Raw genomic sequence first — 72,089 nt, 5'->3', positions numbered from 1 at the left:
TATGGCATTGCTGTGAAGAACCTTTCAAAGCACCTTTATTTTTAAAACTGTAAACTCAATTCTGATGAGAAGAAATTGAAAAATATAAATCTGCAATTGTGAAAAAAGATGACAGTTGACGAGTTGTGAGATAAAAAGTCAAATCAAAATGTAAAACTGAGAATTCTGAGGAAAAAAAGTCAGAATTCTGAGTTTATGTCTCTATATTTTTTTCTTCAAAAAAGAGAAAAATTATATTTATGCTGTAGCAGAAACCTGCTTGCATTCTAAGTTGGTTTGGGGAAAAGGTAGACCTATGTGAAGTTTAAAAAGCCTTGAGGTTTCAGAACCCTGCAAAAAAATAGCGCTTGAATTTTACTTTTTGAAATTAATTTGAATTTGTTTCTTGACTTGTTTTAGCGATTTTAAAATACTTTAACTTGGAAATAAATGCTTGAATGAGAATACTTAAGAAATCAGTCATTGAGTCCTGCTACTCCTCTTGACCACCAGATGGCCACAATGTGCAGGGTGTTAAAAAGCTCCGAGTAATGAACTGTTATAATACATTTGTGTGGAAGAGATACATTTTGAGAGCTTAAAGCTTGCGTTAGTCGCCTTTTTTGGACCAGGTCAGTATTAACCAACTATTAACTATATGAATTTTGCCATACCATCAGACTTGGGATGACAAGACACATGGGACAACCAGACTTGGGACCACTGGACTCAAGACTACTGGCAGAGGTGGGACCAAGTCATTTTGCAAGTCCCAAGTCAGTTTAGCAGCTGCCTTAAGATTTTAAGTTAAATCAACATTCATTTAAATCATTTAAATTCACAAGTTACATCAACTGATTTTTATTGTAATAAGTTCAAATGACTTGTAGTTTTAAGCTGATTTAACTTAAAAACTTTTTAGCAGCTGCTGAACTTAGGTTTTTAAATTGAATCCAGTGAAAACTTTTTACAGTGCAAATCATTAGTGCTGTTTGCCCAAATTAGTGTCTCTGTATTAATTACTACAGTAAATTTAAAGTCAATAATAGTCTATTATTGTTAGCTGGTAAACAGGAAGAATAGAGTGAACTTACATGTTGGTAACATACAAGTGTTTGACGTGAAAAAAAATCTAATTATATTTAAAAGGTTTAGTCAATTATCAGGATACTGCTGTTTCAATATACATCTGCTTTTCTTCGTACTATTATTATAAGTGGTTTTTAACGATTAGGTGTAATTTAAATGTCTAAAACATTAAATATCCTAAACATTATTTGGATAAAAACAATACAAGTGCTCGCTTAGCGAGTCCCTCTCTGGCTTATAGTGCCAAAAGCTGCTAATCATACCAGTGTGATCATACGCTTCAGTAAACAGCCTATATTGATCAAAACTCTGTTTTTTTTTTTTTAGAAGGTACGCCATCAAGACTTGCCGAGTCACAGGGTTCAAGTTCAAGTCAAGTCCAGAGTCATTGCTGTCAAAGTCCAAGTCGAGTCGCAAGTCTTCTTTGATTATGTCAAGTCAAGTCACAAGTTATCAAATTTGGGACTCGAGTCCAAGTCAAGTCTCGAGTCCACAACTCTTACTACTGGTGCAGGGTCCTACAGGACCACAGGACTTGGGATCACAAGACTAGGGACCACTGGACCTGGGTCCTTTGTGAAGCAGAGGGAGGTGGTACAACTGTGTTACATCATTACATTTTTGTCACTTTTTTTTAACTGTGCAGGCTGAAGGATCTGGAGTTGAACAAAAGAAGAAGAGAGCCTAAACTTGCAGCTACTCTTTGCACAAGTGGGTTTGCTCACTTCTAACACTTGGAAATTCACATTTCTCTCTACTGTCACACATCTTTTGAATATCATGCTGTTACATTCTTTTGTCCTCTTTCTTATAAGAATTTCTCTCAACTGCTATTCTTTGGTGATATTAACATCCACAGCCATCTTCCAGGCTTCTATATTTATTGAGCAAACTTCTATAAATACTTGAATGTGGATTTTTTTTGTATATGTTTATTTCAAGATATGTTGTTTTCATATTAGCACTAAAAGCACAGGTAAAGTAAACATGCTTTAGTGTTTGCATGTCAATTAGATGTTGGCATATTTAGAAATGAAGAAAAAAGGTTCACCTGTGCAGGTGTTTTACACTCAGCCAACATTGTTTTCCTCTCTAGATAGTGTTTAACCGATTTGTCAAAAGCGAAACTCATTTAACAGACTCCATTTTGTTATTAGAGAAAAGTTGTTGCATGCAATGCATTCTCATGCATTGATATGATTGTAATAGTATTTTTAGAAAATTACATAGAAAGACTCTTTGGTTGTTAGTTTATTGAGTGAGGAAGACTCAATACATGGTTCTGTGGTTAATGATTTAGTTGTCTGGAGTCAGCATGCTTTTTTAGTAGCTACATAATTTTCTCAAAACCTAAGATGACTGATAACCTTAGCCCTTGAAAAAAAAACATAAATAGAAAGTGCATTCAGAGTGTTAAAAAAAGCCTTAAAAAGTACATTTGATTTGTAATTTTAGATGACAATTTTTCTAAACTATTATGATCTATTATATTGGCTACAGTTAAAAAATAAAATGCAAATTTGACATTCATTATAAACACACAGCATAATAATTGTCAGGCCAAAATGAATTGATGCAAACATTAAACAACTGACTGTTTAAATTGAGCAGTGTAACTTTTTAGTACTGTATATTAAACTGTTTATAAAATTAATATCACAATTTTAATTGTGCAGAAAAACATCAGCTATATATATACAAGGAATGACATGTATTTGAAATACAAAATACTATTTTGTATTTAAATACATTTAATCTTAGTATTTTTTAAAATACAAATGTTACTCTTAGAATGGCCTTGAAACACTCCTATGTATATTTTTTAGCTGAATTAGGAGCTTTCTGAGAGGATTCTTAGAAGCTTTAAGAAAATGGGCCTAGATGTTGCATTCCAACCTTAGTTTAAACTTTAGACTTTTTAGTCAGTGTAGTGACAAGAGGTGTAGTTTTAATAGTGTATTACAATGCTACAAGCTAAACTTGGCTTGTGCCATAAATATTTAAACACTTTTATCTTTTTCTCCTCATCCTTGTCCTGCTTATCGCCCGCTCACAAATTTGCTGGCTTTCAAAACACATCAGCTTATCAATAAATGTGTAAACACTTATGACCGTTTTGTTATTGTTCTTTTACGAATGCAGGTCAGTTCAGGACCATCATTCCTTCACAATGGAATCTAATAAGCCACATTTAAAAATAATAGCATGAAGAGCCAAATAATAAAAGGGGAGCTGCAATGCACTCGGCAGCCTATGGGAGTGCCGCAGTGTGCTCAGTCACCTTAGGGGAGTGCTGCAGCAAAGAATGGTGCAAGAAAACCCCCATGTACTCTTCAGCATTTAAAAAAAAAAAGTGTCAAGACTGTTACTTCTCCACCTCGTAGTCACTCAAATGCTGAGTACTTGGCTAGACATGGGAGAGTCAGTGTGCAACTGATAAGGTGCAATCTCTAGAGAAATGCATCCAATAATTATTAACCTATGTTGGAATTAAAGAAGTTCTCTTCCAGAATAAAAATTTCCTGATAATTTACTCACTTTTCCAAGATGTCTTTGTTTCTTCAGCAAAGAAATTAAGCTTTTGAGGAAAACATTTCAGGATTTTTCTCCATAGAGTGGACTTAAATGGTGGCCAACGGTTTGAAAGTCCTAATTGCAGCTTCAAAGGGCTCTAAACGATCCCAGCCGAGGAAGAAGGGTCTTATCTAGCAAATGATCAGTCATTTTCTTAAAAAAAAAAAAAAGGCAACTTCCACTGGGATTTCACCTTTTTGAACCAGAGTACACAGACAAAGAACTTTGACAGATGTGGGAGACTACTGCATTGACAAGCCTCTAAAGCCTCAGGCAGACCAAGATCAAACCAAATGCCAGCCGTTGACAACAGAGCAACAATGTCAATGCTATGAGAAAACAACCTCATATTTGAACCTTTCCAACAATGACTGTATGATTTTGAGATTCATCTTTTCACACTGAGAACAACTGAGGGATTCATATGCAACTATTACAGAAGGTTCAAACGCTCATCAATGCTCCAGAAGAAAAAAAAAAAAAAAAACATGCATTATAAGCCAGGGGGGTGAAAACTTTTGAACAGAATGAAGATGTGTGCATTTTTCTTATTTTGCTTAAATATATTTTTTCCCATTTAGTACTGCCCTTCAGCAACTACAAAAGACAGTTATATGTTTCCCAGAAGACAAAATAAGTTATATTTACCCTGATCTTCAAATTCAAATTCAGTTTTCACCCCCTGGCTCTTAATGCATTGCGTTTCCTTCTGTAATAGTTGCATATGAGTCCCTCAGTGTGAAAATATGGATCCTAAAATCATAGTTATTGTTGAAAAAGGTTCAAATACACAAAAATGATAGAAAACCAAAGAATTTCTGAAGAACAGCAGCCAGTTTAACTGTTCAGGACAAACAAGGAACTCATGAACAACTATAACTTAACAAAAACACAGCTGTGGATCATTCAGGTGACAACACAGTATTAAGATTCAAGTGTATGTAAACTTTTGAACAGGGTCATTTTTATAAATTCAACTTTTATTTTCTTTTGTGGACTATTTAAACATCTTTTATGTGAAATATTTTACTCAGGCCAGTGCTAAATAAACAATAACATACATTTTGTAAGATCCCTGTTATTTTTTTTAAATAATTAACATTTTGCAGATTCTGAAAAAGGAATGTAAACTTTTGACCTCAACTGTGTATACATTAACACTGTAGACCAGGGGTCATCAAACTTGATCCTGGAGGGCCGGTGTCCTGCAGAGTTTAGCTCCAACTTGCCTCAACACAACTGCCTAGAAGTTTCAAGTATACCTATTAAGACCTTGATAAGCTGGTTCAGGTGTGTTTAATTAGGATTGGAGCTAAACTCTGTAGGACACCGGCCCTCCAGGACTGAGTGTGGTGACCCCTGATTTAGATGGTGTATTCCATCTTTCCCTCAATAACAAAAAAAAACTGTTACAAAATGAGTAACGATAATATTACATTTTACACTGGACATTTTAAAAGAAAATTACAGTCCAAATCTTGATAAGCTTGTTATAATTCTCGCTTGTCAGCTTCTATGTTCTGTAGCAAATGAGAAGAACTGTCCTTGAAAACAATACTGTTGTTCAGGCGCCACTTTAGAAGTTTCTCAACCAGAGTCTCTCTGAATTTGTGCGTGGGTTTGAAAATCGCTTTGGCTAGCCGTTCTTTGGTGTGCTTCTGGAAAACAACCTTATACAGAGAATTTCCTATTAAAAAAAAAAAAAAAAAAAGATCAAGATCAAGATCAAAAAAGATCAAACAGAACATAAATTATCCTATTTGTATTGATTACATTACAACTACTGAACTTTGTTTTTCTTAACTTTATGAACACAAATCAATTGTCACAATCCTACATTTTAAATATTTTTTCAGTACTTATGCACAGTAAGTTAAATATAGTGCATACCATGGTTACTTGTAGCACTTCACAGTTTACTATAGCAATTTGTTGATCCATGCAAACCAAATATTGTATATAGCTACACAGGAATAAATAAGGTTTGTACTATGCAGCCTTTTGGATATATATATATATATACACATATTTGTTGTGAGACATGCATTACATGCCAGATGTCACATTTATGGCAAAGTTATGTACTTCACTTTAGAATACTCAACAGTTACTAAGGTAACTTTTAATTAATAACATATAGGATGTAAAATTATGTAAAGTACACTCAAAGTGTACAATTTTTCAGCCGAAAATCGTGAGCTGAAAGAACCACATGTACAAAACATTTTTCTGAAATTGTCCCCCCAAAAATAAAAAATAAATTGTACATTTACTTGCCTGTCTGACCTCCCATCCTGTGACGAATGAACTGGATTACAGAGTTCATTTTGATCGAGTCATTAATTGCTGCTTTCTGTTGTTCTTGAAATTACTCGGTAATGAACGGGATAAGGTAAGAAGACTGAATTAGATGGTAAGTAGTTTACTTGGGTATTTGGAGGTTGAGTATAGAGTGATCCAGAGAATAGTGCGCTTGTAGAAACAAGAAGGTTATTAGCAGGCATTCCTCTAAAATCACCGGAAGAACTCCACAGTCCCTCGTGGTTTCTTTCACACTTCCAGTCAATACGGAGAAGACTTCCCACTGTTGTTTTTCTGATATCTGTTATTAGCGAGCCACATTCTTGACACCTTTTGAAAAGCTCCATGACATTAGGCTCATTGACAACCCATTTTTTTGTATTCCAATGCTTTACACCTTCCACACCTTCTGTGCTTGAGCCTGAAGTTGACGTTAAACTCGATGGCTGAAAACTGAAATCTGTATTGGCCGATGGAGGATCTACGGACAGCATGCCTACATCAGGATTCACATTTTCTTCATATTCCTCATCTATCTGTTCTTGTTTAATATACATGGGAGGCTGTGAAATGACATGGATAAAGTCAGTTTATAAAATATCTGAACATAAATTAGTCATTTAAAATGTTCTACAGTACAGTTATAACAGTATATCTCTGCATTTTTAAAGGATTAGTTCACTTCCAGAACAAAAATGGAGAGATAATTTACTCAACCCCAAGAGGTTCAGGTCTTTCTTTCTGCAGTCGTAAAGAAATTATGTTTGAGGAAAACATTTCAGGAATTTTTCTCCATAGTGGACTTCAAAGGTGCCCACGAGTTTGAACTTCTAAAACGCAGTTTAAACACAGCTTCAAAGGGCTCTAAATGATCCCAGCCGAGGAATAAGGGTCTTATCTAGCAAAACGATCGGTCATTTTCTTAACCCTTTAACTACCACCCCCTCCTTTTTTGAACACAGACATGAAAGTGCACCATCCAAACTTAAATTACTATAATTCATGAACACTTTTGAATACAGACCTAAGGTTGGTCTCTTTTTGAAGACAAACAGCAAATTGCAGAACTGAAATCATTTTAAAAATGGAAGTATAAAAATGTTATAAAAGTTTAAATTTACTGTAAAGAAAATGTACTGTACTATTTTAGGGTATGTCGAAAAACTCCCATCTCATTTTCTCCTGCAACTTCAAAATCATCCTACATCGAGGCAGAAGTACCAACCAAGTGTTTACCAAAGTGAACATGCAAAGAAGACCAAACAGCCTTTACAAAAAAGGTAAAACAGCGACGTAGGACTATTTCGATGTTGGAGAAAACAATGAGATGGGAGTTTTTCGACAGAGTACGCATCGCAGAGCTAGACAAGACAAGCATTTGTGGTTAAAGTGTAGAAATATTCATTTATTTAAGAAAATGACAGATCGTTTTGCTAGATAAGACCCTTATTCCTCGGCTGGGTTTGTTTAGAGCCCTTTAAAGCGGAATTTTGGAAGATATATATGGAGAAAATTTCTGAAATTGTTTCCTCAAACATAAATTCTTTCATTATAACTGAAAAAAGAAAGACATCTTGGTTGACAAAGAGGTGAGTAAATGGTCTGTAAATTTTTGTTCTGGAAGTGAACAAATCCATTAAGGATACAAGGTACCAAAACAATTTACACACAATATTATTACCATTTTTATTCCATTTCTGATGGATAACAAAATAAAAGCATAACTTGCCATGGTCACAAATGTTGGTACTTACAGACTGGTTAGAGCGTATCGGAGGGAAGGCATAATACATCCCAGATGTTGATGTATTTGTCCCCTTTTGGGCAGTTTCTGGACTTCTGAGCACTAAAAGCTTAGAATGAGCGTCTGTAAATGGTCTAGTGGTGTGTGTTACTGGTGTTGATTGTGAAGCATTAGCCCAAAATGCTTCATGGTGTGTTGCTGCGAACTCTGATTCTTCATCAGACTGATATTTATGACGTAAAAAAGAAAAAAAAAACAGTTTAAATCGTTTTACTAAAGGAAATAAATTATACTCTTTCCAACAATCCTGTGTTTTTGAGGCAAATCATGATGTCTCTAGGTCTTTTTAAGACTAAAACTGCTGTTTTGTTGTCATATTCAAATATTCAATGTCATTTATTGTTGTATATACATCAACACTTGTACGACTCTTCATCAGACTGATATTTATGAGGTAAAAAAGAAAAAAAAACAAGCTTAATTTGTTTTACTATAGGAAATAAATTATACTCTTCCCATCAATCCTGTGTTTTTGAGGTAAATCATCATGTCTCTTGGTCTTTAAGACTAAAACTGCTGTTTTGTTGTCATATTCAAATATTCAATGTCATTTATTGTTGTTTATACATCAACACTTGTACAACTCTTCATCAGACTTATATTTATGAGGTAAAAAAGAAAAACAACAGTTTAATTCGTTTTACTACAGGAAATAAATTATATGTTACTATTCCCATCAATCCTGTGTTTTTGAGGTAAATCATCATGTCTCTTGGTCTTTTCGAAGACTAAAACTGCTGTTTTGTTGTCATATTCAAATATTCAATGTCATTTATTGTTGTATATAACGTTACATCAACACTTGTACGACTCTTCATCAGACTTATATTTATGAGGTAAAAAAGAAAAACAACAGTTTAATTCGTTTTACTACAGGAAATAAATTATACGTTACTATTCCCATCAATCCTGTGTTTTTGAGGTAAATCATGATGTCTCTTGGTCTTTAAGACTAAAACTGCTGTTTTGTTGTCATATTCAAATATTCAGTGTCATTTCTTGTTGTATATACATCAACACTTGTACGACTCTTCATCAGACTGATATTTATGAGGTAAAAAAAACTGTTTAATTCGTTTTAATAGTATGAAGACAACAATAAATTAAAATTCCCACATTATGAAACACATTGACAATAAAACACTATTAATGCATCGAATACATTAAACAAAAATGCATACATACCTCTGCTTGCTTAAAAAACGGTATGGGCACAGCCGACGTTTTGAGCAAACGACGTTGTCCTTTGTCGGAGTGGTGGAAATCATCATCGTAAAAATGATCCCCGCACACTCTCTTGTGTATCAGAGAATCTTCGGGTGTATTTATGTCCATGCACAGCGCGAGCAACCACATCTCCACTCGCTCAGGGTTGGATAAAGGAAATTTGTGAGAAGTCAAGTTATCTCCTTGAGGGCGTAATCTTCTTGGTTTCAAAAGTTTTCCGCATCCAGGGTACACACACGCCCGAACCATTTTGAACAACAAACTGACACGAAGTAGTGAGGGTGCGCTCGAAACACTCCTTCCTGAAGCACTGAAAGCGTTTAATCTTTGGTTTGGAATATGATTCTAAGCGTGTTTCTCCTTCTGCTTCTGGTGGTTCCTCCTCTTCTTCTTTCTATTTGGTTGGCAGTTTAATGGTGCATCACCGCCATCTACCAGACTGGAGTGTGGAGCAGTGTTGCCAAGTCCGCGTTTTTCCTGCGGAATTCGGCTAGTTCACCACTGTTGCCATGGGTTGTTTTTTCATGTCCGCGGGTTGAAACGACCCAATAAGGTAATATTTATCCCCTTTTAATGGGAACCCCACTAAAAACGTGTATTTTACCCCCTGGAACTATTTTTTATTGGGGACCGCCTTCAAAATGTGATTGGTCTACTTTTGGGCTAGTTTTGAGTAGCAATTGGGCGGGTTTGGTTGTGAAAACCTGGCAACCCTGAGTATATGACAAAACAAGGGAATTATAGGAAATAATTGAACTCTTCCCATCAATCTTGTGTTTTTAAGGTAAACCGTAAGATGTTTAATAACATTCCGAGTACTTCCTTATAAAAGATTCTGAACATTAAAATTTGCCATGTCGTTCTTTAGCTCTTGAAACATTTCCCTTCTTTCCTCCTCATATGTGACCCTAAAGTGCTGAAAGCATTTAATCTTTGGTTTGGAATATGATTCAAAGCGTGTTTCTCCTTCTGGTTCTTCCTCTTCTTCTTTTGACTTGATTGGCGGTTGACAACCAACTTTAATGGTGCATCACAGCCATCCACCAGACTGGAGTGTGGAGCAGTGTTGCCAAGTCCGCATTTTTCCTGTGGAATTCGGCTAGTTCACCACTGTTGCCATGGGTTGTTTTTCATGTCCGCGGGTTGAAACGACCCCAATAACGTAATATTTATGCCCTGAAATGCTAATTGTACCAAGGGGACCCTGTTAAAAACGTATATTTTACCCCCTGGAACGCGATTATTGGGGACCGCCCTCAAAACGTGATTGGTCTACTTTTGGGTGAAAACCTGGCAACCCTGATGTTATGACAAAACAAGGGAATTACAGAAAATAAATTATACTCTTCCCATATCACTCCTGTGTTTTTTAGGTAAATCGTTGTTTAATAACATTCCAAGTGCTTCCTTCTAAAAGATTCTGAACATTAAAATTTGCCATGTCGTTCTTTAGCTCTTGAAACATTTCCCTTCTTTCCTCCTCATATGTTACCCTGAAGCATTGAAAGCATTTCATCTTTTGGTTTGGAATATGATTCGAAGTGTATTTCTTCTTCTGCTTCTGGTTCTTCTTCTTCCTCTTTTGATTTGATTGGCAGTTGACAACCAACTTTAATGGTGCATTACCGCCATCTACCAGACTGGAGTGTGGAGCAGTGTTGCCAAGTCCGCGTTTTTCCTGCGGAATTCGGCTAGTTCACCACTGTTGCCATGGGTTGTTTTTTCATGTCCGCGGGTTGAAACGACCCAGTAAGGTAATATTTCTCCCCTTTTAATGGGAACCCCACTAAAAACGTGTATTTTACCCCCTGGAACTATTTTTTATTGGGGACCGCCTTCAAAATGTGATTGGTCTACTTTTGGGCTAGTTTTGAGTAGCAATTGGGCGGGTTTGGTTGTGAAAACCTGGCAACCCTGAGTATATGACAAAACAAGGGAATTATAGGAAATAATTGAACTCTTCCCATCAATCTTGTGTTTTTAAGGTAAACCGTAAGATGTTTAATAACATTCCGAGTACTTCCTTATAAAAGATTCTGAACATTAAAATTTGCCATGTCGTTCTTTAGCTCTTGAAACATTTCCCTTCTTTCCTCCTCATATGTGACCCTAAAGTGCTGAAAGCATTTAATCTTTGGTTTGGAATATGATTCAAAGCGTGTTTCTCCTTCTGGTTCTTCCTCTTCTTCTTTTGACTTGATTGGCGGTTGACAACCAACTTTAATGGTGCATCACAGCCATCCACCAGACTGGAGTGTGGAGCAGTGTTGCCAAGTCCGCATTTTTCCTGTGGAATTCGGCTAGTTCACCACTGTTGCCATGGGTTGTTTTTCATGTCCGCGGGTTGAAACGACCCCAATAACGTAATATTTATGCCCTGAAATGCTAATTGTACCAAGGGGACCCTGTTAAAAACGTATATTTTACCCCCTGGAACGCGATTATTGGGGACCGCCCTCAAAACGTGATTGGTCTACTTTTGGGTGAAAACCTGGCAACCCTGATGTTATGACAAAACAAGGGAATTACAGAAAATAAATTATACTCTTCCCATATCACTCCTGTGTTTTTTAGGTAAATCGTTGTTTAATAACATTCCAAGTGCTTCCTTCTAAAAGATTCTGAACATTAAAATTTGCCATGTCGTTCTTTAGCTCTTGAAACATTTCCCTTCTTTCCTCCTCATATGTTACCCTGAAGCATTGAAAGCATTTCATCTTTTGGTTTGGAATATGATTCGAAGTGTATTTCTCCTTCTGCTTCTGGTTCTTCTTCTTCCTCTTTTGATTTGATTGGCAGTTGACAACCAACTTTAATGGTGCATTACCGCCATCTACCAGACTGGAGTGTGGAGCAGTGTTGCCAAGTCCGCGTTTTTCCTGCGGAATTCGGCTAGTTCACCACTGTTGCCATGGGTTGTTTTTTCATGTCCGCGAGTTGAAACGACCCAGTAAGGTAATATTTCTCCCCTTTTAATGGGAACCCCACTAAAAACGTGTATTTTACCCCCTGGAACTATTTTTTATTGGGGACCGCCTTCAAAATGTGATTGGTCTACTTTTGGGCTAGTTTTGAGTAGCAATTGGGCGGGTTTGGTTGTGAAAACCTGGCAACCCTGAGTATATGACAAAACAAGGGAATTATAGGAAATAATTGAACTCTTCCCATCAATCTTGTGTTTTTAAGGTAAACCGTAAGATGTTTAATAACATTCCGAGTACTTCCTTATAAAAGATTCTGAACATTAAAATTTGCCATGTCGTTCTTTAGCTCTTGAAACATTTCCCTTCTTTCCTCCTCATATGTGACCCTAAAGTGCTGAAAGCATTTAATCTTTGGTTTGGAATATGATTCAAAGCGTGTTTCTCCTTCTGGTTCTTCCTCTTCTTCTTTTGACTTGATTGGCGGTTGACAACCAACTTTAATGGTGCATCACAGCCATCCACCAGACTGGAGTGTGGAGCAGTGTTGCCAAGTCCGCATTTTTCCTGTGGAATTCGGCTAGTTCACCACTGTTGCCATGGGTTGTTTTTCATGTCCGCGGGTTGAAACGACCCCAATAACGTAATATTTATGCCCTGAAATGCTAATTGTACCAAGGGGACCCTGTTAAAAACGTATATTTTACCCCCTGGAACGCGATTATTGGGGACCGCCCTCAAAACGTGATTGGTCTACTTTTGGGTGAAAACCTGGCAACCCTGATGTTATGACAAAACAAGGGAATTACAGAAAATAAATTATACTCTTCCCATATCACTCCTGTGTTTTTTAGGTAAATCGTTGTTTAATAACATTCCAAGTGCTTCCTTCTAAAAGATTCTGAACATTAAAATTTGCCATGTCGTTCTTTAGCTCTTGAAACATTTCCCTTCTTTCCTCCTCATATGTTACCCTGAAGCATTGAAAGCATTTCATCTTTTGGTTTGGAATATGATTCGAAGTGTATTTCTCCTTCTGCTTCTGGTTCTTCTTCTTCCTCTTTTGATTTGATTGGCAGTTGACAACCAACTTTAATGGTGCATTACCGCCATCTACCAGACTGGAGTGTGGAGCAGTGTTGCCAAGTCCGCGTTTTTCCTGCGGAATTCGGCTAGTTCACCACTGTTGCCATGGGTTGTTTTTTCATGTCCGCGGGTTGAAACGACCCAGTAAGGTAATATTTCTCCCCTTTTAATGGGAACCCCACTAAAAACATGTATTTTACCCCCTGGAACTATTTTTTATTGGGGACCGCCTTCAAAATGTGATTGGTCTAGTTTTGAGTAGCAATTGGGCGGGTTTGGTTGTGAAAACCTGGCAACCCTGAGTATATGACAAAACAAGGGAATTATAGGAAATAATTGAACTCTTCCCATCAATCTTGTGTTTTTAAGGTAAACCGTAAGATGTTTAATAACATTCCGAGTACTTCCTTATAAAAGATTCTGAACATTAAAATTTGCCATGTCGTTCTTTGGCTCTTGAAACATTTCCCTCCTTTCCTCCTCATATGTGACCCTAAAGCGCTGAAAGCATTTAATCTTTGGTTTGGAATATGATTCAAAGCGTGTTTCTCCTTCTGCTACTGGTTCTTCCTCTTCTTTTGACTTGATTGGCGGTTGACAACCAACTTTAATGGTGCATCACAGCCATCCACCAGACTGGAGTGTGGAGCAGTGTTGCCAAGTCCGCGTTTTTCCTGTGGAATTTGGCTAGTTCACCACTGTTGCCATGGGTTGTTTTTCATGTCCGCGGGTTGAAACGACCCCAGTAACATAATATTTATGCCCTGAAATGCTAATTGTACCAAGGGGACCCTGTTAAAAACGTATATTTTACCCCCTGGAACGCAATTATTGAGGACCGCCCTCAAAATGTGATTGGTCTACTTTTGGGCTAGTTTTGAGTAGCAATTGGGCGGGTTTGGTTGTGAAAACCTGGCAACCCTGAGTATATGACAAAACAAGGGAATTAAAGGAAATAATTAAACTCTTCCCATCAATCCTGTGTTTTTGAGGTAAACCATAAGATGTTTAATAACATTCCAAGTACTTCCTTCTAAAAGATTCTGAACATTAAAATTTGTCATGTCGTTCTTTAGCTCTTGAAACATTTCTCTTTTTTCTCCTCATATGTGACCCTGGACCACAAAACCAGTCTTAACCTGTTTAATCCCAAATTTTCTCCCAGACATGAAAATATCTAAATGATGTGTCATTAGTAAAATAATCAATAATGTACTGCATAATCACAGATTATGTGAGTTAATATCAAATACAAAGAGTTCCGTTGCAACACAGGCTGGGGGTAGATGTAGCAGTGTGAAGTAATTTGCTAAAAAATAACACCCACTTAATACCCAATTTATGCAAAAACTTGACTGAAGAACAAAAAATAATTAGTTTTTTTTTTTAATAAAGTGAACCATTTAAAGTGACAAAAACATTATACTGTATTCATTTTAGGACTTTAAATTTATCACAAAACAATTGCTGTGTGTGAGTGTGTGTGTACTGTATTCAGTCACTAGCTGTGTTGCCATCTACCTATCTTTATGAAAATTTTGGAATATCACATTAAAAAATGCTGGATGGAAATGATGGAAGATGCGCATAAATTCCAAACACTTGCACAAAAAAACGTATGTGCTCATTTGATGTGGATAGTGTTTCATCCGAGAAGATGCACATAAACTATGATGGAAACACATTTTATATAAATCCATTGATGTCGACAAAAACTTCTCATGACTTTGCCTCAATAGAAGATGTGATTGGATAATTGGACTTATTGGAATCATCATTTTAAATGAACTGTTACAACTATCCCCACTTCAAACAGCCATAACAGTTAACTGTTTTAGCATTCATACCCATCTCCGTCTGGACATTATAGGCTTCAGAAGCGCAGAAGATGCTTTTGGTCATTTTTAAGACTAAAACTGCTGTTTTTAGTCATATTCAAATATTCAAATGTCATTTATTGTTGAATACACATCAACACTTGTAGACTTTTTTTGTTGTTGTCTCGCATGTAAGTTTACTTGGAAGAATAATAAAAAAAACATTGAGGTTACTACAAATACATGTATAAATGCAAATCTATGCATTTGAGAGTACTGATGTAGGGTACCTTTCAGTAAGGACCGAATATTCACACCAACACAATTTTCCTCAATAAAAAAAAAAAAAAAAAAAAAAAAAACTGTAACAACATAAGTAATAAGTAATATTGCATTTTACATTGGACTCTTAAAGGAGTAGTTCACTTCCAGAACAAAAATGACAGATAACTTACTCACCCCCTTGTCATCCAAGATGTTCATGTCTTCCGTTCTTCAGTCGTTAAGAAATAATGTTGTTGTTTTTTTTTTTGAGGAAAACATTTTAGTCCTTCAAAATCGTCCTACATTGCTGTTTCCTTTTTTTGTTATATCTGTTTGACCTAACTTTGTAAACACTGGGTCAGTACTTCTGCAGCGATGTAGGACGATTTTGAAGTTGGATAGATAAGACACTTTTTCCTCGGCTGGAATCATTTAGAGCCCTTTAAAGCTGCATTTACACTAGATTTTGGAAGTTCAAACTCAGGGGCACCATAGAAGTCCATCATATGGAGAAAAATCCTGAAATGTTTTTCTCAAAAAACTATTTCTTTACGACTGAAAAAATCTTTGATGACAAGTGGGTGAGTACATTAAAAGAGTAGTTCACTTCCAGAACAAAAATTTGCTCCAGAACAAAAGTAAACTGCTGTCTGAATCTTGATAAGTGCTTTGTAACTACTTCTTGCTTGTCAGCCCTTGGTTTTAGGGCTATGTTCTGCAGCAATGGGAGATGAGTCAAATTAGAAAAACTGTCCTTGAAAACAATACTGGGGTCCAGGCGCCGCTGTAGAACTTTTTCCAACCAGAGACTCTCACATTTGAGTGGTGGGTTTAAAAATCACTTTGGCTATCCATTCTTTGTGTGTTTCAGGAAAACATCCTTGTACTGAGGTACTCCTATTAAAAAAAAAATAAAATAAAAAAACAGAACATAATAAATTATCCTATTCCTATTTAGCAGTTATGCACAGTATGTTGTTTCCTTCTTACCAGTAGTGGTTTGTGGCAACCTATATTTTCATTGTGGTCAAGGACAGCTAGTTGTGTTCTTGCAAACATGAAAGTTATTGAAAATGCAGGCTTTCAGGAGTACTTCAGTCGGATCGAACGGAACACCTCAAGTTCTCCTATAAATAAAAGAATAAAAAAATATTATGAGGAGCACTTAAACTAACATTATTATGTATATGGGCCATTCTACAGAACTAGTCTTACAGTCCAAACTGCTGTCCCACGACCAAAAAACACATCTGAAAAGCATTTAAGTATTCAAATCTTAGATGTTTACTGAGATTCTTCTATTATCTATTGAAATCCACAATAATATAAAAAATATTAGTAAGCTTAATAAATATAAAACCATAATTTTTCTCACTTGGGAGGGGGCTGTATCGAACCCTAAATTTCAACTGATGTTGAAATATTTTTTGTCATTTTTCCCATTGCTGTTTTTAAAAATATCTTTTTGATTCTTTTAAAAAGTGATGTTAAAAAAATGTTCATGTCACTACTCAATAAGCATGTTTTAGTCCATTGGCTGAGACTGATTTTAACTACACTCCTACATTTATGATCAGGAAATATTCATGTGTCCCTCTCTCATAGCTACATGGTGAGCAGACAAGCCCAATCATTTTGAGGTAAATTAATTTAAAGTCTGAAAAATCTGTATAATAAGGAACGTCACTAACAAAAAGCATTTTTCTGCAATTTCTTCAAATTTTTTGGGGAGTTACTCCATAAGCTGTTCAGGACTGTCAAAAATTGTCACTGACATCATTAATTTTTGAAACAGCCACAACCAAAGCATGTCATTATTGTTTTGGTAGTGAAAAAAGGGAACACATAATCCTCATATTTGGAGGAAATAAACAATTTTAGTACAGTTATGCAAATCTTTAGTATTTTAGTCACTACCAAAGCATTACTGTCGCTACCAAAAAGGTGCTGTCACGACCGAAACAATGTTTAATTGTAGGACTCACTCACAGTTTATTATGGCAATTTTTGACACACAAACCAAACATTGTATATAGCTACACACGAATAAGTAAGCCTTGTACATTGCAGCTTTTTGGACAAATAATGATTATTATCATTACATTTATATTTAGATATGACTATTAATTTGTTGTGAGACAGTTACCTTTGACTACATGCCAGATGTACTTACTTAACAGTAACTAAGGTCACTTTTAACTAATAACATACAGAATGTAAAATTAAGTCACGTAGACTGACCTCCACCATCTTTTCTTGTGTCATCGATTAAATCAAGTGTTGTATTTGGCTGAAATTCCTGAGCTGAAAGAACCACAAGTACAAAACATTTTTCTGAAATTGTCCCGCCAAAAATAAATATATATATATATATATATATATATATATATATATATATATATATATAAATTGTGCATTTACTTGCCTGTCTGACCTCCCATCCCCTGGCAAATGAACTGGATTACAAAGTTCATTTTGGCCAAGCAAGTCATTAATTGCTGCTTTCTGTTGTTCTTGATATTATTCGGTAATGAACGGGATAAGGTAAGATGACTGAATTAGATGGTAAGTAGTTTACTTGGGTATTTGGAGGTTGAGTATAGAGTAGGGGTGGAACGGTACATGTATTCGTTTCGAACCGAATCGGTACGGGGGTCACGGTTCGGTGCATGAATTTAAACGGAGAATACACGGTATGAAAATAAAAAAAAAAACTTGCCTGCAAAATAATTAATGTAATTCGGAACTACTGTTAGATACGCGGGTTCTTTAGGGACAGCTAATATTTAGCCCCGCTTTAGCTCTGAAGCTCTGATTGGCGTCGATGCAGCCGAGCTCCGCCTATGTATGCGGTCTATCAGAGCCCGTCTACATTCTCTGGCACTCTGCAATTTTTTGTCAGCTCGACGGTCCATCATTGTGGTCCAGGGATTTCCTGAACTTTATGATTTGTCAAGCCCCCATTATTTTGACGCTAATAGAAGAAACAATGCATGGAGACGCATAGGCTTGGAGCTAGAGCGCAGCGGATGGTTGCTTAGAAACGGCAGACGCTTCCGGAGCGCAAGCGCCCGAGCGCTTTGTTGATCAGGAAGAAAGAGGCGCGCCTAGCGTTTTTCACGCGTTTTTAGGCGCGACATGTGAACAGCCCCTTAGATCGCAAGTTTGGGAAAACTTCGCTTTTCCAGTCAGTTACAGTAGTACAGGCGAGAGAGTGGTGGAAAAGACGAGGACTGTGTGTTGCCGTTGTTCAGCGGTTGTTGGGTATGTGAGTGGAAATACATCTAATTGCCTTCTGCATTTTTGTTTTGCTTTTCCCTCCACTGTACCGAAATCATACCGAACCGTGACGTCTGAACCGAGGTACGAACCGAACCGTGACTTCTGTGAACCGTTCCACCCCTAGTATAGAGTGATCCAGAGAATAGTGCGCTTGTAGAAACAAGAAGGTTATTAGCAGGCATTTCTCTAACATCGCTGCAGGAACTCCACAGTCCCTCGTGGTTTCTTTCACACTTCCAGTCAATACGGAGAAGACTTCCCACTGTTGTTTTTCTGATATCTGTTATTAGCGAGCCACATTCTTGACACCTTTTGAAAAGCTCCATGACATTAGGCTCATTGACAACCCATTTTGTGGTTTTCCAATGCTTTTCACATTCCTCATCTTCTGCGCTTGAGGCTGAAGTTGATGTTGATCTTACTGGCTGAAAACAAACATCTGTTTTGTCCGATGGAGGATCTACAGACAGCATGTTAACATCAGGTTTCACATTATCTTCATATTGCTCATCTATCTGTTCTTGTTTAATATACATGGGAGGCTGTGAAATGACATGGATTAAAGTCAGTTTATAATGTAACTGAACATAAATTAGTAATATAAAATGTCTTACAGTACATTTATACATTTGCATTTTATAAAGGATTAGTTCACTTCCAGAACAAACATTTACAGATAGTTTACTCACCCCCTTGTCATCCAAGATTGTTCATGTCTTTCTTTCTTCAGTCGTAAAGAAATTGTGTTTTTTAGGGAAAACATTTCATATGGTGGACTTCAGCAGTGCCCACGAATTTTAAACTTCCAAAATGGAATTTAAACACAGCTTCAAAGAGCTCTAAACAATCCCAGAAGAGAAATAAGGGTCTTATCTAGCAAAACGATCTGTTATTTTCCTAACCCCTTAACTGCCACCCCTCCTTTTTTGAACATAGACATGAAAGTGCACCATCCAAACTTAAATTACTATAACTCATGAACGCTTTTAAATACAGACCTAAGGTTGGCCTCATTTTAAAGAAGACAAGCAGCAAATAACTGCAGAATTGAAAAAATACAACAAAAAAAACAATAAAAATAAAGAAAATGTACTCTATTTATATTTTATATAAAATAAATATTTTACAAAATAGTTTTTAATCCAAAATTGCTATAAAATTAAAGCCATGTCTAAAGTTGTGTTTTTTGTGTTTTTGTTTCATTGCATTTAAATGTCCTCTATAAATAAATGTTGTTGTTGTACCACAAACAGCCACTTGGGTGCCATTCAAACTCAACTGAATTTTTTAAGTTACAAATGCATAAATTATTATTATTATTACTTAATATTACTTTTATCACAAAATACCACCAAATATGGAATCTGGAGATTCAAACCTTTCTAACGATATGACTATAAAATGTTTTGATTCTAAAAGACTGTAAAAAACCAAGTGTTTACAAAGTGAACGTGCACATATCATCAAATGCCCTTTACAAAAAAAAAAAAAAAGTAAAACAGCAATGTAGGACTACTTTGAAGTTGGAAAAGAAAATGAGACGGGAGTTTTTCAACACACCCTAACTGTATTGAACTGGAGTGCACGGAGTACAAATGCACATTGCAGAGCTAGACAAGCATTTGTGTTTAAAAAGTGTGGAAATGTTAATTTATTTAAGAAAATCACAGATGGTTTTGCTCGATAATACCCTTATTCCTTGGCTGGAATCGTATTTGAAGCTGCATTTTGGAAGTTCGAACTCGCAGGCACCATAAAAATGCACTATATGAAGAAAATTCCTGAAATGTTTTTCTCAAAAAACTATTTTTTTTACTACTGAAGAGAGACATGAACATCCTGCATAACAAGGGGGCGAGTAAATTTTTGTTCTGGACACAAATGGTCACAAATGTTTGTACTTACAGACTTGTTAGAGCGTACTGGAGGGAAGGCATAATATGTCCCAGATGTTGATGTATTTGTCCCCTTTTGTGCAGTTTCTGGACTTCTGAGCACTAAACAAAGTTTAGAATGAGCCTCTGTAAACTGTCTAGAGGTGTGTTTTACTGGTGTTGATGGTGGAGAATTAGCCAAAAAAACTCCTGCTCCCTGGACCTCCAGCTCTGCTTCATGGTGTGCTGCTAGGGACTGAAATTTGTGAGGTAAAAAAAACAAACTAAGTTTAATACGATTTTAATAGTAGGAAGACATTAGTGGGTCATTCCTGGGATTCGTGGCTTTTTTAAATCATATCAAAAAATAAACTTTTTTTTAAGAACAATCCTTTTGTAATCATGATACGCTGTAAAATACGTGAAAAATAGTTTTGGTATATTAATATATGGTGCATACAACCTCAGGTATATAAATTCAAGCAACTATGTGATAAATTAAATGAGGAGGAAGACCAAAAATGTCCACCCTGTTAGGGACAAATGAAAATGTAAAGTTCAATATTTAAAATTAAAAATAAAAGTTTAAAACATCAATTGCTGTCACGATCACCATGTACACTAAACACTAAGATTTTGCTGTAAGACTGTTGTTTTCTGACTTAACAGGGTGGTTATTTTGACCTAAAATCAGCCATTACACTAAGTCTGAGCATAAAATACTAACACATGTAGTGAATTTTACAGGAGACTCATCTCATTTTAACTTGGCCCACCCAGGGACGCCAATTTAAAGTGAGTTCTGCTTTCGCCCACTAGAAAAGCGAAATAGTGTAGTGATGGGTACTCGCGTCACAGATGACGTAATGATTCTTGGATCACATGTCACTTAATGTGTGGTAATGAGTACATCACATAAGAAAGATTGGTGGGATATCTAGCTTGTAGAACCTCTCACTGTATTATCAACACAAGGAAGACACAAGTGTAATAAAATAAATTTATTAACAAATGATAGACAAGAGTAATCAACTATTAAATGAATACAATAAATGCAAAAGGAATAAAGTGCATAAGATGCATACAATGTGATTCAGTTGGGTGTTACTATGTCATAGCTATGTTATCTTATGGAAAGATAAACTGTTGCTACTCTGAAACAAATAAGGTGAAGAACCTTATTTTGCATCAAACAAATAAATGAGCTATTATTTGTTATCAACTGCAATCAGCTATACAATATCTAATGTAAATTAGAAAAATCATATACTGATAATACACAACAATGCCAAGGTCTCTGGAAGAGGATTGGAAGTGATATTTACGTTCTCTGTGGTTGATTGAGCAGTCCGGTAGCGGTGAATTCTTCCACTGGTTGTGCTGGGAGCAGTCAGTGGGAAAAGGAGCAGGAATCCGTTTCGACAGCCTTGAGCATGAAGCGCTGTAGGATGCTGTTCTCCTGGAGCACCAAAGGGTCCTAAGATCTGGAACACGCAGATGTGGCCCTGGTGTAGGTGCTGAAGGCCCTTAGCTTGGAACACGCAAGCAAAGGTACCTGAAGTGAAGGTTTGCTTGCTGGAGCTCAACCTTGTTGCAAATGTCTGTTGGTCTTCTGCCTCTCTGGGCTAGAGACTCAGAACTTGTTCAATCCGCTTTGTCTCTCTCGGATGGAGACTTAGGACGTGCTGCATCTGTTGTTGCCTCGCTGGACGAAGACTCTGAACGTGGAAAATATCTCTTTCTTCACAGACAGAACGTGGTCGTATCTGCTGCTGCCTCAAAGCTGGAGACTTGAAGCGTGGAGCGTCTGTTTCTGTCTCTCTGGACAGTAGGCTCAGAATGGTTGTGTCTGTTAGTGTCTCTCTCTTGTGGAGCTGGAGACTCAGAATGGAGGTATCTGTTGCTGCCTTCCCAGTAACGGGCCGCAGACTCAGAAAGAAGTTTGATCTGTTACGGTCCCCTGGACGTGCTGGAGACTCAGAACTTTGGTGCTCTGTTAGTGTCTCACCCTGCCGGGCCTCAGACTCAGAACTTTGTGTAACTGTTATGTCTTTCCCCGACGGGACTCAGACTCAGTACAAGGAGTGTCTTTTGGAGAGGTACCTATTATAACTTTCCGATGAGGAGGAGATTGCAATTTGGTGCTTCTCCATTTCCATGCTGTGATTGGCTGGTTCCATCAGAGCGGGGGACATGGGGTAGCCCACCCTTCTTTCCTCTTGTGGAAGTCATTTGCATAGTCCAAACACAAAGTTAAAAAAGGTGTCAATAATGTTTTACTGGTGCATTTCTCATTTTCCAAAACACAATCAGAAAACATTTGGTCATGTAATGAACACATTAAGTCCAAACATGATGGGAAAAGATTGAACTGTCATGCATGCATTCATTTGTCCATTAACAGCTGAGTTTGTGTAAGATGTTGCACTACACATCGCTGTCAGTGAGAATACTTATTTCTCTGAATAAGTATAAGATGTGTGTGTTATGGTTCGCATCAGTTCAAGGTTTGAAAACATAGTTATGAATGGATTTGGATGGATCTTTGTGATCTCTCTTTGTTTCCCCCACTGCGTGCTGCGTCTGGAGATCCTAAGGAATTTTTATGGCCACCACAGGCCAAACCTTAGGAAACAGTATCAAGGTGGGTGAAGGGCAGAAACTGCGTCTTGACCAATAGGAAGTTCTGTTCTTCCTGGGTTTTTGTCCCAAAGGTCTCTTCTTGCCCTCTAAGAGGTGTCTGGCAGTTGTCCTGGCATCCTTATCTGATGGCGTTGGACAGTTTGCTTATGTTAGTCCACCAAGATCCAATCAAAATGTAGCAAACCTTTGTCCACTATTGTGGCCAGGGAGGGGCCCTTGCCATAAACTGGGCCCTGGAATGCGTGGTCCACTACATCCCCCCCTGATCGGCTTGATCGAGGACCTGAAGTCGTTGATCTGGGCGATGCACTAAAAGGAACAGCAGGAACAAAACACACACACCTCACCTCCTCCATCTGACCATTGGCATTCAAGTACAATTTGGCTCAATATGTTCTATATAGAGCTAAATTAACTAAATAAGTGGGTCATGAGAATCATTTCTAAACAGGTTAGAAGTATTCTGGAGAAGGTTCTTATAGGTGTAAGGAAAAATTGTCCTAAAGATAATTAAAAGGCTATGTTTAAAATCTCTAAAGAAGTATCAAGGTAAGAGTAAACATCAAAACTGTTTGGGCAGATTTAGCAGGAAACCAATTCCTTAAATGTCTGGATTGACATAATTTGGTATGGCACTCTTGAAGCTGTAAGCTACGTGCACCTGCAATGTTTACATAGTTCCTTGCAATGCCTGAATAGAGAATCCTCAACTTGTTCGCTTGGTACCACAAATGACAAGATTGTTTATATTGTCTAATTATTGGGAGCAAAGCTCACTCAAATCATAAGTATATATTGCATTAATATACAGACCAATTAATGAGAGTGGTCATGTTGTATGACATTCATTACCCTGGCTACCCGGTGAATGGTGCGACTCAAGGGGCTGTATATTGACCAGCAGTGTAGGTTGTAAATTTGAGTGTCCTGTCTAAAATCTGCAGCTGCCTCTAGAGGGCTGCCTCACAGGTCCAATCGAACTATACCTCTCTTTGGAAGGATGCCTTATAAGGGAGATTGGTTAGAACTGACAACAACAAATTAGAACAACACTGACTGTGATCTGCAATGTTTTACTTTACATGTGGGAAGTAAACTAGTTGATCAGTAGTCTCATAGGGGCTTGACCCCCCTTTACCTGACATCCAAAGGGATTGTCATGGGCATACAAAATTATAACCTTGTAGGTTATAGACACTGACTGAAAAGTCTAAACTAGAAACAAACTGAAGTGGAAAGTAAAGAACCCTTCTTTGGTTGAAGGTGATGTCTTGTGTGATACAAGGACTGGGTGTCTGCTGACACGGATAGACCTTGTTCAACTATGGGGTACCCCCCTTTCCCCATGTCTCTTGTCCACACTCTGATGTTAGGTGGAGGGGGAGGGGCCCCAACCTGGTTATGCTGAGAAGACCAGGTGTCTGTCAGTGGAGGTATTCTCCTCTGACTTGAGGTCTTTGAGGGCTTTACGAAGTAGGTGCTGGATCTCTGCTAAGTTCTCAGCATCCTTACTATCAGTTCCTCTAGATTTCCTACTTCTGTAATTACTACAATGTTTGTGGCCATTCTCATAGCCATCTCTACCCTTCTTCTGTCTTTGCTCTCTGTCCTCCCACTGTCTGCTCTCCTTTCTGGGGGCATGTCTGTGATTGTTATGTCCCCTGTAACCTGAGAACCTAGGGCTCTGGCTGTTCTGCTGGAGATTGCTGGAATGGACAAACCTGTTCCTGGGAAGTTCTGACACTTCCATTTGCAGGGGAGCCTTACAGTCATTTCCTGGTTCGAGCACAGATGTATCTGGCTCTCTGTCTTTCCTGTTTGTGCTTACCCTCTCACTGTCCCATGCTCGCACTGCAAGCTGCCTCAGTTCTCCTGCAGACATACGGTCAACATCTACCAGGAGTATGAGTGGTTTTCTAACAGTGGGGTACAGATTACTCACAAACAAACTCTTAAACATGACATCCTCCTCTGCCCTGGGGTCATCTCTGCCAGCAAAATACATTTTCCTCAAGCGCTCATAGTACTCTCTGGGAGATTCATGACGGCCTTGCTTGATTTGGAAAGCTGAGAAACGAGAGGCAGATGGGTTCTGATACAGAGTATATTCTGACAGAAGGGCTTTACACAATTCGTCATAATTGTTAGCGATAGCTGGGCTCTGTCTATCTATGAAACCATGGACGGTTCGTGTGGTGGTCTTTCTCAGAAGAAAGACTTTGTCAGCCATACTTGCCTCAGGGAAGTAAGTCAACGCTGCATTAACATCCTTTAAATACAACTCTATGTTGTTATCAGAAGTCTCAGGGTTAAACACATCTATGTCACGTGCTAATTCTCTAAGAATATGCAGGCGGCTGTCTCTAGATGGCTGTGTGCTAGGAGACTCAGGTAAGGAATAGCTAGCTTTTCTACCTAGGGTGGAGTTAGAAGATGCATTATAGGAGTGAGTGAAATCAGCACTCATGGTGAGGCTGTTAGGGGCTGTAAAATTACCATTTTCCTGGTAAGACTGTCCCTGTGAAAGATTCACCAGGGGTTCCCTCACAGCTGAACTGGTGGAGTGGGTATGCACCTTCTGTGGTTCAAGTTGCTTGTGGGGGAGGTGCCTGCGTTTTTCTAATTCACTCATCCTTGTTCCTATTACTTCACATCTCTGTTCTGCAATGCCATCTTTATTTGCTAACACAGATGTTCTAGCTGAAGCTTCAGCTCGTACTCTACTCAACTGTTCCCTATGCTGGACTTGAGTAACGTTCGAGTTAGAAGTTTGTTGCGTGAGCAGATCACAATTCTTGCGTCTAATTTCTTGTTGCCTTTTCAGCTCAGAAATTTCAAGCAATGCTGACCTTAACTCAGCTTTGGTCTCACTCAGATTAGTACTTACTGCACTTAATGTCTCTGTCTGTACTGACATGTCTTTATGGGAATGGGTCAACTCTGTTTGCAGAGTGGCCATGTCAGTTTTCAGCTTTTTCAGCTCTACTTCCTGACTATCAGTAAAAGACTGTAAGAACTTAGTATCTGAAGACAATCTGCATACTTTAGCTCTTAACTTCAAATTGTCCTTACGCAACTCAGCCAACTCGTTTTTGAGTTCCTGAAACTTTAAATCCCTATCTTTATCCTGGTCATGGGCAAAGGTTAATTTGTCTATGGCCTGGTTTGGTTGGATAGGCCAGTTTAGTGCTAGGCTGGATAGAAGCTTTAATAGTGAAGCGCCCTTTAAGGCCTGGTTCACTGCTTCAGTGGTCAAGTCAGCCATATTTATTTAGTATATAAATACTTGTGTGTATGTATATAATAAATAAATACACCACCTGTATTAGTTAGCTCTTAAAGTTCACCACAAGTGTGAGTAGCTCTGAGCTATTAGGACAACGAATGTCACACACAGACAAGGGGTGCGAATTCTAGCATGCGTCTATAAATTGTCAGAGGGCGTTACCCTTACCTGACAGGATCACATAAAAAAAATTCTAGAAACTATAATAGACTTACAAGGTGGAAACTCTATGCTATATTTCTAGTAGCAATTAGTTATAATCAACAATTACAACTGGGCTAACAACAATTTGGGAAAAATATCTGCAAGTTCTATGCAGCAATAAAAATCACAATTCTATACACTTTGCAACCGATCCCATTCATAAATAGTACCAAAGTTGAGCAGGGAAACTATCAATCAGGCTTAGAGGAAAACACTCTTGCTATGCAATTGGTTTTTGACTCAGTGAAAGACTTAGTTGCCTGCTAAAGTTACTTCTATTGTTATCTTTAGTGTATTGACTTGAGTTGATAAAACAGGAGGCTCATTTCATTCTAAGCTAGCCCACCCAGGGACGCCAATTTATGTAGTGAATTTTACAGGAGACTCATCTCATTTTAACTTGGCCCACCCAGGGACGCCAATTTAAAGTGAGTTCTGCTTTCGCCCACTAGAAAAGCGAAATAGTGTAGTGATGGGTACTCGCGTCACAGATGACGTAATGATTCTTGGATCACATGTCACTTAATGTGTGGTAATGAGTACATCACATAAGAAAGATTGGTGGGATATCTAGCTTGTAGAACCTCTCACTGTATTATCAACACAAGGAAGACACAAGTGTAATAAAATAAATTTATTAACAAATGATAGACAAGAGTAATCAACTATTAAATGAATACAATAAATGCAAAAGGAATAAAGTGCATAAGATGCATAAAATGTGATTCAGTTGGGTGTTACTATGTCATAGCTATGTTATCTTATGGAAAGATAAACTGTTGCTACTCTGAAACAAATAAGGTGAAGAACCTTATTTTGCATCAAACAAATAAATGAGCTATTATTTGTTATCAACTGCAATCAGCTATACAATATCTAATGTAAATTAGAAAAATCATATACTGATAATACACAACAATGCCAAGGTCTCTGGAAGAGGATTGGAAGTGATATTTACGTTCTCTGTGGTTGATTGAGCAGTCCGGTAGCGGTGAATTCTTCCACTGGTTGTGCTGGGAGCAGTCAGTGGGAAAAGGAGCAGGAATCCGTTTCGACAGCCTTGAGCATGAAGCGCTGTAGGATGCTGTTCTCCTGGAGCACCAAAGGGTCCTAAGATCTGGAACACGCAGATGTGGCCCTGGTGTAGGTGCTGAAGGCCCTTAGCTTGGAACACGCAAGCAAAGGTACCTGAAGTGAAGGTTTGCTTGCTGGAGCTCAACCTTGTTGCAAATGTCTGTTGGTCTTCTGCCTCTCTGGGCTAGAGACTCAGAACTTGTTCAATCCGCTTTGTCTCTCTCGGATGGAGACTTAGGACGTGCTGCATCTGTTGTTGCCTCGCTGGACGAAGACTCTGAACGTGGAAAATATCTCTTTCTTCACAGACAGAACGTGGTCGTATCTGCTGCTGCCTCAAAGCTGGAGACTTGAAGCGTGGAGCGTCTGTTTCTGTCTCTCTGGACAGTAGGCTCAGAATGGTTGTGTCTGTTAGTGTCTCTCTCTTGTGGAGCTGGAGACTCAGAATGGAGGTATCTGTTGCTGCCTTCCCAGTAACGGGCCGCAGACTCAGAAAGAAGTTTGATCTGTTACGGTCCCCTGGACGTGCTGGAGACTCAGAACTTTGGTGCTCTGTTAGTGTCTCACCCTGCCGGGCCTCAGACTCAGAACTTTGTGTAACTGTTATGTCTTTCCCCGACGGGACTCAGACTCAGTACAAGGAGTGTCTTTTGGAGAGGTACCTATTATAACTTTCCGATGAGGAGGAGATTGCAATTTGGTGCTTCTCCATTTCCATGCTGTGATTGGCTGGTTCCATCAGAGCGGGGGACATGGGGTAGCCCACCCTTCTTTCCTCTTGTGGAAGTCATTTGCATAGTCCAAACACAAAGTTAAAAAAGGTGTCAATAATGTTTTACTGGTGCATTTCTCATTTTCCAAAACACAATCAGAAAACATTTGGTCATGTAATGAACACATTAAGTCCAAACATGATGGGAAAAGATTGAACTGTCATGCATGCATTCATTTGTCCATTAACAGCTGAGTTTGTGTAAGATGTTGCACTACACATCGCTGTCAGTGAGAATACTTATTTCTCTGAATAAGTATAAGATGTGTGTGTTATGGTTCGCATCAGTTCAAGGTTTGAAAACATAGTTATGAATGGATTTGGATGGATCTTTGTGATCTCTCTTTGTTTCCCCCACTGCGTGCTGCGTCTGGAGATCCTAAGGAATTTTTATGGCCACCACAGGCCAAACCTTAGGAAACAGTATCAAGGTGGGTGAAGGGCAGAAACTGCGTCTTGACCAATAGGAAGTTCTGTTCTTCCTGGGTTTTTGTCCCAAAGGTCTCTTCTTGCCCTCTAAGAGGTGTCTGGCAGTTGTCCTGGCATCCTTATCTGATGGCGTTGGACAGTTTGCTTATGTTAGTCCACCAAGATCCAATCAAAATGTAGCAAACCTTTGTCCACTATTGTGGCCAGGGAGGGGCCCTTGCCATAAACTGGGCCCTGGAATGCGTGGTCCACTACACACAGAATGTCTGTCAAATAAAGAATTAAATGTTTTTTTTTTTGTTTTAAATGTACTTTCACAAATAAGATTTTTTATTTAATTTTTAATTTTCCCCTTAACAGAGTGGATGTGTTGAAGATTGGAAAGATAAAATAAGCAAAAACAGACAATTAACAAAACAGTGGCTTCTCTCACTTTCCCTAGCTGTTTTCTTTCAAGGAAATTAATTGTTTGATAAGATGTAAGTTCCTTCTTTCAACTTTCATTTAAAGGGATAGTTCACCCAAAAATGAAAATTTGATGTTTATCTGCTTACCCCCAGGTCATCCAAGATGTAGGTGACTTTGTTTCCTCAGAAAAACACAAACGAAGATTTTTAACGAAAACCGGTGCAGTCTGCCAGCCTTATCACAGACGTGGATGGGCACCAAACCTTTAAAAGTAAACAAAAACATGCACAGACAAATCCAAATTACACCCTGCGTCTCGTGACGATACATTGATGTCCTCCTAAGACACGAAACGATCGGTTTTTGTGAGAAACTGAACAGTATTTATCAGGCATGTGATTGGCTAAGGACAAAAAAGCAGGAAAATATACTAAGACAGGAAACCCCCCCCCCCCACTCAAAATCGATCATCTAATCCAGGGGTCTACAACTAAAACGGCTCGAGGTCCAGTAATGAACCCTGCGCACCAGCCGAGGTCCGGACAATTATATATAAAAAATTATGGTTTTTTTTATTTATTTATTTTTTTGCGAGATCCAGGGTATCTGCAGCATATTTTATCTTAAATTCTACACATTTAAATACTTTTTTAAAGACCTGAACAAAATGTAATTAATAAATAAATAAATTATTAAAATGACTGTGAAAAGCGTGATTTACAATTGAGATGCAGATTTCACAAAACAAAAAAGATTTCTTAAATTATAAAATTCACATTTCAGCCTTCAAGAGTCCTTCAATTCTTATATTAATTTAAATAATTATTGTCAATCAAGTATTATATTAATTAACATATATTTTATTTCCTATGTATAACACATGATCTTGTCGATCCATCAGATAACATTTACAACTCTACGTGTTTGGTGCTTAAAACCATGGACTGATTTGTTTACATTGGTCTTTTTGACAGCAGTAGACGTACGAGCTGATTAAAAATGTCAGAGCATTCTCTTCCAGCAGGAGGCGCTATCAGAATGATACACAAAACAGCGCCGCAGCTGACTTTGAAACGCGCAGCGCTCATATTTATTCAATGGATAACCTTATAAAGTTCCATCGTAATTCTTGCCTTTTAGTCCCCACATTTAAGACCACCTCAAATAATTAAGTCTTTCTTAAGCCCTAATAACACTACAGTCATCAATAAAAATGAAGAGCTTTATTTCAAGAACCGACTTTCAAAAACCCTTAGCCTACACAAAATACGTTTCTTTTTATTTTGCAGAAGAGAAATATTAGGGAAGTAAATTAATATCAGCATATGAAGTATATTCGTCTATCATTGTCTCTTAGAGAATGTGCACATTAGATGCTGAAAGCGCTGTTTTTACTTTCACTTTAGGCTAATATATGCAGTTTTCACGTTGTGATATCCATTGGCTCACCGTCGTGGTTTAAAATATAAATATGTATGAAAATACAGTATAAAAATTATATTTACAATATTTTGCGACGTAACCCCAAAATAATGCATTTTCCGTCTACGTTTTTCACTCACTGAAAGCTACATCTGTCTGCCGATCTCTGCTCTCCTCACTGCAAAGATTGCACCCAAACGCTGACCCTAGTGTGCTTGATATAAATGTATTTATTAGAAATAGCGTTTGGCATTTTTTTTTATTATGCCAAAAGCTTTCACGGTCGGCATGCACGCATCTTGCGGTCCGGAATACTTCACCATCCGCCATTTGCGAACGGTCGCAAATACGTGACATAGGTCACATTTTCAGGTCGAAAATCCGGAATTCCGGATTAATCCGGAAAAATCACATCCCTGATTTATATCATTTTTTACCTTTGATACACAGCAACGTCCATCTGTCATGAGCACGAGTTTGGAATCAGGCTCGTGACATGTGAACGCGCTCTGGTGTAGAATACGCAAACGCCAGAAGCGATCTTTCGCATGTATACGACACTCATTGTTTACACAGTGCACAGAGATTGTGTGTATAGCGGCTATTCAAAATGGTAATTACTTGCGCTTATCCCGATTGTTCAAACTGATTTAAAGCTAAAAGATTACGTTTGCTTACTCAAACTCATCCGGGACTTTTCACTGATTTCCCCTTACGGCGTTTACGTATTCTACGCTAGAGCGCGTGCACATGTGACGTGACTGATACCAAACTCGTGCTCATGACAGATGGACCTGGCTGTGTATCAAAGGTAAAAAATGATATAAATACTGTTCAGTTTCTCGCAAAAAACGATCGTTTCGTGTCTTAAGACATCAATGCATCATCACGAGTCGCAGGGTGTAATTTGGATTTGTCTGTGCATGTTTTTGTTTACTTTTAAAGGTCTGGTGCCCATCCACGTCCATGATAAGGCTGGCAGACTGCACCAGTTTGTTAAAAATCTTTGTTTGTGTTTTTCTGAGGAAACAAAGTCACCTACATCTTGGATGCATTGGGGGTAAGCAGATAAACATCAAATTTTCATTTTTGGGTGAACTATCCCTTTAAAAGAGAAGTTCACTTCTAGAACAAAAATTTACAGATAATGTATTCACCTCCTTGTCATCCAAGATGCTCATGTCTGTCTTTCTTCAGCCGTAAAGAAACAGTTTTTTGAGAAAATATTTCAGGATTTTTCTCCATATAGTGGTGCCCCGAGTTTGAACTTCCAAAATGCAGTTTAAATGCAGCTTCAAACAATCCCAAATGCAGCTGTAAATGACCCAAGCTGAGGAAAAAGGTTATTTTTATTTATTTAATTAAATACGATTTATATACTTTTTAACCTCAAATGCTCGTCTTGTCTCTATCTGCAATGTGCATGAATAGTCAACTAAAACAGTTAGGGTGGGTCGAAAAACATCTTATTTTCCCCCTTAACTTAAACATTTTTTTCAAAATCACTCTACATCGCTGCAGAAGTACCGCCCCAGTGTTTGCAAAGTGAACATGCAAAGAAGATCAAACACCCTTTACAAAAAAGGTAAAACAGCAATGTAGGATGATTTTGAAGCTGAGGGAGAAAATGAGATTGGAGTTTTTCAACATACCCTAACTGTCATGAACCAGAAAAAAAAAAAAAAAACGTTCAGACAGAGCAAGACGAGACAAGCATTTGGGGTGAAAAAGTATATAAATTGTATTATTATTGGTTTTTTTAAATAACCGATCGTTTCACTAGATAAGACCCTTCTTCCTCGGCGTGAGTCGTTTAACGCTGCATTTAAACAGGGTTCCTGCAGATATGAGCAAGTGAAATTTAAGACTTTTTAAGACCTTTTTAATACCACCTTATATGAAATTTAAGACCTAAACCTGTAATAGAAATAGATATTATATTACATGCATACATGTAATATTTAACGTGTTTAATGTAAAAAGTAAACAAAATTTCATGGCTGTCATAAATTAAATTTATTACTACGATATACAGTGAACTTTTCATATCAGCAGATACTAGTCCACACAAGATATCGCCATAAAAGTACCACTAGAAATAAACTACCAGCAGGTGGCGGTAAGTCACTTCATGAGCGAGTTATTTCAACTGATTCGAGCAAAACGCTGAATCATAGCAAAACGTCAGGAGAATGCTTCTGCTGCGATCCTTGTTTGGAACTATTTTAATTGGTGAAACAGAACAAAACAGTGAAAATATTTTGTCTAATATGTAAGTAATTACTTGACTAACTACTTGTTTATTGAGCTAAAATTAATGTAACATTTGCAATTGTGAGAATTTTCAGCAAAAAGCTCACTTGGTATATTACTGAACTATATCATGTTATAAATAAACTATACATTTTACCTCAGTGTGTTTCTTTAGAGTGCTGTTACATTCATTTGTTTTAAAGTATGTCACAAATAGACGAGAAATACACTATCCATTATCAATTGCTGTTTACGTTGAATGTATTAAAATAGGAATCTTTCTTGCCTTTCGATGCTTCGCTAACGTTAGTTGTTTCTGTCACTTCAGTTTTAATCAGGCGGTTTGTTCGGTCGGGCAAGTAAAAAAAAAAAAAAAAAAAAAAACATTTTAAAAGTATCTCGAAGGCTGGCGGTCAGCTCGACCTATATTTATTATTATTATTGAGAACATTACATACAGATAAAGGTAGTTTGACCTGTATTCTGCTACTGCGACTCTGTCTGAAGACGCAGTAACTTCCACAGAGGGAGAAAAAAAAAAATCAATTAGCCAAGCCCTATATTCAGTTTTTTTCAAGCTAAGTAACTTATCACTAAACTTGCACTTCCCCATAGCTAAAAAGTTAAATCCATTTTACTTCTGCGGTACAATCCGAGAGAGACTCGCGCCAATAACAGAAAGCTGATTGGCTATTGCATGTTGGTCTCATTTGTAGTTTAAATGCAGCAAATTATATTTGGAATATTGAAATAAAGAACACCACGGAAACAAAAAGAGAATTTAAATGAGCATTAGAGGTAGCGCTACATGGACATCGGAAAAATAAGACCTGTGTCAAATTATTTAAGACCTAGAACAGCGAATTTAAGACTTTTTAAGGCCTAAAATTTAGATTTTTAAATTTTAGACTTTTTAAGACCCCGCGGGAACCCTGTTAAACTGCATTTTGGAAGTTCAAACTCAGGGCACAATAGAAGTCCACTATATGGAGAAAAATCCTGAAATGTTTTCCTCAAAAAACTATTTCTTTACGACTGAAGAAAGAAAGACATGAACATCTTGGATGACAAGGGGGTGAGTACATTATCTGTACATTTTTGTTCTGGAAGTGAACTTCTCCTTTAAAGGCCCAGTCGTCTAATATAACAATGTGGACTATATTTTGAGGGACAAGTTAAAAACGTTTATAATTCTTTTTAAATCAATTTAATTCTTGGATATACCTTGGATAAACAAACTAACTAAAAAAACACTCATATTAGGTGGTGTATTTATCATCACAATGGCAGACACAGTCCTGGGGACTTAGAAAAAGTGTGATAAAGTTAATCAAAGTTGTCCCAAGACCAGAACCGGTATTGTTTTTGGTTTGGTTGATCCTGTATTATACATAAATACTTAAATATGCCTAAAGTTTACAAGATTTTTTTTTACGTCAAAGACAGCTTCAAAATATGTTGTTAAAAATTTAAGTCAAAGTCAATAATATCATGATCAACACTGGGGACAGAGAAGGCACCGAACGCCAGGAATGACTCCAGCAATAAAATTAACATTCCCACATTATGAAACTCATTGACAATTAATAAACTATTAATGCATTAAATACATTTAAAAAAAACATGCATAAGTCAAAAGTCAAAGTCAACTTTGTCAATTCTGCCACATGTACAGGACATACAGAGAATTTAAATTGCGCTACTCTCAGACCCTTGGTGCATACAATTAACATTAAATACAAAAGCTAGAATTTTAAAAATAAAAATAAATACAATTATACCTATATATATAAAAAAAGAAAAAATACAATATACAACTAAGGGCACATGGCAGAGAGTGCAAACCAGACAGAGTAGTGCAAATGCAAACAATATAGTGCAAATAGATCTTGTAAGTGTGATAAAAGTGATTGAGAGCAGACTTGTAACAAGTTACCTCTGCTTGCTTTAAAAACGGTATGGGCACAGCCGATGCTTTGAGAAAACGACGGTGTCCTATTTCGGAGTGGTGAAAATCATCATCGTAAAAATGATCCCCGCACACTCTCTTGTACATCAGAGAATCTTCAGGTGTGTTGATGTCCATACCCAACGCGAGCAGCCACAGCTCCAATCGCTCAGGATTGGGTAAAGGAAATCTGTGAGAAGTAAGGTTATCTCCTTGCAAACGTAATCTTTTGGGTTTTAAAAGTTTTCCGCATCCAGGGTACGCACACGAACGGACCATTTTAAACAACAAACTGACACAAAGTAGGGAGAATGCGTTTGAAACACTTCTTTCTGAAGCTTTGCAACCTTTACGAATCCTTTCGAGTATTGACTCTGAGCGTGCTTCTCCTTCTTCTGTGGATTTATTGTCGGGTTGCATACCAACTTTTTAGGTGCATGCCGCCACCTCATGTGCTGGAGTGTGAAGTGATTATTAAATTAGATTAGATTCAACTTTATCATCATTGTGCATTTACCTGATTGCGCATCTGTGTTTTTTTTGTTTAGTGATAGTTGCTTATGAGCCCCTTGTTTGTCCTGAACAGCTAAACTGTCTGCTGTTCTTCAGAAAAATCCTTCAGGTTCCACAAATTCTTTGGTTTTCCAGCATTTTTGTGTATTTGAACCTTTCCAACAATGACTGTATGATTTTGAGATGCGTCTTTTCACACTGAGGACAACTGAGGGACTCATATGCAACTATTACAGAAGGTTCCAACACTCACTGATGCTCCAGAATGAAAAACGATGCATTAAGAGCCAAGGTTTTTTTTTTTTTTTTTTTTTTTTTTTTGTGGATGGAATGGAATGAGGATGATGCACACTGAAGTACAAAGAAGAACCAAACATGCATTCTATGTACGTTGTAGAGCACACAAAATATTATTTTCCTTACTGGAGAAGCTGTATATTTCCATTTCCAATGTGTTCACCACAAATGGCTAAAAGTGCACAGTAAGGTGGTTAAGGGTGCACCAAGAAAACTCCAGAGGTTGAGCCATACCAGGTGGGTGTGCAGATATAAAAGTCTAAAACCTAATGGATCAATTGTCAAGAGAGTGACATTTTAGAGCAAAAGCGTCCTAAAAGGGCTGTAAAAGTGAGGGGTTACTTGGTCAGGTTGATTTTAATTTCAATGGGCTTTTGTCCGTCTTTAAGAAAGTTCTTTGTAGCACAGTTTGTTTTTGTTTTTATCAGACATGCTTCAGTCTCTTAAGTTAGAACTATGACATTCCTTAGAAATGTATTGAAGTAAAGGGTACACATTCTTATTTCAAAAACATCAAACAGAAAGTAAAAGTTGCTAATATTTTTGATACAAAGTAGCCAAAAAGATACTTAAGTACAACAACTAATTAGATTTATTCAAATACTTTACAACAGTGGTTCCCAAAACACTGACTCACTGTGGGAACGCAAATTTGTCCTGAAACGGAGTAAACTGATTCTTAAAATAACAATTAAATATATTAATACAAAAGATCATTATATTTGACTTCCTTTCGGACCATTTAACCCTTGTGCGTCAAAAAAAAAAAAAAGAGTTGCATATTCAATTCAATTCAAGTTTATTTGTATAGCGCTATTCCTAGTTACCACGGGATGGAAATCCTGTGGCAGAAACAGGAAAACAAATAGAGAAATAATTAGCGTAGCTGCTGTTCCAACCAAGCAAAAATTATGTGTTTTACCCAAGCTGAAGAATGTTGATGCGCATTTGATCAGATGTAACTGAAGTACAACATTATGAGATACATTATGTGAATGCTTGGCTAAAGAGATGAGTCTTTAATCTAGATTTAAACATACAGAGTGTGTCTGAACCCCGAACGTTATCAGGAAGGCTATTCCAGAGTTTAGGAGCCAAATGTGAAAAGGCTCTCCCTCCTTTAGTGGACTTTGCTATCCTAGGTACTACTAAAAGTCGAGAGTTTTGCGACCTTAGGGAGCGTGAAGGATTGTAGCGTGGTAGGAGACTAGTTAGGTATGCAGGAGCTAAACCATTAAGGGCCTTATAGGTAAGAAGTAATATTTTGTAAGTGATACGGAACCAGTGTAGAGACCGTAAAATTGGGGTAATATGATCATATTTTCTTGATCTGGTAAGGACTCTAGCAGCTGCATTTTGGACTACCTGTAGCTTATTTATTGAAGAAGCAGGACAACCACCTAGTAGTGCATTACAATAGTCCAGTCTAGACCTCATGAATGCATGAACTAACTTTTCTGCATCAGAGACAGGTAACATGTTCCGTAGCTTAGCAATGTTTAGCAATTTTGCATATAAGTGCAAAATGGACAAAAATGTCCAAAAATATGACTTATTAAAAATGTTTTACACTTTCACTGATGTCGATTTTTTAACCAAACATTCATTAATTTTCAGAATTGTAACCCTTTACATGCTGGTTTGTTTGCATAATGTCACAGGTGTTTTTTTTTTATGAAAAAATGAAAAATAGTAGTATTTTCCATATACTAAATGTCTTTGCTTAGTAGATTCTTGGGTGTGTCAGTAAAGAACAACAACATTAAATTTGAGGCATTAATATTTTTATGTAGTGTTAGATTTTTAAAAAAAAATGTATATGCCAAATTTGAAAAAAAAAAATGGCACAATCTAGTAAGAAAAAAGGAAGCTTTGCCGATAGAATGAATGCCTATTAGCAAATATTGCATCATTTTATAGTCAAATGGCCCTGGGTTAAAAATTTCAGTTTTAATGGGTTTTAATGTGGACATTTTTGTCCTTAAGGTCCTGAATGTGAGTATTTTTTGTACGGAGGGTAAAACTGATTTTATGAAGGAAATGAGGGTGAAATATTAAAATTTCAATAAAAATAAACACCTGAGCCAAAATTTATGCAGGCACACTAATAACAAAAACACAATTGAAATGGAATACTGAAATACATTAAATAAAGGGACTTTTCTATCTTTGTGTAAAGAATTTATGTGTGGAATGTCAATCATCTGTGGTATCCACGCGCGTTCACGTGAGTTGTTTTTAATGGAACTCTTATGAGCTCTCCCAGTCACGTGCTCGTCACAGCTCCAGGAAGTTCCCGCAGCACAGATAGCTGGTTGCTAGCTGTCAAACACAGAGTCCTGGCGGATATCACTTCAAATGAACGGACAGTAAAACTTGAAATAATCCACAACAACGCGGAGGACAATGGGATGAAATACATTTGGATTTGACCATCGAGGATCTGTGTTTTAGTGAGATTAAAAGGCAAACTATGAAAGCTAATAGTAGCCAACTGCTCATGACATAGTAACAACACAACAAAACATACGAGTTTCAGTGTTTCTTCACTTTTATTTGGACATCGGATGGACACAGGACTTAGGAAGGATGGAGTGGGACAATTCTTGGACATTTGACAAGAGTCAAACTGGTTAACAAAGACGATAACGATCTATATAACTGTTGTGTAGTAGTGAATTTCTTGTATTCTTTTTGTTTACAATTATTCTGTCAACTGCCAGGAGATTATACAGCGGCCAGGGTGCTTTATTTTCTATTCTAGCTTTTTGGGTTATTTATCTACGTGTGTTTGGTAGTACATAAGAGCTCCAGTATGCATGACGCATACGAACCAGTTCCTATCCTGGAGAAGTTACCCCTCCAGATTGACTGTCTGGCGGCCTGGGGTAAGTTCTGCTTCCCTTTCTTTCAGTTCCCTTAGTTAATAGACTACTACTACTCATATGGAGCGGAGCCAACACCTTTTTGTTCTTTGATAATAACTGTTTCTCAAAACCATGGGAGTTGCGAACATACTGTAGCATTCCTAAAAGCTTTTCTCTATGGCTGTGTGTCAAAATCTGTTTAGCTGCTTACATTGTATGTATGGGTATCTAGTGAGTATTTCTACCAAGACAGATTGAGTAGTTGAATATCCTTTCTCTGGTTATTTCAAAACCCAATGAGCTGGTCAGTTGACTCAGAAACATGCCTATGATGACCGAATCTACTGTCTAGTTTGGCAGATCACCAGATTTTGAGTCATAGAGAATGGAAAACCTTTCCACTGTCTGAACAACAGATTCATTAGGCAAGTGTTGAAAACATAGTATATCATGTGTTTGGACTAGATTCCAACAGGCAAGTACAAGGGAACTGAAAGCTCAGGAAAGTACAAGTGTTAATTTCACATGTGTGAGGCTATGGTTGGTTTGTGCATGTATATATTGAGGATGCGTGATTTCAGAACAGGTTCTATGAACTCATTTGTAAAACGTTGCCATGTGTCATTTAATGTGTGATAATCATGTTTGCAGATGATTGGCTCCTTGTGGGGACCAAACCAGGCCATCTCCTTCTGTACAGGATCAAGAAGGATGCAGGTGTGGAGTTTTAGTTTGAACCTGTGCTTATATTTAGCATTATTTTTGGAATTTGTTTTGAAGTTTAAGTGATAATCTTTTAACAGTTATATAATCAATTAATTCAATAATTTTTTATTTATTTATAGTCAGGCTGTAAACAACATTGTTACACAAATAGGATTTTTTTTATGATTTGTTTGGCCATACAATAAATATTACTTATATACTCCTATAGTTTTTTTTTTTTTTAATTTTGAGATAGTTGATCTTTTTATTTTAGTTTTCATTTAAATTTTTGCTTAATTTAGTTAAATTTTTTATCATTTTTTTATATGCTGAAATTTTTTTTTTTTTATTTGTTTTAGTTTTGTTTCTCTTACTAATTTTATTTATTTTATGTTCATTCTTTCTGTTTTTTTAAATATAAAATAATGTAATTAATTTAAAAAAAAATTTTTTACAGGTACGAACAGGTTTGAAGTTACATTAGAGAAATCCAATAAGAACTTCTCAAAGAAGATTCAGCAGGTATGCACAGATAGAGATGTCTATATTAAAGGATTAGTTCACCCAAATTTTGTCATTATTTACACATAATTATGTCGTTCCATTATTTCATCCATGAATAATTCTGAATTTTAAGCCTGTTTCTCAAACAAAAGTATCATATGATTTCAAAAGACTGTTGACTGTTTTTATGGTGTCTTTGGTCGTTTTTGGAGATATTTGGAGGTTCTCAAAAAATAGTATTATAATTCTTACCTGGAAAAATGACAGCATACATCATTAAGGTGGGATAATAATGACAAAATGACAGTGGTGAACTATCTATATTGATTTCTGCTTCTAATATTTGTTTTTCTATTTTCTCTGTCAGCTTTTTGTGGTGTCACAGTACAAGATTTTGGTTAGTCTGTTGGGTAAGTATGTTTTCCAGATTTGTTAAGTCAATGACTATGTTTACACGTGCACCAATAATGTGATTATTTCCAATATTTCAAATCATAATAAGGAATTGAACCACAGTAAGGTATTTAAATGACACAAATAAACCTCATATTTTCATGTAAAGTTTCCACTGGTCCTTAAAATCCTTAAAATTTTGTAATTCTAAAAAAAAAAAAAAAAAATCACGGCCCTGGAAAGTTTTTGAAAATGAACATACATATGGTCCTTGAAAGTGCTTGAATTTATTTATTTATTAAGTTTTCTGAAAAAAAAAAAATCCATATTATTCCCTCCGGTCCGCTAATGTGGTATTAGTAAAGTAACGCATTATTTTTTTAATTGACAAGAAAATATTTGAGTTACTTTTTCCCCCCATTTATTGATTAAAAAGCTTTACTGTCCCCATGTTGAGAGAAATCGTGAGTAAGATGTTACTTTAGTTCTAGAATAAATGTGACCATGCATTAATTCATCTCACTCACTAAAAAAAAAAACAGATACAGTATTCCTCAAAATGAATAAAAACTGTGAAATTCAACGAAAACCTGCAATAATTAAATATGTTCAATAATACAAATATCCTTTATGTATTTAATCCCATTTTATTAACTGATGTCTTTGCTGCCAACCTTTGATGATCCAATTCATCTATATTAATAAGATAAAATTACTCAAGATAATCTAACATTTATTTTCCTTTTTTTACTGCTAAAGAGTTTTTCATTTTTTCTTCTGCGGTCTACTGTACAGACATTAATTTACTTTTCTATAAGCCTGAGGCTTTGGTGTGAAAAGGCTTTTACATTTGCAAAAAATAGAACTTTTTTTATATTAAAAACAAACAAGCAAGCCCTGCCCAGATTTAAAAAGTAATGCAAAAGTAACATAATGTAGTAACTAAGTAACGTAATTAGTTACTTATTTAGAGAGTAACTCAATATTGTAATGCATTACTTTGAAAAGTAACTTTCCCCAACACTGCATACTAGCTTGCTTGATTTACGTTAGTTACATGCATTTATGACAAATAGAATTTCAGACTGGCCAAAAATAAATTCATAATTGTTTGTTTGACACATGAAAACTGTAACAATGTATCTTACAAGGTAACACGATGTAACCTTGCTTGAAGGTATTGGACCTAAAAAAAAAAAAGTCCTTGAAAAGTCCTTGAATTTGAAGTTAACCCTGTTCATTATTATGACAAGAGTTGTGGTTATTTTTGCTACCATTATTCACATACCCTAATGCACAGCACAAATGGTCAACTCACATACAGTAAGTGTTTTACTGGCCACTGTTTTAATTTACTTGCATGAAATGCACAACATATTTCTGTAGGCGTATTGGACGGTTATTCTGTGGCATTAAAGAACATTGAAATATGATAGCAGTGCCGCTGTAACTGGGTTTGCCTATACTGGCAATTACATTATTTTCTGAAAGAAGATAAGAAGCAGAGACTGGTGACAGTGTGTTTAATTGAGTTCAGTGAATCAGAGTAGAGGGAAAAGTTCATCCAAGCACATGCACACTTTGATCAGAGTGGAATAGATGTGATTTGAGGTGCATATTTTACTATAATTATTAGCTCAAATGCATTTGATCAAAGTATTTGGTTTACACGCAGTAAAGATTAATTGCAATATTGCCTAAATCTCCTCCTAATCACATTATGAGGGTACATGTAAGTGTTTTTTGTCTTGTGGATTGCATATGAGGAACTAATCATAGAACAAACTGATGTGGTGTAATGTAAAGTATTCTGTGTCAGCAGTATCTTTCCCACATTTTGTTTCAGAAAATAACATCCACGTTCACGACCTGCTCACGTTTCAGCAAATAACTGTGGTATCCAAAGCCAAAGGGGCCACACTGTTTGCCTGTGACCTGCAGGTAAGGTTTGTTTATTTTCCCATACATGCAGTGGCCTCTAAAGTTGTGTTTGTGAATGTTAATGGAACACGTTGATGCCTGAAGTTACTCTGCTAAGACGTGTAACGGTAAAGAAAAAATCACTGCCACAGTTGCTTAAAGTTTATTGCAAAAAAACCTGAATATATAAATATGTACAGTTGACATCAAAAGTTTGCATACACCTTGCAAAATTTTAATTATTTTACCAAAATGCATGTTATTTTTTTATTTAGTACTGACCTGAATAAGATATGATCGTTGTTTATGAGTCACTTTTTTTATTAACTGCCCGCTGTTCTTTAGAAAATTCTTTGGTTTTCCAGCATTTCTGTGTTATTTGAACCCTTTCCAGCAATGACTGTATGATTTTGAGATCCATTTTTTCACACTAAGGACAACTGAGGGACTGAGGTTCAAATGCTCTCTAATGCTCCAGAAAGAAAAACCATGCATTAAGAGCCAGGGCTGAAAAAAACTTTTAAACAGAATGAAGATGTGTACATTTTTCTTATTTTGCTTAAATATCTTTTTTTTTTTTTTTTTTTTCAAATTAGTACTGCACTTCAGAAGCTACAGAAGATACTTGAGGTTATCGGGTTAAATTTAACTTATTTTGTCTTCTGGGAAACATTTAAAGTAATGCTTTGAGTAAAATTAGATACCCTAGTAAAATATCACTCCAATAAAAGAATTAAGTATTCCTTTTCGATTTTACTTGAGTAAAGGTACAAAACTATTAGATTTGTTTTCAATTTTATTTAAAAGTAAAAACTACTGACTGATTTTGTTATTAACTTATATAATTTTTATTTAATATTTTAATTTATAATAATCTTGCTAATAAAATAAAAAAGTTAGATATTACAGATTGTTTTGGAATGTCATGAAGTAAAAGTAAAAGTTTCTCAAAATAAAAATACCCTGAATATTTACAGAAACAAAGTAAAAATACTTTCTTATAATCCACCACTATTGCCACTGGCACACTTTTCTGGAATGCTCACTTTTACAAGCTCTTTCAAAGTCCCAAAAAATATTGTTTTTGGCCTAAATTAGTTTGAAATGACTTCACAACAGTTTGATTTTGAAGTATATCAAGGGCAGTTAAATTTGACTTAAAAGGGTCCTTTAAATCAAACCTGATTTCTGTATTTTTTTTTTTTTTTTTCTCTTCAGCAATCCAGTTCGGGTGAGGCCAAACTGCGCATGTGTGTCGCAGTCAAGAGGAAAATTCAGCTGTATTACTGGAAGGACAGAGAATTCCATGAATTACAGGTCTTGAGCCTTGGAAACACAAACAAACATAATATTGGTGGTAAACCATAATGTTAGGCTAAATCATATTTGGTGACTTTTGCAGGGAGATGTCACTGCTCCAGACATTCCCAAGTCCATGGCTTGGTGTGAGAACTCCATATGTGTGGGTTTCAAACGAGACTACTATCTGATCCGGGTAAGACCAAAAAAAAATGTAGTTTGGCTAATGAATAATTGGAAACAGGATTTATACAGCAGTGGCCCAAGTAAAACCAATAAGAGGGCAAACTTTGGTAAATCCAGTTTTTAGCTCTTTCTCACAAGTGTCAATATTAGCCCAGTACTTTTTAAACAAACCTGTTTGAAGCGCATTGCATTTAAAACGCATGTCAATTGGACAGATTTCTCCCTCAAATTCTGGAGCTAATGCATCACAATATGGATGTTTTGTGGTTAATTCATGTGACTTTTCTCTTTAGATGGACGGACGTGGCACAGTTAAAGAACTGTTCCCCACAGGGAAACAGCTGGAGCCATTGGTAGCCCCTTTGGCTGATGGGAAGGTTGCAGTGGGTCAGGATGACCTCACGGTTGTTTTGAACGAAGAAGGCGTCTGCACTCAGAAATGTGCCCTTAACTGGACTGACATTCCTGTTGCGATGGGTATGTATGATGTCTTACCTAACAGAAAAACTTACCAAACATGTTTGATCACAAGTTCAGTCTCTGTTAAAACAACATGAACTGCGTATCAGATCTTCAAGGAAACTGGTGGAATAAACATGGCAGTTTTTAGTTTCTATTTCACATTTGTGTTGAAACGGATTAGCTTTTGCCAACCTAATCAAATAATCATTAAAAAAAGCGACCACAAAACCATTATCCAGAATTTCATTATCTGAAAGCTGAATAAATAAGCTTTCCATTGATGTGGGGTTTGTTTGGCAGAGATAAAACTACTTGAAAATCTGAAAACTGAGGGTGCAAAAAATCTAAATATTGAGAAAATCGCCTTTAAGGTTGTCCAAATAAATTTCTTAGCAATGCATGAAGACCCTACTCAATGCATGTTTGCAAGTTTGCCCTTTCTGTCAAAAAAATATTTTATTAGACTGTCCTACTTTAAATGTAGTAGAAAACACTCACTTTATTATTTAGTACACTTTTGCCAGAAAAAGCTTTTACATTTTTATCATATGTTAATGCAAAAAAATCTTGTAAAGTGTAATATAACTTGTGTTTGTTTGGTGTTTTTTTTATTGTATTTGTTATACTTGTATTTTTTTAATTGTTAGATACTGACATGGCATTAAATAAAAAAATACTACTATTTAGCAATGCATATTACTAATCAAAAATTAAGTTTTGATATATTTATGGTAGTAAATTTACAAAATATCTTCATGGAGCATAATCTTTACTTAATATTCTAACGATTTTTGGCATAAAAGAAAAATCGATCATTTTGACCCATACAATGTATTTTCAGCTATTGGTACAAATATACCCTGCTACTTACTGTAAGACTGTTTTTGTGGTCCAGGGTCACATATTACTTTCAGTGTCATATATAAATGGATATCCATTAGCTTACTATATATAGCACAACAAAAACAAATAGGAAGCAAAACAACCCTAACAAATGTTTTTTTTTTTCACTTTGATTAACGGTTAATAATAATAATAGCAAATATATGCAAATAATTGATGTCATTACTTTGTTTAATAACTAAAAAACATTTTTTAATTAAAATTGGTTTCTAGAATTGCCAAATTTTACCAGCATTTAACATTTTGTTTTCATAACAGCCTTGTTTACACCAAAACTAACAATGACATGATGATACATTTCGTTATCATGATATAAAACTACTATATAAAATGAATGCAAGAGCTATTTAATATTGATTCATCTAATCCTCTGCTTATAGCATGCCTGCTTTTTAAATGTTTACACTCATTTTATTTGTTTGTTTTAGGGCTGCTTGATTATGGCAAAAATCATAATCACAATTATTTTAGTCAACACTGTAATCACGATTATTTAACATAATTGTGAGTGGGTCCGGAACTTTATATGATAATATAAAAAAAGACACATTTTTTAAAATAAAACAACATAGTCTTCAGTGTAAGAATTAAACATGATTTGTTATTAATTATAAAAACTACAAAAGTCCCTCTGTCAAGAGCAGCGAGTGATTTTCTTTGTCTTTTGTTGTTTGATTAACATTAAGCACAGAGACGGCAGAAGGAATATTACTTGTGGTCGCTTTAAGAGCTGCATGGATCCAATATACTGTTACACACGTATTGTCATTCTCAACTGTTTACGTTAATTTGAGATATAACTGATGAAGGTTTACACGAATAATCACCAAATGCTGATTTTGACATTTATTTGCATATATTTGACTGTTTAGGTACGCATCTTAAGCTACACGTTCACTTTACTTGTCCGTGTTTTGTTCAATCACTAAATGCATACGCAGAACAGCGCAAATTCTCAACACCACATCAAATAAACATTAATGTACAAGCACGTCCCATTTTATGCAAGTCACTATACATGATTTTACTGATTTGCATATGAAATTGGGCTTTTATAGCGGAGTGCACAAAGGGGGCGGAATCGGGCAGATTATTATGGTATCATAATCGTTTGAAGCTGAAATCAAAATTGAAATAATTTCGATTAATTGCACAGCCCTGCAGTAATGTCAGCACTTTATAACACATTTTACCATTTTAAATCCATTCTTCTGATTTTTCCAAATCATTTCTGATTATATTTTCATGTCTTTCATCAGAGCACCAGCCACCATACATTATAGCAGTACTGCCACGCTATGTGGAGATCCGCACCCTTGAGCCTAGACTGCTGGTGCAGAGCGTAGAACTGCAGAGACCGCGTTTCATCACCTCTGCTGGGTGAGTATTTTCCCTTACAATGTTTTAGCACTCATGTTTTATTTTCTGTATTCCTGTATGTTTAGAATCACATCTAGTGATGTCCTGTTTGTGAATAAATCAGGTTCTTTTTTTTCATGGTTTGGTTTCAATTGGATCCTGCTTGTGTTCAATAAAGCTAGTATTTATGTAGACATGCAGATGCTTATTTGCACGTTTATATTGAATTGCTGTGAAAGGTGATCTGACGAGACTGATCTGTTCTTTCTTTCCCTCTTTAATTTGACAGATCAAATGTTGTGTATGTCGCTAGCAATCATTTTGTTTGGCGTCTGGTGCCCATCTCTATAGCCAGCCAGATACGACAGCTGCTACAGGACAAACAGTTTGAACTGGCACTTCAGCTAGCGGTGAGAAACTTCTATAACATCCAGTAAATACTAAATGCAAAATATACAGTGTTCACATATGTTGACCTTGATTTTGTCTGATCTTTTCTCAGAAAATGAAGGATGATTCAGATGCAGACAAGAGACAACAGATCCATCACATTCAGAACCTGTTTGCCTTCAACCTGTTCTGTCAGAAACGCTTTGATGACTCCATGCAAGTGTTTGCTAAGTTAGGCACAGGTGAGTTCATACAGCAGTGATGATGCACTATAAATAAGAAGAGAATAGCATACAAGTACAGAGACTTGTCCAGAAAAATAAAATAAATAAATACAATTAAAAAAAAACATTTTGGCCTAAATTCAGGATTTATGTGTTTGAAATGCATGTAAAATTTTAACATAAAAAGGTACAATTTCTGTAACAGTTCTAATAAACAATATATGTTTTACAAGTTTAGATATTTTACATTTAATAAATTAAATTTGTTTCAGTTTCATATATGTGACCCTGGACCACAAAAACAATCATGAGTAGCAGGAGTAATATCCAACAAATTATTGTATGGGTCAAAATTATCTATTTTTCTTTTATGCCAAAAATCATAAAGATTTATTTTAGCAAATTTTCAACTGTAAATATATCAAAACTTAATTTTTGATTAGTAATATGCTTTGCTAAGACCTTTAAAGGTGACTTTTCTCAATATTTAGAATTTTTTTGTTGTTGTTGCACCCTCAGATTTCAGATTTTTCAGATGTATCTCGGCCAAATATTTTCCTATCCTAATAAATCATACATCAATGGAATGCTATATAAATCTCAATTTCAATTAATTAATTGACCCATATGACTGGTTTTATGCTCTAGGGTCACATATTTCAAATATTTTAATATTGCTTGTTACACAGCTAGCCATATGTAACCTGGTTCATACAATTTAACTGATTCAGTTTGTTTTGGAGTGAACATGTTCATGTTACTTCTGAGCGATTTAAATAAATACATTTAAAAATATGATTATTTAAACAAAATAAATTCAGGTAGTTATTAATAAACTATGCAATGATTGTTTGAATGCAATTATGTTTATTGTTTTATGTTAAAACTATTCTATGTTAAAATTCAAATGGATGGAAATGTAACATATATTTGAAATGTATTCCTAATGTTTTTTTTTTTTGAGTGACTTACCAAATAAGTAAAAAAATAATAGAAATTATAATTATTATATTTGAGATATTTAGTAATTTATTCCCTTGAGCAACACAAATTACAGTTTTGGAAAGTTTCTTTAATTTTTGTGTATGGTCTTGCTGTCTAAGGCTGAGTTTCATAGTGTAGTCCACTAGAGAGTGCCATTGGACCAGGAAAGAAAGATGTATGCATAATAGAGCACTGCAGTGATGACATATGTTTGTAGGCCAACCCATATGCTAACATCACCCTGGTTGCTTCAGCAAATACCCAGTAGGCACTTCCTTTGGCATCTGGTTTATTGCATAAAATAAGCTCTGTAACCAAAGATTTATGATCCTTACATGTTTTGTTTATCATAATGATCTTTACTTGTGAACACATGTTTTATTATTTTGAAGCCTAAATACAATCTAAAAGTAAAAAGGGAGGTATAACATTAGGGTATAGATGAACTACATCATATAATAAGGATAGTTTGCCAAAAATGAAACAATCTGATTGCTCTTTTCTTTTATAGATCCCACTCATGTTATTGGACTCTATCCAGACCTCCTTCCCTCTGACTACCGCAAACAGTTGCACTACCCAAACCCTTTGCCCGCACTCTCTGGAGCCGAGCTGGAGAAAGCCCACCTGGCCCTCATAGACTACCTGACACAGGTATTCATGATTCAACAATTTCGTACTAAGTGTGTTTTTTTTTTTTTTACTTTTTTCGTCTGTTTGACAGTTTTCTCTGTATGTTTTATAATAGAAACGCAGTCATTTAGTGAAGCAGCTGAATGATTCGGACCCCTCCACCACCTCCCCTCTCATGGAGGGAACCCCCACCATCAAGAGCCGCAAGAAGCTCCTTCAGATCATCGACACCACTCTGCTTAAATGTTACCTCCATGTAAGACCTTCAGTTTGTTCTCAGTAGCTCTGTAGCTCTCCATAAATAGCATTATAACTGAAATGGAGCCTTGATTAACAATCACTGATGTTGAAGATACATTAGAGACTTGCAAAATGCAAAGACATTTAAATAAACATAAAAATTAAATGCACAGAGAGATATTGGGTTAACATTTTATTTTTACAGTACTATTCGCAAAAGAATTTAAAAATTAATTTGAAAATGTTAAACTTTTGAACTGGTGTGTGTGTGTGTAAATAAATATATAAATCCTTCAGAAATCATTCTAATATGCTGATTTGCTGTTCAATAAACTTTTTTTTATCAATATTTAAAATAGATGAGTGTATTTTTAGGATTCTTTGACGAATGGAAAGATCCAAAGATTAGCATTTATCTGAAATAAAAAGCTTTAGTAAAATTATACACTACCATTCAAATGCTTGGAGTGAGTATAATTATTATTATTTGTTTTTTAGTAAATAAATTAAGGAAATTAATACTTTTATGTAGCAAGGATGCTTTAAATTGATCAAAAGCGATGATAAAGACATTTATCAGGGATGTGATTTTTCCGGAATTCCGGATTTTTCGACCTGAAAATGTGACCTATGTCACGTATTTGCGACCGTCCACGCAAATATGGCGGATGGCGAAGTATGATTACGGACCGCAAGATGCGTCCATGCGGACCGTGAAAGCTTTTGACATAATAATAATTAAAAAAATGCCGAACGCTATTTCTAATAAATACATTTATATCAAGCTCACTAGGGTCAGCGTTTGGGTGCAATTTTCCGTGCAGTGAGGAGAGAAAAGTATGGGGTCAAATTTCCTTCAAAAGTATTGCGCTCACAGATCGAAAAATAACAAGCGTGAATCGAAGATTTGAAAACGCATGTAAAAATATATCGCACGCAAATGAAAATTAAATGCAAAGACATTCAGAAGAATAAAATACGTGGACACAAACTGAAAAATAATAAGCACAAGATAAATATTTATACACTTGCACGCACAAATCTGAAACTTGAATTCACAGTTATTTGATTCACTCTTAAAATCGTGTTTTCTGCTCACATTTTTAGTTTTCGTACGTTTACGCTCTTTGCTCACTCGCTCTCGGTTCAACAATCTGCGCTTGGTTTTCTAAATGTTGCGCTCCTGGTTTCATGTAAATGAGGGCGGGCTCAAACATCACCATTGGTTCACCAGATGTGATTGACAGCCTCCTTCTCTAGCCAATCGATCAAAGCGCAGAAGTTGACGTCACTCCAATGCGTGATGGATGATTCCCGTCAGGACAATGCTGGACAGTCTCAGTTAATTTTTGCATTGCATTTACATTTTGTATGCAATACAAAAAAAAAAAAAAAAAAATCTATTTTTTAATAAAATCTATCAACAATGCTCAGAGTGTATTTGGTCCCACAATACAGTGTTAACTGAACACTGAAGCAGAGATGAACTTAAAGAGAATGTTAAGCAAAATTAATGAAGCAAAGAGAAACACAAAAAAGAAGAGACAAACAGAAAGACAGCTATAACAGACTTAGTCACAGCCTCAGATGAAATCAACTGAAATAAAACACAATAAATCTCTGAAGATCTCAGCAGAGGAGGACTAAACTCCACACACAGCAGCACCAGCTTCATTCACTACTGACCAGATTGACTAAATTATGATTGAGAACAGAGGTTTAGATTCATGTGATCAATGTTTGCTTTAGTTGTGTTCTTGATCCTTCACTTTTTAACAATTACTTCTGATCTTTTGGTTGCTGCAAAACACATTTGTTATAGCAAAATAATCCAGAAGAAAACATGATTAGGAAGTTTTACCTGGTTGATGATAAAGTATTGTAATTTACTGGTCTTATCTAAAGACTAACTGTGGTTATTTAATATTAACATTTATTATGTTATATGAATTTATGTTGATGAGAGTTTTGTATTAACTAGATAATTTGACTGATTTTAAAAACACTTTGCTCCCTTAGCTTTTAGAAAATATGAGATATAGATGCAAACGTTAATGCATTATAATGCATAGTGACAGAATTTGCAATTAATTTTCTGCTAAATTCTATAGTAAAATGTCATGAAAACTGACACAGACAGAGTCTTGAGTATTCTGAAGAAGTATGAATAGAAATTTTCATGTTAACTATGAAGGATTTTGAGTGTTACATGTGAAGAACTGGTAATGAATAGTGACTGAATTTGCCATTTATTTTCTGCTAAATTCTACAGTAAAATCTCATGAAAGCTGACAAAGATAGAGACACGGTCATTCAGAAAAAATAATTTATTGAAGTGTTCATGTTAACTCTGAAGGAATTTTAATAACACATGTACAATATGACTTTATTTATCAAGAAAACTACACTGTTAAGTATATTCAAATTGTATCTTTTTTTAATGAAGCCTACAATATTGATATGTTTTTAAATAGTTTCCCCTTATTTTCGGGCACATTTGATTTTTACCCGCTGAATATAGATGTTCGTCAGCTTTTTGACTGCTTCGAGTCTCTGTACCGTAATACCACAAATAGACGTGCAGCAGAATTCAGGTGGCGGCTGGCTTGACCGCGGTGTAAAACTGGTGCAACTTTCAACATACAAAATATACTTATGGAAAATCTACTGAGACTGTCCAGCATTTTCCTGACGGGAATCATCCATCACGCATTGGAGTGACGTCAACTTCTGCGCTTTGATCGATTGGCTTGAGAAGGAGGCTGTCAATCACATCTGTTGAACCAATGGTGATGTTTGAGCCCGCCCTCATTTACATGAAACCAGGAGCGCAACATTTAGAAAACCAAGCGCAGATTGTTGAACCGAGAGCGAGTGAGCAAAGAGCGTAAACGTACGAAAACTAAAAATGTGAGCAGAAAACACGATTTTAAGAGTGAAACAAATAACTGTGAATTCAAGTTTTAGATTTGTGCGTGCAAGTGTATAAATATTTATCTTGTGCTTATTATTTTTCAGTTTGTGTCCACGTATTTTATTCTTCTGAATGTCTTTGCATTTAATTTTCATTTGCGTGCGATATATTTTTACATGCGTTTTCAAATCTTTGATTCACGCTTGTTATTTTTCGATCTGTGAGCGCAATACTTTTGAAGGAAATTTGACCCCATAGAAAAGATCGGCAGAAAGATGTAGCTTTCAGTGAGTGAAAAACGTTGATGGACAATGCATTTTTTGGGGTTACGTCGCAAAATATTGTAAATATATCTTTTTATATTGTATTTTTATACATATTTATATTTTAAACCACGACGGTGAGCCAATGGATATCACACAAGCAACGTGAAAACTGCATAGCCTATATTAAAGTGAAAAGTAAAAACAGCGCTTTCAGCATCTGATGTGCACATTCTCTAAGAGACAATGATAGACGAATATACTTCATATGCTGATATTAATTTACTTCCCTAATATTTCTCTTCTGCAAAATAAAAAGGCTAAGGGTTTTTGAAAGTCAGTTCTTGAAATAAAGCTCTTCATATTTATTGATGACTGTAGTGTTATTAGGGGTTAAGAAAGACTACTTTTTTCAGGTGGTCTTAAATGTGGGGACTAAAAGGCAAGAATTGCGATGGAACTTTATAAGGTTATCCATTGAATAAATATGAGCGTTGCGCGTTTCAAAGTCAGCTGCGGCGCTGCTTTGTGTATCATTCTGATAGCGCCTCCTGCTGGAAGAGAATGATCTGACATTTTTAATCAGCTCGTACGTCTTCTGTTGTCAAAAAGACCAATGTAAACAAATCAGTCCATGGTTTTAAGCACCAAACACGTAAGAGTTGTAAATGTTATCTGATGGATCGACAAGATCATGTGTTATACAAATTTAAACAATTAAGGCAATAAAATATATGTTAATTAATATAATACTTGATTGACAATAATTGTTTAAATTAATATAAGAATTGATACTTTTGACTCTTGAAGGCTGGAATGTGAATTTTATAATTTAAGAAATCTTTTTTGTTTTGGGAAATCTGTCTTAGTATATTTTCCTGCTTTTTTGTCCTTAGCCAATCACATGCCTGATTTATAATGTTACAAAATAATTTTATTTAAGATAAATGCTGTTTTTCTGAACTTTCTATTGATAAAAAAAACTGAAAATATTCTACTCAGCTGTTTTCAACATAATAATAATAATACATGTTTTTGAGCAGCAAATCAGAATATTAGAATGGTTTCTGACGGATCATGTGACTGCAGTAATGATGCTAAAAATCAAAGGAATAAATAACATTTTTAAAAATATTCATATAGAAAACATTATTTTAAATAGTAAAAATATTTAAAAAATGTACTTTGGATCAAATAAATGCAGGCTTGGTGGGCAGAAGAGACTTCTTTAAAAAACATTAAAAACCTTACTGTCCAAAAACTTTTGACTGGTAATGTATATAATTTATTTTCCACAAAGAAAATAAACCCTATTTTTGCGACCTTTAACATATCAAGATGTCAAGAAAATTTGTGGTAGATTCGAGTGGAATTTTATGGCTTTTCAGAAGCTTGCTTATCAATATTCTCTATATTTACTTTTTTCATAGAATTTTATGATTACTTTATTTTAACAAGTGATTTTGAGAGATATAATATATGAATGTATAAATACTAGGGCCGGGACTCGATTAAAAAATTTAATCTAATTAATTAGAGGCTTTGTAATTAATTAATCGAAATTAATCGCATTTTAATCGCATATAAATATTTGACCTGAGAACAGTGAGAATTAAGATTTTTACATGGATTTTTAGTATACCATTGAATAATGACTGAATACATAAGCTTAAGCAACAAAATATTGTTTATTTTTGTTCAACCAAGTCCAACAGACCAGTGCAATATTGCCATTAAGTGTAGCAAGAGGCACGTTCTTTAACGAGTCTTTCATGCCGAGAACTCTGCTCTTGTGTTTACTTAATTATGCATTTAAACGTTAATGACCAAACCTATCATTATAAATGTTGCTGCACATGGAATATAACGCGGATAACATTTAAAAAATATTTTTTATCAGGTTACACACTGATTATTTATCACTCAAACCCCTTTCTCTACCTGTCTGTTGGTCGCGGATATCCTCCATGTTTGTAGTTTTTTAACACTTTTTATGCGTGTTTGTAGTTCTAATCGAATCCTCGTTCACGGCGCAGTGTGTTGTGGGCAATATTAGCCGTTAGAGTGTGAATTGATCGTTAAGTAGTAGACCATCCGGGAATCTTTGGAATACTTTTTTAAACATACTACGATTTGGGACATACAATACTATTTAGGACGGACGCAGCTTGTCTGAACCTGAACGCTAGTTGGTGCTCCAGTATAATCGGTCCGCGGAATCTCATCCAGTGAGAAACGTTCCGCGGTGCAAAACTAAGTGCGATTAAAATGCGTTAAATTTTAACGCGTTATTTTTGTGTAATTAATTAATCTAAATTAACGCGTTAAAGTCCCGGCCCTAATAAATACTTGTCTGTGGTTACTGAAGCTCTTGTCTGCATAGACAGATCTCTACAGTTCCAGCCAGTAAATCTTAACCCACTGTAATCAATACAGTGTGAATTTAGATTGTTTTTGTTTTGTTTTGTGTTTGCAGACCAATGTAGCCTTAGTGTCGCCACTCCTGCGCCTGGAGAACAACCACTGTCACATAGAGGAGAGCGAGTATGTGCTAAAGAAAGCCCACAAATACAGCGAACTCATCATCCTCTATGAGAAAAAAGGCCTTCATCAGAAAGGTGCGCACATTCTTCTGAACTTCTGCTTATTGGGAACGTACATCCAGATTGTCATATGAATAATCTCTGTGGGTGTCCTCAAACATCTGAATATGATTTGGAGGGCTCAGATCAGCTCTTGTTTATAGAGATGCTCTAATAAGCCGTTCTGTTGATGTCATGCCTTACAGATTAGAGGATGAGGACCAGGCTGTGTAGATCCACGCTGTCTTATAAACCCTCACTGCAGCCAAGCAAACATATTTATATAAACATTGCATTCTTGAATAAACAGTTGAGGTCAAAAGTTTACATCCCTCTTTCAGAATCTGCAAATGTTCATTATTTTAGCAAAATAAGAAAGATCAAACTAAATGCATGTTATTGTTAATTTAGTACTGGAGATATTTCACATAAAAGATGTTTACATATAGTCCACAAGAGAAAATAATAGTTGAATTTATACAAATTCGAAAGTTTACATCCCCTTGATTTTAATACTGTGAATGATCCACAGCTGTGTTTTGTTTGTTTGTTTGTTTAGTGATAGTTGTTCACGAGTCCCTTGTTTGTCCTGAACAGTTAAACTCTGCGATGCTCTTTATAAAAATCCTTCAGGTCCCACAAATTCTTTGGTTTTCCAGCATTTTTGTGTATTTGAACCCTTTCCAACAATGACTGTATGATTTTGAGATCTTTTCACACTGAGGACAACTGAGGGACTCATATGCAACTATTACAGAAGGTTCAAACACTCACTGATGCTCCAGAAGGCAAAACCATGCGAGTGCATTTGAAGACGTAAAGTGTAAATTTAACTTATTTTGTCTTCGGGGAATTAAGTAAGTATCTTCTGTAGCTTCTGAAGGGCAGTACTAAATGAAAAAAATATTATATTTAGGCAATATAAGAAAAATGTACACATCTCCTTTCTGTTCAAAAGTTTTCAACCCCATCTCATAATGCATTTTTTTTCCATCTGGAGCATCAGTGAGCATTTGAACCTTTTGTAATAATATGAGTCTCTCGGTGTGAAAAAAGTGTGAATTGTCGTATTGCATTTAGTATGATTCCTCTTATTTTGCTAACATAATTAACATTTAGCAGATTCTGAAAGGTGGATGTAAACTTTTGACCTCAACTGTACACAGATTTATGGTTTTTTTTTCTGTTTTTAACATTCAGAAAGCTTATGAAAGCTTATGAATTACAAGAATAGTAATTCTTGGCTCGTTTTGAGTGTGGCAACCTGTTTTATTGAGGAAGTCCATGCAAACTGAACGATTTGCTCATTAACAGGATACTGTATTGCACCATATGTTCTTTAATAGAGTTGGCTGTTTATTGTCAGTATATGATTTTATGTCACTGGTCTTTCTCTTTCTGGTGTGACATGTAGTTCAAACCTCACCTACAAATACATAAACATTTTGCTTTGATGCTACAGATACTATGCTACCTCTGAATAGTCTTGTCATCTTCCTCATTCAGTTCAGTAGACTTACAAAAGTGTGATTGTCCAGCTCTGCAGGTTCTTCTGGATCAGTCTACTAAAGCCAACTCCCCTCTGAAGGGTCATGAGAGGACTGTACAGTATCTTCAGAGACTGGGTGAGATTACCACGCTCATTTGCTACACATGAATGTATTATGTATTAAGATGATACACATTAAATCTTAGTATTTACTTAGTAGAAGTTATTTGCTTGAAGGTCAAGAAGTGAGCCAGAATCGTAAACATGTTTGCAATCCCACATGACCTCAGCAGCTGCAAAACTTTAGCAGTTGTTGTTATTGTTTTTTGCAATATGGCTTAGTGCAATGATCAAATAGTAGGCTACAACTTAAAATGTATGTATTTTATATATCCCATATTTTTAACATAGCGTTTTATAATATAAAATTAAATATTATTATTATTATTATTATTATTATTTTTATTATTATATTACATTTCTTAAACTCTTCTATAGTACATTATTTTATGAATTACAGTATTTGTTTTGTAGTAATGATATAAATATAATAGTATTAGTTGTAGTAGTAGTAACCATAAAATTCTGGACAAATCCCCCTTTGATTTTAGTTTTTGCCAATTAGATTCTTTCAGCTAACAGTAAGAGTGTAGTATTCTCAGCTCCATTTAACACGTTTTACAATTTTAAAATCCATTTCACAGATTTTCTTCAGAAATTACTGTATTGAAAATGTTAAAACAGCCAAATGATCATGTGTATTGGTAACACTGGGATGCAACATTTGTCCTTTCTGACAATACGTGACCACAAAATCAGTCATATGGGTCAATTTCTTGAAATACACAAATAAATAAGCTTTCCATTAATGTATGGTTTGCTAATATAGGACAATATTTGGCAGAGATACAATTATTTGAAAATCTGGAATCTGAGGGTAAAACAAAAATCAAAATATTGAGAAAATCACCTTCAAAGTTGTCCAAAGGAAGTTCTTAGCAATGCATATTACTAATCAAAAATTTAATTCTGATATATTTATGGTAGGAAATTTACAAAATATCTTCATAAAAGTCATTAAAAAAAATCTATCATTTTGACCCATACAATGTAATTTCATTACATACCTGTGCACACCTGATCCAACTGATTGGTGTCTTTCTGCACAGGTGTGGAGAATCTGGGCATCATATTTGAGTTTTCACCGTGGGTTCTGAAGATTTGTCCAGAGGATGGACTGAAGGTGAGATAAACATGATGTGGTTGTATTTATATGTACTCTGTGATAATTTTGAAGAGCTTGAATTTGATTAGATTTTATTTTTCTGCTTTCAGATCTTCACTGAGGACCTGACAGAGGTGGAGACTCTGCCCAGAGATAAGGTGTTGAACTTCCTGAAGGAGGGCTTTAAGGAGCTGGCCATCCCGTACCTGGAGCACATCATTTACATGTGGGAAGAGGCACGGCCCGAGTTCCACAATGTTCTGATCCAGCTCTACCTGGAGAAGGTTCAAGGCCTCATGAAAAAGTATCTCAACTCACTGCCTGAAGGTTAGTCACGCAGCTGTCATCAGAGCTGCTCTAGGGGTGCTGCTGGTTACAATAACGCAATGTCTACTCAAATAATGCAATAATGATGCAATGAAAAACAATGTTGGGAAAATAGAAGTAAAAATTCGGTCTATCTGCAGCAGCATCTGAAAATATACAAAATTAATGAACACTGCGACAATCTTTGGTGACTACTGTTGACTAATTGTTTGTCTTTTTTAGGATTATATTTGGTACAATAATGTTTAATTCTCATTTAGAAATGCTTCAGATTGTATAGTTAATATGAAACATGCATAATCAGTTGCAAATTATAAAATAAGATTTTTTTTTTTTTACATTAGGCAGTTAGACGGTGACATCACTTTACAATAAGTGAAAACTTTTTATGGAGGGAAAAAACATGAGCTACAGTTATAAAAAGTTCAAAACCCAACCTATAACACTATATTCAATAATTCAAAGCAGCATAATTGTACATGTCAGGTGCTTTGACAGATTGATTGCGCTGTTTAAAGCTCTTGGCAATTGTTTTCTCCAGCATTTCACTTTTTATGGTTCTATTCTCATTAGTACATGTTATGAGTGTTTCCTTTTTTCATAAAAAGCAAGCTAGTTGTCATTAACTACAGAGACATCATTGTATCAGGGTTTCCGCGGGGTCTTAAAAAGTCTTAAAAAGTCTAAAATTTAAAAATCAAAATTTTAGGCCTTAAAAAGTCTTAAATTCGCTGCTCTAGGTCTTAAATAATTTTACACAGGTCTTATTTTTCCGATGTCCATGTAACGCTACCTCTAATGCTCATTTAAATTCTCTTTCTGTTGTTTCCGTGGTGTTGTAGTTCTTTATTTCACTATTCCAAATATAATTTGCTGAATTTAAACTACAAATGAGACCAGCATGCAATAGCCAATCAGCTTTCTGTTATTGGCGCGAGTCTCTCTCGGATTGTACTGCAGAAGTCAAATGGATTTAACTTTTTAGCTATGATACTGGGCTTGGAAAAACTGAATATAGGGCTTGGCTAAGGTCAGTTGCTAACAACTGTAGATTTTTTTTCTCCCTCTGTGGAAGTTACTGCGTCTTCAGACAGAATCGCAGTATTTATATAACATTTCTAATATATATATATATATATATATATATATATAAATCAATAAATGTATTTAAAACATTAATCTCACTTTTAATTTTGCAGTGTAAATTATGTAATCTCACTGCTAACAGCCATTTAGAATTTATTCATAAATTCATAAAATAAATTTCAAAGGTACGCATACATTTCAAAAGTAAAAAAAAAAAATCGCTTCAGAATTTTTTTTTTTTACATCAGATATTTCTAGTGGTACTTTTATGGGGATATTTTGTGTGGAATAGTATCTGCTGATATGGAAAGTTCACTGTATATCGTAGTAATAAATTAAATTTATGACAGCCATGAAATTGTGTTTACTTTTTACATTAAACACATTAAAAATTAGCCTAGAAATCTAGACGCACCCTAGCGGCAGCAAAAATTATTTTGCAGCCAGGTGGGTCTAGACACTCTCAATAGACCTTCTAGCTGCAAAAACCCAAATTGGGTCAGGCCAATCACAACGCGTATAGAGTAGGCGGGGCGGGCTTAACATATGACGACAGAGTTGCGACGGCTGCCACTTGAAAAACAAAGAATGGCGGCTGCAGCTGTCGAACAGCGGTCTTTCGAATCGGCTTTGGCCGCGACTCTGGAGGACTTGGAGTTAAGTTTTTCTTTAAGAAACGAGCAAAGAACGGCACTTAAGTCATTTTTAAAAAAGGAAGATGTGTTTGGAGTTTTGCCGACTGGATACGGAAAAAGCTTAATATACCAATTACTACGTCACCTTCTTCGTTGCTCTGATTGGTTGAAGCGCTATCCTATTGCGTGCATAGGGATTTTGAGAGACAACCGTTTATCCCGCCCCTCGGAGTAAGCCGCGTCTATGGAGAGTTTCCAGACTAAACATCTTGATGTAAGTCTGGCTCGCCAGGCTAATTAAATATCACATATGCATGTAATATAATATCTATTTCCATTACAGGTTTAGGTCTTAAATTTCATATAAGGTGGTATTAAAAAGGTCTTAAAAAGTCTTAAATTTCACTTGTTCATATCTGCAGAAACCCTGTTGTATATTTATATTATATTTTGATTAGTTTTATTTTATTGCATTTGTGTACTAGTAGAAAATGTATAACACAGCTCTTGCCATGAAAATACCCTCGCCTTCTTACTTGTCATTAAAATTTCTTCTAGCTGTCTACCTGTCTATATTTATAATAGAATTTTTATATTAAAAAAATAGATATTTTTATGCATTTTTAATTATGCCACCAAAACATGCATTACATTTTTTATTTTACAAAATTAAGGATGCACCGAAATGAAAAGTCTTAGCCGAAGCTGAACAAAATTAAACCAAAGGCCGATTACCAAACATAGTTTTTTTTGTTTTTCCACCCATGTATTTTGCCCATGTATTTCTTTCACCATTGCATAAATTAAATAGCCAAAATGTGCTTTTTACAGTTTTGTCTTGCTTTTCCAAAAAAAAAAAAAAAAAATCTTTTTTAAAAATATTTATTAACACTGAACATTTTTAACATTCTAGTAGACATTATAGCCTACCAATAAAGCACAATTTAACTTAAAATTAATAAGTTGGTAAAATAATATTCTTTGGCCATTTTTAAGACCCCCTTTTTGAATCAGGCATGTGTTTTTTAATGAACAAATAAATGCAGCGTTGCTGAGCAAAGGAGAATGTTATAATAAATGTGTTAGTAGAGCTGTTGTAATGATTATTATCATTATTTTTGTCATACTTTTTTTTTAATTTACAGAACAACAGTAAAATTACAATACTAACTTTTATGAATGTTGACTTTTATTTTGGTGGAAACCCACAAGAAGACCTCAGTACTAATTTTTGCAGCAGATTTATGAATGATTCTCATCACGCAGATTTCCCTCGCGCTTCAGACTTTAAACCCTGGCTAAGGAGCTTGTGCAGCGCTGTCAGAATAAATACAATTTGTGCTTGTATTAGAAAACATAGCGTTCTGTAGTTTATTTACTAATGGTTTAAGGCCATTTCGCAATTTCAGTCATACATTTATCAGCAATAACCACTCCTTTCTCTTCTCATGGAAGACATGCGATGCTAAACAGTCTCTCGCTGTCGGTGCTTGTAATGATTTTTGCATCTTTCTCGGACAGTTTTAAATGCTTCCACACTGTCGACATGTTTGCTGCATTAGTGCGCGCCTCTATTTGATCGTGTCACATCATTTTTCGCCTTTTCGCTTACTCAGCCAGACACCGAAGGAGCTTTTTTTTACTATTTTCGGCCGAATAATTTCGGTTGCCGAACATTCGGTGCATCCCTAAAAATGTTGTTTTCTGACAATTTGTTGTATTTCTAGCGGTGCGTTTTATTAGTACTATAAGTTTTAAATAAACTCTTTTTTCAACAAGATTGTTCTTTGTAAAGGAAAAAATGACACAACTGAAAGAGAGTCATATTTTTTGGATGTGGGCTAGAGAGCGTTTTCCAAAAAAGAAATTAAATAAAAGATAATGCATAACAAAAATCATCTTTTGACAGAAAGTATCAATAAACATGTCTAAAACTAAAACTTTCCATCTAGAGGAAATAAAGGCCAAACACGTTGTGTTGACTGTGTTCAGGTGTTCCAGCTGTAGCTGCAGGAAAGGAGGCAGGAGACCTGGGGGAGTACAGGAACAAGCTCCTGTCATTTCTGGAAGTTTCCAGCAGCTATGAGCCAGAGAGACTCATCAGTGATTTCCCATTTGATGGTGAGTCCACACGTCAGAGAAATTCAGTAGAAAATCTAGAAATATAACTGGATGTCAAACACTGTTCTTGTATACCTTTTTAACCTCATTACCGTCGTTCTCTCAGGTCTGTTGGAGGAGAGAGCTCTTCTCCTGGGTCGTATGGGGAAACATGAACAGGCTCTTTTCATCTATGTTCACATTCTCAAAGACACGCGTATGGCTGAAGAGTAAGTGGCACTGTTCTGCATCACAAAGTCAACATGAAGTCAAAATGGACTGTTTTAAAACACATTCCTGTCCGTATTTATCAGTGCACGTTATAGAAAAATGCCTTTTGTAATCTGCGATAAATGTCAAATAAGTTGCTTTACCTAGGATGCACTTTTGTGTATGTTAACCAGTAGCCTTTAACTTCTTCTCCAAGTTTCTGTCAAAAGGCTTCCCTTACAATCCAATTTAAACTCGGATGTGAAACAGTTAATTTAAATTCATTCCTAACTACTAATTCTACCTAAAATCAATGTATTTTTCTTGTTGAATATCCTGTTTTATTTCACCTTACAGAAGTAAAATGCAATGCATTTCATGTTGACTGTTTCATTAAAAGGAAACTGACTTCAAACGTCATCACTTTAAACCCTTTGGCCTTTCCTTCTGTAATGTTCTTACAGATAAACTGTGTTCTATGTGTTCTGATCTTCATCAGGTACTGCCATGGTCATTATGATCCTTCAACAAACGGCAATAAAGACGTAAGTGCTGCTCGGTTTTGAATTGTTTGACTTGAGTAGTCACTGCAGTCTGGCTTGTCCTGTATCTACTATATCAATGAAACAGTCCCACAAGGATTTTGTGGATGAGACTTTACAGTAATGAAAGTTGCCATCTTTAATATTTACTTTAGTCACTGTCATGTGAAAATGTGAGACTTGAAGTCTGAGGGTAAGTAAATTTAAGTAATACACTGTGTGAATGTAAACCCATCTCTCTTTTCGTGACTCTCCTTGTCTAATGTCAAAAGTGCTGTGTGTCTGTCTTGTCTGTAGGTGTATCTGTCCCTCCTGCGCATGTATCTGTCTCCCCCGGACGTGCACTTCCTCGGGCCCATTAAGATGGAGTTATCTGAGCCACAGGCAAACCTCCAGGCGGCCCTGAAAGTTCTTCAGCTTCACCACAGCAAACTGAACACCACTAAAGTGAGCATCCACCAAACACTCCACCACTTAGCTAACACCCAGCACATAATAGCATCCGCATAGAAAATCTCCCATAAATCGCAAGGATCATACGTTTGCATGGGCTAGAACACATAGAAATATACATATCAGTCTGGAATTGAAAACTTTGTCACTAAACCATGAGAGTGAATTACTGAAATACTGCATGTTGTGACAAAATCACAGGCTTTTTTTTATTAAAATAGTTGATTTGAACCAGTGAGATTGACTGTGGCCTGTAAGCGTAAGGTGATGCATATAATCTCAAGGTTGTGTCTGTTTGCGGTTGCCCTCGACTGGAAATGATCCTCATTTTGATTTGCTTGCATTTCCTCTTGCTACTGCCTCAAGTGTGGCATTGCTTAAAATGCCGTTGAAGAAATATTTATATGGTGATTTATCTAATTCTTTTTTTTTTATATATATAAAATTCTATATTTTGACAATTTGGATGTCATTAGGTTTTGATGAAAGTGTTATCATTTGGTGAAAATGATGCCATAATTTTTGTATAAATTGATACAATAAATATTGAAATGGTTTATGATTATTGCACTCTTGGTATAGATTGTAGAAGCTTTTGAAAAAAACTTCTAATTATATATTTTTAGGATTTTTGTGATATTATGTATTATACGTCAGCGTTTTAGTGCCACGTTAAAAATATAAGATTACGAGATTAAAGCAGTGTTGTTTTTGACAACCATCTTAGATTTGGTCTTAGTCTTAGTCTTTTGGACTAAAATGCTTCTTAGTTTTAGTCAAATTTTAGTCACTTCTATATGTGATAGTTTTAGTCCAATTTTAGTCGACGAAAAGTCAAAAAGGTTTTAGTCTAGTTTTAGTCAAAAAAAGGGAAAAAAGTAGTCTTTTAACAAATTAATGTAGGTCAGTAAGTATTTTGCTGTTGGGTAGTGTCACTTATAAGTTCTGAAAATAGCAGATCTATAGTTCAACACAATGTGAGCTTCCGGATTGACTATTTTTCACCAATAATTACAATAATGAAGGAATGTTTTAGAACATAAAAGACCAAAAAGGATGGAATGCTAAAACGGCTTGCCATACTAGTATAGCAAAGAGTATTTAATGCTAAAACGGCTTGCCATACTAGTATAGCAAAGAGTATTTAATGCTAAAACGGCTTGCCATAGCGTCAGATACTTTTTAAGTTTTAATTGGCATGCACAATAAGCGGAAATGTCATGCATTTTAAACGTCTAACGGACCACCCACTAACATTTTCGTCTATTCTCGTCTCGTCAACGAAAACTCACACACGTCTCGTCATGTTTTAGTCATCAACGAGCCATTTTTATCTCGTCATCGTCTCGTTATCGTCATGAAAAAAAGTGGCGTCAACGAAATGATTTCGTCATCGTCATCGTTGACGAAAACAACACTGGATTAAAGTCATAATATTTCGAGAATGTCGAACTCATGAGAATAAAGTCAAAATATTTTGACAAAGTCAAAATTATAAGAATAAAGTTGAAATACTACAAGAATAAAGTCAAAATTATAAGATTGACGTGGAAATGTTTCGAGAATAAAGTTGAAATATTACAAAAATAAACTAGAAAATTACGAGAAAAGTCAAAATATTTTGACAGTCAAAATTATGACAAAGTGAATGATGTTTTGAGAATAAAGTCAAAATTACACAGTCAAAATATTTCAGGAATAAGGTCGAAATTACGAGAATAAAGTCAATATTACGAGAATAAAGTTGAAATACTTTGAGAACAAAGTCAAAATTAAGAGAAAAGTCTAAATATTTTGACAAACTCAAAATTATGAGAATGTGGAAATGTTTCGAGAATAAAGTCAAAATTACAAGAATAAAGTTGAAGTGTTTTGAGAATAAAGTTATAAGAATTTTACAAGAAAATTACAAGATCTAGTTCATAACAATTACAAGATTAGAGTTATAATATTTTGAGAGTATATTCTAGCCTTTTGCACATACAAATGGCTAGAATGGCTATTCTCTAAAAATATTATTTTAACTTTAATTGCTATGATTTAATTCTCGTAATTTCGACTTTATTCTCGTAACTTCGACTTCATTCTCGTAATTTCTACTTTATTCTGTAAACATTTTGACTTTATTCTCAAAATTTCAACTTTATTCTCAAAATATTTAGACTTTTAATCACATAATTCATTATTTTTAAAAAATGTTTTAACGTGGCACTAAAACACTGTCATAGTAAAATGTATCATTTGGGAAAAATCAATGCATAAGACATTTGGAAGTCAGCAAAAAAACATTTAGGTGCAGTGAAGCTTTTTCAAAACAGTTTTAATGTGACCTTCATGTAAGATAAAAGCTGAATTCTGTCAGTTTCCATAAAAATCACACCCAGGGTGTAAAAGTGCCCTAATTTGCTGTGTCTCAGTCTTGGGTGATAGTAAATTCCTACTGTGAATAAATGTTTTCATGTTTTAAAAGCATTCATTTTGACAGCCCTAATTAAATAAGATTGAAAGAGCGAGTGAGGCCTTTGCTGTAGACATGGAGAGAGAATGGTGAGTATGTATGGCAACGTAATTTAAGATGCCTGCAGAGGAAATAAGACGCTGTGTTGACATGTTGTCAGATGCCATCACTGAGCTCTGAACTTACAGATTGTTGTGTGGAAAGCATCTGTGGAAACCTGCTGTTCATGTTCCTGTTTGTTTTAGTTCCTATTTCATTTGTAGTGTTGATGTTCATTGTGTAAAGATGTCAAAAAAGGTGAAATATAGAGACAGTTCTTGAACACACAAACAGAATCCATTTCATGCTGTCTTACGGTATTTCTCTGTGTTCTACACAAGGCCATAAACCTACTGCCAGCCAACACGCAGATCCGAGAGATCCAGGTCTTTCTGGAGAGTGTGCTGGAGGAGAAGGCTGGGAGGAAGCGCTTTGACCAGGTCTTGAAGAGCCTCCTACAGGCCGAGTTCTTGCGGGTAAACAATTTGGCTATTGATTCAGTTTCTATTGAAGCACTATTCAGTGTTTTCAGGCTAATGGTAAATGCATAATTTTGTCAGATTAGTAATCAGTGAGATTGACTGTGGCCTACAAACGTAAAGTGATGCATATAATCTCAAGGTTGTGTCTGTTTGTGGTTGAAAGTTGAAATATTACGAGAACAAAGTTGAAATTTTATGAGAATAAAGTCAAAATATTATGAGAATTAAGTCGAAATATCACAAGAATAAAGTCAAAATTATGACAATAATGTAGAAATGTTTCAAGAATAAAGTAAAAATTACAATAAAGTTAAAATATTACTAGAATAAAGTTAAAATTATGAGAATAAAGTGGAAATGTTTCAAGAATAGTCCAAATATTTAAAATGATCAATTAAATGTTTTAAATTAAATCAATTAAATGTTTCGAGAATAAAGTCGAAATTACGAGAAAAGTCTAAATATTTTGACAAACTCTGGTTTACTGGTAGAAGCATAATTTTGTCAGATTACACAGTTACTTGCTGGAAAATCTAACTTGTTTCTGGAAAAGATGCAGTGCTTAAAACAACTGAGATTCAGTAATGCCACTAAAAATGCTAAATTAGAAGCATCACTAATTCTAACTAAATATTCTCCAAAATGGCACATATATGCCAGTCAAAAGTTTTTGAACAGTAAGTTTTTTTTTAAAGACTCTTCTGCTCACCAAGCCTGCATTTATTTGATCCAAAGTACAGCAAAAACTGTAAAACAAATGTGAAACATTTTTAATTTTTATTTTTGTCTATTTGAATATATTTTAAAATGTAGTTTATTCTTGTGATTTCAAAGCTGAATTTTTAGCATCATTATTACAGTCACGTGATCCTTCAGAAATCATTCTAATATTCTGATTTGCTGCTCAAAACGTATGTATTGTTATTATTATGTTGAAAACAGCAGAGTAGATTTTTTTTTTCAGGTTTCTTTGATGGATAAAAAGTTAGTAAGAACATAATTTATCTAAAATAGAAGTCTTTTGTAACATTATAAATGTCTTCATCGTCACATTTGATCAGTTTAAGGCATCATTAAAATAGAAGTATTAATTTCTATAATTTCTTTACAAAAAAAAAAACGACTGCAAGCTTTTGAATGCTTTTGAATGTATAATGTTATTAAAGTGCTTTATTTAAGATAAATGCTGATCTTTGGATCTTTCTATTCATCAAAGAATCCTAAAAAAAATGTACTCGACTTTAAATATTGATGATAATAATAATAAACACAGCAAATCAGCATTTTAGAATGATTTCTGAAGGATCATGTGGCACTGAAGACTGGACTAATGATGCTGAAAATGTAGCTTTGATCACAGGAATAAATTACATTTTAAAATATGTTCAAATAGAAAACAGTTATTTTAAATAGTAAAAATATTTTTAAAAAATTGCTGTACCTTGGATCAAATAAATTAGGGCTGCACAGTATCTCGCATGCTATATTCAATGCGCATCTTGTCAGTAAAGGCAGTTCTGTAATCACTAGTGTATCTCAATCACCTTCATGCTTTCAGATGGAGCAGCGCTTACTACACAGAGCCCTAATTCACTGACAAGCTGATCTCATTCAAGTTTGTGCTGTTTGTCAGTGAAGTAGGGCTTTGTGTAGTAAGCGCTGCTCTATCTGAAAGTGCACAGGTGATGGAGATATACTAGTGATCACAGAACCGGCTGTACTGGATATTGTATGAGAGATACCATGCAGCCCTAAAATAAATGCAGGCTTGGTGAGCAGAAAAGACTTTTGACTAGCAGTGTATTTAATTTATTTTAATAATGTTTTCATTTATTATGTGCAGGTGCAGGAGGAACGTATCTTTCACCAGCAGGTGAAGTGTGTCATCACAGATGAGAAAACCTGCAGAGTGTGCAAGAAGAAGATCGGAAACAGGTGTGCTAAAATCTCACTTTATTGCAGTATCTATTTCTGTGAAGCATTCACCTGTATACGCCATGCACAGGTTTTTTTATTTTCTTCAAGTTGTGAAACTTAATTTCAGAGCTTGCTGGTTCGATTCAAAGCTTGTAGCTCTTTATTAAAGAATGCCTATGGAGAAATGAGTTTAAAAAACAAAAAACCCAAGCTTGTGTGTGCAGTTGCATTCAAAATGATTTAGGGACAGCTGTATGAGTGTTTACATTTCTGTGACTTCTTTGCGTCCAGTGCCTTTGCCAGGTATCCAAACGGTGTGGTGGTTCACTACTTCTGCTGTAAAGATCGCAGCTTGTGTCCAGCGGAGTAGTCCAACCTGCAAACCAGAGATGGTGAAAACGCCAAACACGCTGAGCACAGAGAACTCAGCAAACCTCACGCTCCTGCGTGAACATGCCAGACTGACACGCCGCCGAAGGAAACGCCAATCTCTCTCTATATCTCTCTCTCACTCTTTCCAGTGGAATGGCAAAGCCGACACATCTGTCTGATGAAATGAATCACTATGAAGTAAAAAGCGATGGTGACAGTGAGGCTCAATTCTGATTTATAGTGTAATACTATGAAAGCTTCGTCTAAATGCGCAATGCAAACCCTGCTGTCTCTGTCTTTCCCCCCCGAGAAGCGCTTATTTCCTCACATCCCGCCTTTTCTCCTTCGCATACAGTGCACCTTTTCATCCAACGTGATGCTTTGTCCAATGCCTTTAGTGGAAAGTAAAGGCTTGTGTTTGTGTGCACCTTCAGGTGCTCAGGACTGTTATTCTGAGCTGCTCTGCTTCACTCTGTTAGCTTGAGATGAAATCAGACTCCAGATAAAAACCTTAATGTGGCCCCTCTACAGAAAGGCCAGGACTGGCACACACACCACAGGAGAAACAGTGGATCATTTACAGTCAGATACAGGTGACAATACTGGTTGCCAGTTGCCATATAAAAATATACTGTGTTTTTAGTAATACGGTAGTTTACCTAATGCATTTACCAGTGTAATACTGTAATTCCAAATTATAATAACTGGCTGGCAACTTGTAGCTTACCAAGTAAATTTCAGAGTGTTTTTTTCGTAATAGGCTTTATGATAAAAGGACAAATGCTTCCTCTAGTTGCAAAGATAACTTGTTCACGGCTAGAAGTCTGGATGTTTTGCTTTTTAACAAAGGCATTGTGTCTAATGTTTGGGGTTGTATGAGGTTTTTGAGAGCAGAACGGTATCTCTACAATCACTGTAGCATGCCACTTTTTCTCTTTTGGATACTTGAGTGGCTTTAATTTATTATTAACACGCTGTCTTTACTGTCGGGAATGTTTCACCTATGTGTGCAGTCGTGTCGCCCAAACGGGCACCAGTATTTTTCTGGCTTCCTGTCACATCTGTCCAATTTACACTGTTGTAAGATGCTTGTGCTTTCAGTTGACTGTAAACCATGAGCTGAACTGTTGCTCAAACAAAGGCGCCGTCACTTACATCCAAGCGTCATAACATGCCTGAAATGTATTGGTGGATATGGAGGGGAATGTATAGATAGTACATTAAATCTGAGGTGGAAGACAGATCTAATAAACTTGCATCTTCTCTTATGCGCTCTGTGATTTGTTTAAGCTCTGAGAGAAATATGCTATAGGATGAACCTGAGCAACAGACGCCCATAAACATGCAAAAAATCACTCCGAACACCTAAGCTGCTGTCAAGAAACCTGTAGCAACTGCATAACTATTGTTCTTTTTGATTTTGAGCAGTATTGTAGTAATTTTGCGATCCTATTATAGTTTTAGTTTTAGTCATTTTGTGTGTTTCTCATTTTTATATATTGGCCATTCTACAGAACTGGTGCAAACTGCTGTCCCACAACCAAAAATACTTTTAAAAGCATTTAAGTATTCAAAATCTTAGATGTTTACTAAGATCCTTTTATTATCTATTCAAACAATAATAGTTAAAATATCAGTAAGATATGCAACATTCAACAGAATAGCTTGCTCTTAAAAATAAAGGTTCTTTATTGGCGTCAACGGTTCTATGAAGAACCTTGAACATCCATGGAACTTTTCAAATACTGAAAAGGTTCTTTATAGTTTAAAAAAAAATGTTTTTCAAAATGGTTCTTTTAGGAACTGTTCACTGAAAGGTTCTTTGTTGAACCAAAAATGGTTCTTCTAAGGCATCACTGCAAAAACACCCTTTAGAACCTTTATTTTTAAGAGTGTAATCTCCAAAGCTAAGGACAACAGGCTAACAAAACTACAGCAGCTAGACTAGAGCATCAGAACCAGCACATGCTGCAAAACAGATAGTCTAAGACTCTGCTCCCCCCAAGATCCTGCTAAAGCCTCTTCAGTCTGCTCCACTATATGAGTAACGCTGAGGAGAAGCCAGTCATCTCACACTAAACCACCTGATTAAACCTTGGCAGATAGTTGCTAAATCTCGCTTATTTGAAATACTGAAGTACGTGAACTTTTGATTGCACCAACAAATCCTCTCTCAGTGTTTATTGGGTTTGGAGGCTGCTGCTTGCAAGAATGTTATCCATTGAAAATCCATTGCCAGCAGATATAATACTAGGTTAAAGCTGACTCTAGTCAGAAACTGTAAAAACACTGTGAACACACAGTCAAGAACACACAGTATATATACTTGTTTGGGTCAAATCTAAGTTTTAAAGATTCTTTACTGAAAGAGTTTCCAGTTTTCACACACAAATTTCACTTTTTTTTTTTTTTTTTTTTTTGCAACAGACTCATTGCATTAGTTTACTATGGAAGCCCGTTTTCACCACTGAATTTTTTTTTTTTTTAAAGATTCCGAGATATAAAGAAATAAGTTGCAATTGCTTGATATAAACTCACAATTCTGATAAATAAGCCCACAAATGCAAGTTAATAAGTCGGAATTCTAAGATATAAACTCGCAATTCTGTGAAATAAAGTCACAATTGCATGATATAAACTCGCAGTTGCAACTTATAAAGTCAGAATTGCATCATATAAAGATGCAATTGCGAGCTATAAAGTCATAATTCTGAGATATAAACCCAACAAATGCAAAAGTCAGAATTGCTAGATTTTAACTCGCAATTCTGAGAAATAAAGTTGCAGTGTGATATAAACTCGCAATTCTGAGAAATAGTCACAATTGCATGATATAAACGTTATAAAGTCAGAATTGTGTGATATAAACTCGCAATTCTGAGAAATAAACTTAATTGCGTGATATAAACTTGCAATTCTGAGAAATAAAGTCAGAATTGTGCAATATAAACTCACGATTCTGAGAAATAAACTCAGTTGCGTGATATAAACTCATAATTCTGAGCAATAAAGTCACAGCTGCGTGATATAAACTTGCAATTCTGAGAAATAAACTTAATTGCGTGATATAAACTCACTATTGTGAGTTAAAAAGTCAGAATTCTGATGTATAAATTAGCAATTTTGAGAAATAAACTCAATTGCGTGATATAAACTTGAAATTCTGAGCAATAAAGTCGCAATTGCATGAAATAAACTCGCAATTCTGAGAAATAAACTTAATTGCGTGATATAAACTCACAATTGTGAGTTAAAATGTCAGAATACTGAGATATAAACTTGCAATTCTGAGAAATATAGTCACAACTGCGTGATATAAACTTGCAATTCTGAGAAATAAACTCAATTGCGTGATATAAACTTGCAATTCTGAGCAATAAAGTAGCAGCTGCGTGATATAAACTCGCAATTCTGAGAAATAAACTTAATTGCGTGATATAAACTCAAAATTGTGAGTTAAAAAGTCAGAATTGTGATATATAAACTTGCAATTCTGAGAAATAAATTCACAACTGCGTGATAGAAACTTGCAATTCTGAGAAATAAACTCAATTGCGTGATATAAACTCGTAATTGTGAGATAAAAAGTCAGAATTCTGAGATAGAAACGTGCAATTCTGAGAAAAAACTCAATTGCGTGATATAAACTCATAATTCTGAGAAATAAAGTCAGAAATGTGCGATATATACTCGCAATTCTGAGAAATAAACTTAATTGCGTGATATAAACTCATAATTGTGAGATAAAAAGTCAGAATTCTAAGATATAAACTTTCAATTCTGAGAAATAAAGTCGCAACTGTGTGATATAAACTTGCAGTTCTGAGAAATCAACTCATTTGCGTGATATAAACTCGCAATTCTGAGCAATAAAGTTGCAATTGCATGATATAAACATGAAATAAATTCAGAATTGTGCGATATAAGTTTTGAGAAAAAAAGTCAGAATTACATACTGTAATATCAGGTATAATGCCAAGGTGTCTTTTAAGCACATTGCAGTACTGTTGCTAGGGTGTTGTGGGTGGTTGCTAGGTGGTTGTTTGGCTTTCAAAAAAAAAAGCCAGGAATTTCTGTACACTTGAGCAAGCAGAAGAGAAAGCGAGAAAGAAAAGGAGATCTTTGTGCGGTGAAACAGGGCTTTTGGCAGCAGGCTTGTGAATGCCAGCTGTGGCTCTGAGAGGGATTAGGAGCTTCATTCGCTTCATTCGCTTCATTCTGGAGACTCCCAGATCAGGTGGGTTTTGTTTATCCTTTCAGCTTCTCGAGGAGCGGGAGAACAGCGGAGAAAATCACAGATGTTACACTCGTCAATACATTTCAAGTGGCCTTCTGCACAGAACTGAGCTCCAGCAGGCTCACAACATCACCTCAAAAAAATCTGTTTTGAAAATAATCAATATTGCAACTGCATGTGAAAGTCTAATCTCTAGTTGAGCTTAAATACACATTTAACTGG

At 35.7% G+C, this 72,089-nt stretch overlaps 2 protein-coding genes and 1 long non-coding RNA gene across 3 annotated transcripts; 1 reads left to right on the top strand and 2 right to left on the bottom strand.

Annotated features, from left to right (window-relative positions):
* Positions 1-4,601: 4,601 nt before the first annotated feature.
* On the bottom strand, positions 4,602-9,351 carry LOC141295963 (uncharacterized). The gene is made up of 4 exons (XM_073827249.1): positions 8,933-9,351; positions 7,698-7,910; positions 5,920-6,506; positions 4,602-5,329 (listed from the first exon to the last, which is right to left on the bottom strand). The coding sequence occupies exons 1-3, from the start codon at positions 9,221-9,223 to the stop codon at positions 5,982-5,984; spliced, it is 1,029 nt and encodes a 342-aa protein (XP_073683350.1). The 5' UTR covers positions 9,224-9,351; the 3' UTR covers positions 4,602-5,329; positions 5,920-5,981.
* Positions 9,352-14,988: 5,637 nt separating this feature from the next.
* Positions 14,989-17,662, bottom strand: LOC141296336 (uncharacterized). Its single transcript, XR_012341231.1, has 3 exons — positions 17,304-17,662; positions 16,053-16,189; positions 14,989-15,959 (listed from the first exon to the last, which is right to left on the bottom strand). It is a non-coding gene; the product is annotated as an uncharacterized lncRNA (long non-coding RNA).
* Positions 17,663-37,761: 20,099 nt separating this feature from the next.
* Positions 37,762-68,898, top strand: vps39 (VPS39 subunit of HOPS complex). The gene is made up of 24 exons (XM_073827146.1): positions 37,762-38,355; positions 38,986-39,051; positions 39,497-39,561; positions 39,911-39,953; positions 41,783-41,877; positions 43,075-43,173; positions 43,259-43,351; positions 43,635-43,818; positions 45,966-46,086; positions 46,355-46,475; positions 46,568-46,697; positions 48,175-48,317; positions 48,412-48,552; positions 54,190-54,331; positions 55,834-55,920; positions 56,954-57,027; positions 57,120-57,336; positions 61,050-61,178; positions 61,285-61,387; positions 61,867-61,912; positions 62,207-62,356; positions 65,201-65,335; positions 67,185-67,276; positions 67,550-68,898. Exons 1-24 carry the CDS (start codon positions 38,283-38,285, stop codon positions 67,626-67,628), a joined length of 2,628 nt encoding a protein of 875 aa, XP_073683247.1. The 5' UTR covers positions 37,762-38,282; the 3' UTR covers positions 67,629-68,898.
* Positions 68,899-72,089: the final 3,191 nt, after the last annotated feature.

The sequence above is a fragment of the Garra rufa genome, chromosome 21 (assembly GCF_049309525.1).
Source record: "Garra rufa chromosome 21, GarRuf1.0, whole genome shotgun sequence".
Classification (NCBI taxonomy): domain Eukaryota; kingdom Metazoa; phylum Chordata; class Actinopteri; order Cypriniformes; family Cyprinidae; genus Garra; species Garra rufa.
The sequence above is the reverse complement of the archived record's forward strand: the minus strand, read 5'-3'. Positions and strand labels throughout refer to the sequence as shown.

Excerpts from the sequence above, each read along its gene's own strand:
- vps39 (XM_073827146.1), top strand. The coding sequence starts at position 38,283 with ATGCATGACGCATACGAACCAGTTCCTATCCTGGAGAAGTTACCCCTC. Across the intron at positions 39,954-41,782 it reads GATTTTGGTTAGTCTGTTGG|AAAATAACATCCACGTTCAC; the intron begins GTAAGTATGTTT and ends ATTTTGTTTCAG. Across the intron at positions 57,028-57,119 it reads GTCCAGAGGATGGACTGAAG|ATCTTCACTGAGGACCTGAC; the intron begins GTGAGATAAACA and ends TTCTGCTTTCAG.
- LOC141295963 (XM_073827249.1), bottom strand. The coding sequence starts at position 9,223 with ATGGTTCGGGCGTGTGTGTACCCTGGATGCGGAAAACTTTTGAAACCA. Across the intron at positions 7,911-8,932 it reads CGTTTTTTAAGCAAGCAGAG|TCTGATGAAGAATCAGAGTT; the intron begins GTATGTATGCAT and ends CATAAATATCAG. Across the intron at positions 6,507-7,697 it reads CGATACGCTCTAACCAGTCT|CCTCCCATGTATATTAAACA; the intron begins GTAAGTACCAAC and ends GTCATTTCACAG.